This window comes from Lathyrus oleraceus, chromosome 5 (assembly GCF_024323335.1).
Source record: "Lathyrus oleraceus cultivar Zhongwan6 chromosome 5, CAAS_Psat_ZW6_1.0, whole genome shotgun sequence".
Lineage (NCBI taxonomy): Eukaryota > Viridiplantae > Streptophyta > Magnoliopsida > Fabales > Fabaceae > Lathyrus > Lathyrus oleraceus.
Genome location: NC_066583.1, coordinates 123,090,198 through 123,162,286, shown reverse-complemented (window position 1 = coordinate 123,162,286; position 72,089 = coordinate 123,090,198). Strand labels below are relative to the sequence as shown.

Below are 72,089 nucleotides of genomic sequence, written 5' to 3'. Positions count from 1 at the left end.
ATCAGATACAGCCTAACGTACGGTTCATTCTGCAACTCCAATACTGTCTAACGTACGACCCATTTGGATCTTCCACTCAAATACGATCTAACGTACGATCCATTCTGACCTTCAACAACGCCAATACGGTCTAGCGTACGACCCATTTGGATCTTCAAATCCTCAGATGCTGCCTAGCGTACGGTACATTCAGGGGTGTAGTCTAGCGTACGGCTACTTTCTTCTTCAGATGCAGCCTAACGGACAGCTCATTCTGCTGCTCAGATGCTACCTAGCGTGCGGTACATTCTGAAGTGTAGTCGGGCGTACGACTACCCCTTTCATCATCAGATTCAGCCTAACGGACGGCTCATTCTGCTATTCGGATACGGGCTAGCATATGATCCATTCTGGTCCTTTATCCCCAGCAGTGTATGACACTCTGACTCCCCAGCGAAGGCGACAGCCTAATGGATGACTCACTATACGGTCTAGCATACGACCCGGTGTGACACCCATGTCTTCAAATTGGTCCAACGTACGACGCAATCTGAAGCTTTCAAACCTCCTGGATGGCATCTTTAAGGCCATCTCCATCAAGACTAATTGACAAATGCAAATTTTTGGGCATTCTAGTGTTCAATAATCTTCCACCTCCAGACCACGGATGGCATACATGCCATCCTAACTCTCTCGGTTCAAGAGTATTGAACAGGGGCAGCTGTCATACCCCAAAATTTGCCCGTTAATCTTTCGGAACATTCTTCTAAGGCACTCCAACTTATTCTGCAAGTCACTGACCTTAAAGGAACAAAAGCCCAGCTCATAACAGGCCCAATTCAGAAAAGGCCCAAACTAGCTTGCTCGCTAGGCGAGCAACCCCTTCGCCTAGCGAAGCTTGCGAATACCAAAATGGTTGGGCTTCATTCTGAGCCCATTAGGTCACAAATTGCCTGCTCGCTAGGCGAGCCAATCCTTCGCCTAGCGAACCTTCGCTACCACGCTCGCCTAGCGAAGCTTGCGAATATCATAATTTTTGGGCCTCATTCTGAGCCCATTAGGTCACCACGATCACTATAAATACTGGCACTTCAGCCACGAAAAGGGACAGACCAAGACGGACGGAGGAAGACAGACGGAAACCCTGGCATAGAAACCCTGGAGACTAACTCAGAGAATTCGGAGTAAGGAAACCCTGAGGGCCGCTCATCCGCATCAAAGCTACCGCCGCCCAACTCAATCCGATACCTAGAGTGATCAATCCCGTTCAATATAGCAATTGCAAACAGGTTTGCGTATTATCACTGTTATATGCTTCCAATTGATAATCGTTACATACATAATGCATCATGATTAAAATTTTGGATATGTAATTTGATTTCACATGCAAATTTAAGTATGCCTGAACATCCTGAATGCTATCCATGCTATGCCTGTAATTCAATGTCATAAAATTCAAGGTTCCGGAGATGGTGCGGTTGTCAAATTCAAAATCCGTAGCCACTCGCTAGCACATCGCTAAGCGAGCCTGTAGCGAGTACTCGCTAAGCCTTCGCTAGGCGAGGCAGGGGCGAACGTACCAGTAGCTGTTTTTATGTTTCGTTTTATGTTTGTCTTATTATAATCATGCATTATTTGGCCTTATGACTGTTGTGTTAATTCTGTAGTGCAATTTTCAATTGCACTTTATCTTGGTATTCTCACCCGTGTGTTTAAATTGTGTTAAAGCTTGCATATTCCCGAAGAAACGGCCGGCTAGGTATTCCACTTTACTTGTGGGATACCCTTATGGAGATGGATTCTGAATTACATGATTACTTTTAATGTTGCCTAATGAGGAGATTCATCCTAATTGCCTAATCAATTTTAATGTGGATATGCATCCTAATTATTTAAATGACTATAAGATGGAAACCCATCTTAAATACTTAATTAATTGTAAAATATGGCCTTTGAATATGTGATCTTGGACCTCTCTTTATTGCCTTACGATATTACGGTATTACGGTCGTGTCCCGCGAATGTGGGGATACCTTAGCCAAGACCCTTCGATTAAATCATCATGTCCCTCTAAAACAAATCATAGTCCCTCGGAGGTTGCTTTCGAATATATGATTTTGTCCCTCGATGACCCTTCGATGTAGCCTACGGTTAAATGATGATAGTCCCTTCGAATGCTAAGGTATCCTTACAACCGTTGCTTTCAATGACCAATCGATGACCCTACGATGACCCTCTTACATCCAAAGGATAAAACTACTTACTTCTCAATAGTAAGGACAGTTTTACCCTCATAAGGATAGGAAATACTTATAAAGACCTCGGATAGGTATAACTCTTAATTGCTTATTCACGACTTAAAAATACTGTTCGCACCTCACAAGACCTCTTTTAGAAAATCACCACTTGGTATACATTCATACGAGAATCATTACCGAGTTATATTTTTCTAAACAACCTTCAAAACCAAACGAGATAACCACTTTGTATACATTCATACGAGAATCATTACAAAGTTAAATTCTTTTTTTTTCAAAATAATTTCAAAACAATTCACAAACACTTTTTCAGACAAACGTAAGTGATCAAGCAATTAAGAGCCCATGGATAACCATGGATACGAAGGGTGCTAACACCTTCCCTTCGTATAATGTACCTCCCGAACCCAAAATCTATTGAGGTCTTTCCTGTTCTTTTCCACCTTTCCTTATTGGATAAAAGAAAAGTCGGTGGCGACTCTTGCTAACCGCGACATTGCGATAAAAAGCAAAACACAAAAAGTCAGTTCCCCGTATGACAAACTGGTTTTTTCTTCGAAACTCATTAATCTTTGATCCATTTGCCTGGCTATTGTGTTGTCTGAAGTCCTCTCACTAGAGGCATTTGAATTGTGCTTTTAATTTTGCAAAATCATCAAGTTCAGTTTGAACTCCATTATTTTCCTCTTCTGATTTCTCTTCCCATGGAGATCTAGAAGGAAAACCAATGGTATAGGGGTGATGTACATCACCCCAGCTTTCCAATGATATGGGGATCGCTTCATTTGGTTAAGTTTTTATTGCCTGCAACTTTGGCCGGAATCTTCATGCTCACCGGAGAAGACGGTGGCTCTGGCCACCGTCCCTTTGCCAGATGGATTGTGGATCGTGTGATGGCATCTCCAGATCTAATCTCCACGCTTGGATCTTATGACTTTTTTAAATACCACGTGTTTCTCATTGACTCAAGCCTACCGTGAGCGCGCGCATGTGGAGCGTTTGATCAGCCACGCCAATTAATGAGGCTTGATCAAACGCTCCTGGTTTTTTCTCCTTTTCTAATTTCTGATTTTATTTCTTTTATTTCCTTTATTTTCAAAAATTCATAACTTCTTCATTTTAATTCCAAAAAATATGGAACCAATTGCATTCTTCTCCATTTAAATTCTAGTTTCTAAATATGATTTTTAATATTTTTTATTTTGTCATTTGATATTTTTTGTGAATTTTCTCTTTTCTGGTTATTTTTAATTTATTTTAAATAGTTTTTGATATTCAAAAAATACAAAAATATTTTCCTAACCTATTTGAATGATGATGGATCTATGAAAAATATTCTTATCAATTTATTAATTGATTTGAGATTTATTTGAGATTTTAGTTCAATTAGGTTATTTTTATTCATTTTTAATTGATTAAAAATAGTTTCTGACTTTTTAAAATGCTGAAATTTTTTGTCAAACTTTGTTTGACCTTGTTGAACTTAGGATAAATCACTTGGACTTTTCAAAGTTGATTGGAAGTGATTTTGAAGTTTGACCCTTTCTTTATTATTTTAATTCAAGTTTATTTTAAATATTAAAAATGTCAAAAATATTTTGTTCATTTCTTGACCTCCAATCTTCATCTCACTTCTGTTTTGGATTGTTTGACCAAGATCTTCAATATCATTGGTCAACATTTGTTGATTGGTACATTCTATTTCATTTAATGCACTTTATTCTTTCCTTTTCCATTTTCCATTATTCATCTTCTTCTTCTTTCTTCTTTTTGATCAATGAGTTGAAGGTTGATAAGTTAGCATTGATTAGGGAGGTTTAATCTTCCTTTATTCAAATCTAATTTATCTTGATCAAATGATCAAGTGAATGGCTTTCCATTAAGGATAGGTTGTTTCCTAAATCATGCAAAGGACTTAAACCAATACAAGATCAATTCTCTTTTTTTCTTTTGGCATGGCAAGTTGTTGGAACTTGGTTCACTAATCAAGAATTCTAACTTGTGTTGTTGCCTACATTATTATTGACCGGCCTCAGATAGTTGTGACTTCTACATAAGTTCAATTACGATTGCTTAACATAGCGCTAAATTTGCCTTATGGCACCCTAACTACTAACACTAACCATTAACAATTAACCTTTACTTTTTGCTCTTTACGTTTATGCAATTTACTATTCTTGTACATATTATTCATTTTCTTTTTCCTTTGCTCACTTGAGCACATGTTTATGTTATGGCAATTTGCCTTTTGCTCACTTGAGCACATAATTGTGTATATACTTTTGTGCTTGTGTTTTGTTTGATTGTTGTTGACCACAATGCAAAGAATTGGACAAAATGGACTTAGACTTTAGGACCTTACCCAAGCTAATGGAGTTTGAAGAGAAACTAGGCCTCATGCCTTTAGAATGCTTAAAATGTCAAAGAGCAACTAGGCCTCATGCCTTTAGAATGCTTGATATTGAAGATGACTTTGAAAGGACCAACTTCTAAACTCCTCTTGTCTATTCCTCATTTGTTTTTGCTAGAATCTTTTGATGTGTGTGTTTTTGTGCTAGGGATTCCACCTTGATCCAAATTGAGGAACCATTGCCATGAGCTTCCAAGAGAGAGAGATCCAAGATACATTGAGGAGCTTTCCAAGAGTTCAGTTGATTGTTGATTGCTTGAGTTTATGCTTATGTGATTGCTTATTCCAAAGGATGGGAGCTACTTGGATCATAAATATGATCTCAAGAGAGGAACTCCATGTGTGGTCTTATTCTTTATTCCTTACCTCTTGTATGTTATGACTTTAGCCATTCTTCTTCTTCTCTCCACTCTAACCCAAGCCAAAACATTTGTGCAAATATTTAACACTTGTTTTCAACATTATAAACCTAAGCCTTATGTTTTTGATTTTCCAACTTTCTTTTCTTAATACTTATTTTGAATTGAACTTCTAAGTCAAATTTGACCATTTTTGTACATACTTTTCATTGGTAAATACAACCCATTCAAATATCTTTTTGTGGTTTCAATGGCCACCTTCTTAAATCAAATTTTCATAACCTTTAGCTATTAGGTTTGAGTTATCCTTGAGGTAGATGTAATCCTCACCTTTATCCTTAGTGATGGACAATAAGTCTTCCATGCTTATTATAGGGTTAACCCCTCACTAGCATGTTAAAGCTATCCTCACATGGTGGATTTGTGGTTTTAGGTTTAGTTTTCTCCTTTGGATAATAAAAGACCTTAAGGCTTTTGGACCAATCAATTCACCAACTCATTTTGAGATTTTTACCCCGAACTACGAGGTTTTGATCCTAATCTTTTAAGATGGTACGTAGGCAATGGGTTCATCCATCCAAACACAAAATGTAAATAAACTTGTATATTCTCTTCTCATCTCTTCAATCATGTTTGCACAAATAAACTTTCACAAAATATCAACCTTACAACAAATATAAAAAGGGCTCCCTAGGAGTACCTAGGATGTTTTGGGTGCCTAACACCTTCCCATTACATAACCAACCCCCTTATCCAGATCTCTGACATTTTTACTAGTTTTTGATTTGATAAAACTTTTAGGTTTTTGTTCGCTTTCTAACCATTCCTTTGGATAAATAGAAGTGTGGTGGCGACTAGACTTGTATGATTTACCTTAGATTTAGTCAATATCTCTAATGGTAACGAATACCCCGCTACAGAAAAGTGGCGACTCTGCTGGGGACTGTCTTCCTAGTGGGTTTTGCCTACTTTTCATCTTTGTTGTATTGTATTGTATATTTGTTTTGTGACATATTTTTGTGCAATTTGGGATTACTGTATTGTATGTAATGATTGATTTGCTTGAATATTAATTCCTTGTATGCTTGGTGATCTTTGTGAGATGAGTTCTATACCCGAACTCGAGTGCACTTAGGATAGGAGAATGGCATAGTCTTGTTGACTTGTGTGGAGTTATCCCTTAGCAAGTTGACTTGCAAGTCCATCCACTTGGTGGAGGTCATGTTGGGATCAATAATGCCACACAAGTAGTTGTGGTTAGACATTAATCTTTCCAATATAGACCTTAGAAGCCAAGGACCTTAGTTTACCAAGCCCATCTTGGCCTATTCTTAGGATGTAGTGCGAAAGTCGTTCAAGTGTAAGATTTGATACGATTGTTACGCGATACTACACTCATAAGAGTCTCTCTTGAGAATATTTTTGGAATACGAGTAGTCGTTTCTCCGATAATATCCGAAAGATGGGATGATGACTATGGGAACCTCTTGTAGAACATGTTTGGCAGGTTAAACCCTAGTACACTCCCTTTGGGGTGGTTCTTAACCAAGACTCCATGCTCGTGACTTGCAACAAACCCTTGATTCATGGTTGATCCGTTCATGTATCCTTAATATCAATGGAACTTGGGTGTTGATAAGGTGTAAACCATAATCCACCAAAATGGATGATTGATATTAAGGATAGTATGATCCATCCCACGACCTTTGTTTGGTGTGCTTTGCTTGATCCTTGAGTGTGATTGTTGCATCCATGCATTCATACACCCATTTGCATCCATATCATCAAAATAAAAAGAAAATTTTCAAGGAACTTAAGAGGTCTATTTGCCAATTTTCAGACATGGAAAGACAAAGAAGGAATACAAAGAAGTACAGCTTCAGACAACCAGATTTGAAAGAGCTAAGGAATTTAACATCCTATGTATTAGATCCCTTGGGTTTCAAGGCTCGTTTTGGGAAGCTTCTTCCTCTTTTGACTACTCAGGTGGATGAAGGATTGATGAGTGTGTTGGTACAGTTTTATGATCCTTTGCACCGTTGCTTCACATTTCTGGATTTTCAGCTTTTGCCTACGCTTGAGGAGTATGCCTATCTTATGGGCCTACCTATTCTAGACCAGTTGCCGTTCAGTGGCTTGGAGAGTATTCCTACTTCTCAAGAGATAGCTGATATGTTGCATATAGATGAGTCTCTGGTTAGTGCTCATATGACTACCAAAGGTTGAATTCAAGGTCTCCCTTCTTAGTTTTGCATTGCTCAGGCTACCGTGTATGGGAATGCCATGAGTGAGGATGCCTTTGAAGCCATATTTGTACTTCTCATCTATGGGCTAGTGTTGTTCCCCAACATCGATAAGTTTGTGGATGTGAACGCTATTAGGGTTTTCTCTACTCTTAATCCCGTTCCGACTCTGTTGGGTGACACTTATTTTTCTTTGCATATGAGGAATGCAAAGGGTGGTGGTGCCATTGTGTGATATTTGCCTCTGTTGTATAAGTGGTTTATTTCTCACTTACCGCAGACGGTCGCCTTCAAGGAAAACAAGGGATGTCTACGGTGGTCCACAAGACTTATGTCTCTCACTAATGATGATATCTCTTGGTACAACCGTGTGTATGATGGTGTGCAGATTATTGACTCTTGTGGTGAATTCTCCAATGTACCTCTTCTTGGTACATGGGGTGGGATTAACTACAATCCTATTTTGGCACATCGTCAGCTTGGGTTCCCCCTAAAGGATAAACCCAATAACATTCTGTTAGAGGGTGTGTTCTTTCAGGAGGGTAAAGATCCCCAAGGCTTGAAGGGCAGGATGGTCCGCGCTTGGCGCAAGATTCATAGGAAAGGAAGGAAAGAGTTAGGTCCTAAGAACTGTGTCGCTTTGGAGCCTTACACTGCTTGGGTTAGGAAGAGAGCTTCTGAGTACCTCATGCCTTACGAGTATCCAAGACCTACACCTTTGGTTATGGCTGGGCCTTCAACCCTCCCCAACCAAGGAGTAGAGGAGTTGAGAGACGAAGACCGTTCACGTGCTTGGATCCGTGAACGAGAAGAGTTGTTTCAGCAGATTAAGGAGAAGGATGCTTTGATTGAGTTTCTCGAGCATCAGGTCATTGATGATCCTGATGATGCATGGACTTCTCTACTTCCTCAGTCTTCCAAGTTTTGGAAGAGGAAGTATGATCGACTCGCCAAGGATAAGGCAAATATGGAGGCAGCCTATGAGGAGGAGGTGAAGAGGCTTCGTGCATCTTATCTTCCTGTGTCCCGAGCACTAGATGATTGTTTCTAGGGATCCATAGGACGATCATTTTCCTTTTCTCTTGTATTTTGGTTACCAATGCTGTACTTCTTTGGTGTAAAAACTATTTTCCAGATATTATTGATGAAATATTTCCATATGTGATAAAAATGTAATATTTCCCAAAATTTGCGAATAGAACTCTAAAGTTCCTCTGATATAAAAAACAAATCATATGCACAAGCATTGCATGTATCATGTGCATAAGCAGGTTTTGCTCCAGGCTTCTTGTCCTATGGTCTAACTCTGTGTTCTTCATTTATTTCAAAGACAAGCTGACTCACCGGTACTACACCATAGCCAATTCTTCGAGACTGATGGATCATTTGGAACAAGAGAACCGCGAGCTGAAGGAAGAGGTAGCCAGATTGACTGCCCTGATGGAGTCATTCTTGGCCGCTCAGAGCCAGTCTTCTCCAACACCCTCAACTCCTCCCAGAGGACGGTCATTTCTGAGGTCGTAACATCTACTGTGCCTGCTGCAACAGCTCATCTTGCGCCATCTATGCCAGCCGGGTTCCCTTGGGGAATGCCTGCCAACTTTATGCCATAGGGTTTTGCTCTAACTCTTGCTTCTTTGCCGTCATCTAGCCCGGTCATGTCCGTGCCACCTCCCGTCGTGCACACTTTACCAAGGGTTGAAGATACCATATATCATTCTGAGCCATCCGAAGGCCCAGACGTTTATGAGAAGATGGACGACATGAAAGACCAATTCCTTGAGCTTCGCAAGGAACTGAAGACCTTGAGGGGAAAGGATCTCTTCGGTAAGAGTGCTGCTGAGTTGTGCCTTGTGCCCAACGTGAAGATCCCTATTAAATTCAAAGTGCCTGACTTTGAGAAATATAAGGGAAACACATGCCCTCTCAGCCATCTTGTGATGTATGCTCGCAAGATGTCGACACAAACTTATAATGATCAACTGCTCATACATTATTTCCAGGACAGTCTATCCGGTGCCGCTCTCCGATGGTACATGGGTTTGGAGAGTTCGAACATCCAATCTTTCAATGATCTGGACGAGGCCTTCGTCAAGCAATACAAATACAATGTGGATATGGCTCCTCATAGGGACCAGTTGAGGACGATGTCCCAGAAAGAGAAAGAGACCTTAAAAGAATACGCCCAGAGGTGGTGCGAATTGGCAGCTCAGATAGTGCCTCCCCTTGAGGAGAAAGAAATGACCAAGATCTTCTTAAAAACCTTGAGCTCGTTTTACTATGAGAGGATGATAGCCAGTGCTCCGTCAGATTTCACTGAGATGGTGAATATGGGAATGAGACTGGAAGAGGGGGTCCGTGAAGGACGTTTAACTCGAGATGAAGGCTCTTCAGCAAAGAGATATGGAAGCTTTGCAAAGAAGAAGGAGGGAGAGACACATGCTGTAACTTCCCATGTCAAGAGAAGACCCTCTGTGAAGAGGAAGATTGCTCGCCCAGTCAACAGTCAGCATCAGGTGGCTCATATAGCACCTGTTTTCAGGGAAGCTCAACATTATCAACAACCACAAACTCAGCAATATCAGCAACAACAACAACGTCCACAACAGCAGGCCTACCAGCCTCAAAATAACAACAACAATGCCAGCACCATCTATGAGAGGAAGAGGGTCACCTTTGATCAAATTCTGATGACTTATGCCGAACTCTATCCATCTCTGATCGATAGAAAGTTGATCACTCCGTGAGATCCTCCCGCTGTACCTGCTAACCCCCATTGGTGGTACAAGCCTGAGCTTCATTGTGTGTATCATTTCGGTGCTCCCGGACACGATGTGGAAAATTGTTATCCCTTGAAGACCAAGGTGCAAGACCTTGTGAGAAGTGGGATTTTGTTTTTCGAGGACGTGGGTCTGAATGTGAAGAAGAATCCATTGCCCGAGCATGGGAAGTCTGTTAATATGGTCCAGGGCTGTCCTGGCAAGTACAAAGTTAAATATGTCAGCCATATCCGACAATCGCTGGTTGAGTTGCATCGCTTGCTGTGTGATTATAGCCATTATGAGCATGACCATGATAGATACAGAGCATGTTCTGTGAATCAGAGAGGGTGTCGCCAGGTGCGCAGAGATGTTCAAGAGATGTTGGATGAAGGAGTCATTGAGATCCTTCAGAATAGAAATGTTGACAAAGATGAGCTCGAAGTCAATGTAATTTCTCCGGTATTCCGGATACCCGAGCCCGTTATCATCAAGTATGATGGTAGCAAGCAGAAGGTTTCTCCTACTCTTATTATCAAGCCAGCCGGACCTATGCCGTACTCCTCCGAGAAAGCGGTTCCCTATCGCTACAATGCTGTAGCAGTGGAAAATGGGAAAGAGGTGTCCTTGCCATCTTCATCTGTTGTTAACATTGCCGATGTCAGTGGTTTGACCCGTAGCGGTCGTGTATTTTCAGCTCTGTCGAAACCTCAAGATAATACTCGAGGAAGTGTTGACGCTGATTTTATCGAACGCCCGATTGGGAATGCTGTGAGCACTCCGAATCCGGAACTTGTTGCTAAGCCCTCCTTTACGTTGAGAACCCCTGCTTCTGTTGGCCCGAGTGGCAATACGAGAGAAGATTGTGATGAGATGCTGAGACTCATCAAAAGGAGCGAGTACAACATTGTAGACCAGCTTCTACAAACGGCATCCAAAATATCTGTGTTATCACTACTATTGAATTCAGAACCACACCGGGAAGCTCTGCAGAAGGTGTTGGATATGGCGTACGTAGATCACGATGTCACACTAGAACAGTTCGACAGCATTGTTGCAAATATCACCGCTTGTAACAATTTGAGTTTTTGTGACTCTGATCTCCCCGAGGAGGGAAGAGACCACAACTTGGCATTACATATATCTATGAGCTGCAAAGACGACGCCATGTCCAATGTGTTGGTGGAAACTGGGTCATCATTGAATGTATTGCCAAAGACCACTCTCGCGAAGTTGTCATATCAAGGGCCTCCCATGAGGCAGAGTGGAGTAGTTGTGAAGGCTTTCGATGGGTCTCGCAAAACTGTGATTGGTGAGGTTGATCTCCCAGTCAAAATTGGACCAAGTGATTTCCAGATTACCTTCCAGGTTATGGATATTCACCCATCATATAGCTGTCTCTTAGGCAGACCATGGATTCACGAGGCAGACGCCGTGACATCCACCCTACACCAGAAACTGAAATTTGTTAAGAACAAGAAGCTGGTGGTGGTAGGGGGAGAAAAGGCTCTCTTGGTTAGCCATTTGTCTTATTTCTCATACATAGATGCTGAGGATGAAGTTGGAACTCCTTTCCAAGCTTTATCCATTGTTGAACCTGTTAAGAAGAAAACTCCCTCATTTATTTCCTATAAAGATGCAAAGTTGGCCATTGAGCATGGTGCAACTGCTGGATTGGGGCAAATGATTGAGTTAGAAGACAACAAGTCCCGGGCTGGCATAGGCTATTCTTCTGGGGTCTTCAACAAGCAAGGTTTGTTCAAGAGTGGAGGTTTCATCCACAACAGTCGAGATGAAGAGGCTGATGCCATTTTGGAAGAGGACGAAGAGGATTCTGGCAATTTCATCATCCCTGGAGGGATCTGCAATAATTGGGTCGCTGTGGATATTTCAACAGTTATCCATAAGTCAAAGTAATGTTCATTGTGTTTGAAAACCCTTCTCCCATGCCAAAAGGAGGAGTGATGACATTGTTGGCGCATAAATTCAATGATATTTTCATTCAATAAATTCATGTTAAATGTTTGTTTTTCCAATTATTTTCCCTTTTCGCTTTTTTGCATGAAATTGGTGATCACAAAAAACCCTAAAAAAAATAATAAGAATAAAATCAATCTTTTCATCGGCATAATGATTTGCCTTGTTTGAGTTCTAAATTTCTTTTATATCCAAAATCATTATGCAGGTTAGTCAAACCCATTGAACATAATGATCCAACATCATCTCCCAACTTTGAATTCCCTGTATTTGAGGCGGAAGAAGATGATGTTGAAGAGATTCCTAACGAGATTACCCGTCTACTTGAGCATGGAGAGAAGATCATTCAGCCGCATCTTGAGAATCTGGAAACAGTCAACTTGGGGTCTGAGGATTGTGTGCGAGAAGTGAAGATTGGGGCACTCCTGGAAGAGTCTGTTAAGAAAGGGTTGATTGAGTTGCTACGAGAATATGTTGACGTCTTCGCTTGGTCATATGAAGACATGCTTGGTCTAGATACTGATATCGTGCAACATTTCCTACCTTTGAAGCCTGAATGTGTGCCTGTAAAGCAAGCGCTCAGAAGAACTCATCCTGATATGGCAGTAAAGATCAAAGAAGAAGTTCAGAAGCAAATTGATACGGGGTTTCTGGTGACTTCTACATATCCTCAATGGGTGGCCAATATTGTGCCCGTGCCTAAGAAAGATGGAAAAGTACGGATGTGTGTGGACTATAGAGACTTGAATAAAGCTAGTCCGAAAGATGATTTTCCACTACCACATATTGATATGTTGGTAGATAATACAACTAAATTCAAAGTCTTCTCATTTATGGACGGATTTTTCGGATATAATCAGATTAAAATGGCACCCGAGGATATGGAGAAGACAACATTCATCAAACCTTGGGGAACATTCTATTATCGAGTGATGCCCTTCGGTTTGAAGAACGCTGGAGCCACGTATCAACGAGCTATGACTACCTTGTTTCATGATATGATGCATAAGGAGATCGAGGTATATGTTGATGATATGATTGCTAAGTCAAGAACAGAAGTTGAACATGTAGAACACCTGTTGAAGCTTATTCAGCGTTTGAGGAAGTACAAGCTTTGTCTGATTCCCAACAAGTGTACATTCGGAGTCTCTTCCGGCAAGCTATTGGGCTTTGTCGTTAGTGAAAGAGGTATCGAGGTTGATCCTGCAAAGGTCAAAGCAATATAAGAGATGCCTGCGCCCAAAACTGAGAAGCAAGTCCGAGGTTTTCTTGGCCGCTTGAATTACATTTCCAGATTCATATCCCACATGACTGCCACATGTGCGCCGATATTCAAGCTCCTCCGGAAAGATCAGTCCCATGATTGGACCAACGATTTCCAGAAAGCTTTTGATAGTATTAAAGAGTATTTGACTGAGCCTCCGATTCTGTCTCCGCCTGTGGAAGGGAGACCATTGATTATGTATCTGACTGTTCTTGAAGACTCAATGGGCTGTGTCCTTGGTCAGCAGGACGAATCAGGAAATAAAGAGCATGTCATCTACTACTTGAGTAAGAAGTTTACCAATTGTGAGTCTCGATACTCAATGCTTGAGAAAACATGATGTGCTTTGGCTTGGGCTGCTAAGCGCTTACGCTAGTATATGTTGAATCATACGACTTGGTTGATATCCAAAATGGATCCAATCAAGTATATCTTCGAGAAGCCTGCTTTAACTGGAAGGATTGCCCGTTGGCAAATGTTGTTATCTGAGTATGATATTGAGTATCGAGCTCAGAAGGCTATTAAAGGTAGTATCTTGGCTGACCATTTAGCACATCAGCCGATTGAGGATTATCAGTCTGTTTAGTATGACTTCCCAGACGAGGAGATTCTGTATTTGAAATGAAAGATTGTGATGAGCCTACGCTCGATGAAGGGCCAGAGCCTGGTTCTAGATGGAGTATGGTATTTGATGGCGCTGTAAATCAATATGGAAATGGTATTGGGGCAGTGATTATTACTCCTCAGGGCACACATTTTCCTTTTACAGCAAGGCTAACTTTCAAATGCACGAATAATATGGCTGAGTATGAAGTTTGTGTTATGGGATTGGAAGAGTGCATTGATCTTAGGATCAAGCATCTCGATGTTTATGGTGATTCGGCCCTTGTTGTTAATCAGATTAAGGGTGAATGGGAAACGAATCAGCCTGGCCTCATTCCATATAGAGATTATGCGAGGAGGATTTCAACATTCTTTACTAAGGTTGACTTCCATCATATTCCTCGAGATGAGAATCGGATGGCAGATGCCCTTGCTACACTTGCTTCGATGATTGTGGTAAGACTTTGGAATGAAGTTCCCAATATCACTGTGATGCGCTTGGACAGACCAGCTCATGTATTTGCAGTAGAAGAGGTGAAAGATGATAAGCCATGGTATTATGATATCAAGTGTTTCCTTCAGAGCCAGATTTACCCACCTGGTGCATATGTGAAAGATAGGAAGACTTTGAGGAGATTGTCAGGCAGTTTCTACCTCAATGGTGAGGTACTTTACAAGAGAAATTTTGACATGGTGCTGCTCAGATGCGTGGATAGACACAAAGCAGACCTGTTGATGACTGAGGTCCATGAGGGTTCATTTGGTACTCATTCCAATGGACATGCCATGGCTAGAAAGATGTTGAGAGCAGGCTACTATTGGCTGACAATGGAGTTTGACTGCTGCAAATATGTGAAGAAATGCCACAAGTGTCAGATTTACGCGGATAAGATTCATATTCCTCCGACACTTCTGAATGTGATCTCATCACCATGGCCCTTCTCCATGCGGGGGATCGACATGATTGACATGATAGAACCGAAAGCATCTAACGGTCACAGATTTATTCTCGTAGCAATTGATTACTTCACTAAGTAGGTTGAAGCGGCATCATACACAAATGTGACCAGGCAGGTGGTTGTGAAGTTTATCAAGAATTAACTCATATGCCGATATGGTGTGCCAGATAAGATCATTACTGATAATGGATCTAACTTGAACAACAAGATGATGAAGGAGCTATGTAGCAAGTTCAAGATAGCACATCATAATTCTTCTCCTTACAGACCGAAGATGAATGGGGCTGTTGAAGCTGCTAATAAGAATATCAAGAAAATTATCCAGAAGATGGTTGTCACGTATAAAGATTGGCATGAGATGCTGCCATTTGCTTTACATGGATATCGTACATCTGTCCGCACTTCAACAGGGGCAACCCCTTTCTCGCTCGTTTATGGCATGGAGGTTTTACTCCCGGTAGAGGTGGAGATCCCCTCAATGAGAGTCTTGATGGAAGCCAAGCTGACTGATGCTGAATGGGTTCAGAGTCGTTATGATCAGTTGAATTTGATAGAAGAGAAGAGATTGACTGCCATGTGCCATGGTCAGTTATATCAGCATAGAATGAAGAAAGCTTTTTATAAGAAGGTCAAGCCTCGTGTATTTCGAGAAGGTGACCTTGTGCTCAAGAAAGTCTTGTCTTTCGCGCCCGATTCCAGGGGCAAGTGGACTCCAAACTATGAAGGTCCATACGTTGTCAAGAGAGCCTTTTCAGGCGGTGCATTGATACTTACAACTATGGATGGGGAGGATTTCACTCGTCCTGTGAATTCAGATGCAGTCAAGAAATACTCCGCCTAAATAAATAAAAACAGAATAGCTCGCTAAGTTGAAAACCCAAAAGGGCGGCTTAGGCAAAAATGAGCGTCTCGGTGGATTGAAAACCCGAAAGGGCGATCCAGGCAAAAATTAGAGACATAAAAAAAAAGAATATATATCCCGCTAGATTGAGTATCTCACCCTGGGGAAATCTAGGCAAAAAAATATGGATTTGGCAAGTAACTGCATCCTGACAAGACTTTGTTCTACAACTGTCATCCGTCAGAGATTCTCGCTCAGTCATCATCAACTGAAACTGCAAATACATCGGATTCAGAATTGGTGGAGAAATGGTCATTATGTTCAATGTAGCCTTTTTCCAATATATATCACCAATTTCAAATTTGAAAAGATCTATGGAGTCTTGCCATTTGCAGGCTACCATCCTATCAAAAAAATTTGAGCCTTTATCCAATTTTTTTTGCACTCTTATTTGTTTCTATTCAACAAATGTTTTGCATGTTTTAATTAAAAAATATCATTGTTTTATTCAAATCTTTTATAATTTGTTTTTAAACAAAGTGAACATTCACAATGATGAAAGGGATACTGGGGATGTCTTCAGTGCTCTCCCAAAGATGGTAAGATTCTTGACAGGGTAAGACATTTGTTCCTATTCCTGGCTTGTTGGTGTCCTCTTCCTCCTGAAGCCTTTTGTGGTTTCTTCCCCCTAGCGGAGTGTGGGGAAGATTTATTCATCCCTCTTTCCTACAACAGAATAGTGATTCTTCCTCCTCAGCAGACTTCTGGTTGGTGGTTGTTCCCCACAGAGTTCCATGATCTCCTCTGATATTTTCCCCAGTAGAGTGCTTCCTTGGCGGATTTTGATGATCTTTGCCCCAAATGGAATGTTTTGCTCATTCCCCTACGGAGATCTTTGTGGTCCTGGTTTTCTCTCTTGAGGTGTAGTACCAGATGTTTGTGTACTTATTCGTTGGACCTGTTTGTGTTAGAAATGTCTGTTTGTCAGCATTCATCATACATAAACCATACATATGTGCATATTGATGATATTCATGATGCATTATTTTCCATATATCTTTGTTTGATTATTTGTTGTTTGGGGGTATTCATGTTTCCCCAAGCAGATGTTGGTGGTTGATCTCTCCATATACGGTCAACCCATAAGTAGAAAGTGTTCATCTTTCCTTCCATATTCCCCACTGAGTTATACCCTCGTGGATGATGGTTGCTTCTCTTTCCTCCCAACACCTATATTGGGATGGTGTTCCTCATTGAGTTATATCCTCATAGGGACAAGTTTTGTTTCAGCATTGGCCTCTTTTGGCCGCTTCTTGCACTCCCCTGTGGTGTAAATGAATGATTGCTCAGTAACCAGTAATTATTCATCTTATCCCCGGCGGAGTCTGTGGCCTTCTACCCTAATACCGATGGTTATAAGTCCTATTTTTGTGATTCTCTACCTTCATACCGGTAGTTGTAAACCCTATTTTCATCCCCTTGCAGAGTTAACCTTTTTGCTCATCCTAACCGATGACGGTTACTTCTCCGTGGTTTTCTACCCAGTATCCGGTAGATGTAATCCCCTCCTTGACGGTTACCATTATCCAATATTCGGTGTTGATATTCCCTCATCTTTTGGATAATTGCTCAGATCAAGCAATTTATCCCCAGCGAGTCATCTCTCATCTACCCTTTGTTGTTGGTGACGATTGCTTCTCCCCCCAGATTGGTCATCATTATATACCCAGTATTCGGTATCCCGATGCCTTTCTTTGTCGGTTGATTTATCCTTTATTAACCCAGTAATCGGTTGTGGATAATCTTCCATGTGAGTATGTTATCTACGTTCTGACGGTAATAGATAATATATCTCATGCACTCTTTGGTCGAAACCTTTTGTTCTTCCCTAGTCGAGTAAGATTCGTATCCTTTTTGGAATAGAATGTCCATCCTATATCGAGTTTGCTTTTAGCCCTCATTTGGATGATGAGTGTCTTGGGAATATTCCCCAATTCACGCTTTGGTTGGTCACCTATTATATGCCCAGTAACTGGTATCCTTGGTGTTCCTTCCTCCCTGCTCCCTATTATGACTTTTGTCCCTTTGCGGAGCCATATTTTTCTGAGCTGAAGTATACCTTTTCAGGTCTTCCTCAGATGATTTCGGATGTTTGATATCTCTCACCTTTATACCGATCTTAGATATTCATTCTTCCCGAGCATGTTGTTCTCTCACCCTTATACCGATGTTCAGATCTTATGTCTCTTTGAGCTTATTACCCAGTAACCGGTAATACCTCATCCTGTTGCTTCCTCAGAGGAGTTATTGTTCGGGTTTTCCCCAGCGAGGTCCCTTAGTGGATTCTCTCAGCCTGAGTCTGGATTTTTATCCGAAGTATCTGTTATGGATAATATCTGTTGTATTGGCATATTCCCCAATACACGCGCCTTTGAGTCAGCTCGGGTCTTTCCATTGACTTACCCCTTTTGGAATTCTGCTCCCCAAGCTTTGAGTCGTGCCATGCTCACGCCATTTACCCCTTCCTTATCCCCATGAGAGTCCCAGAGTCTCTATCCCATGGAGTAAATTACTCATATGGATTATCAGTTTCTCCTGTTTTCTTTCCTTTCTTAGTGGACACATATCTCCATAGAGTATTACCTTTTGCATACATACATTCGCATCATGCGGTCTCTTAGGGACCAAAATTCGTCTCTTTGTTATTATTTAAGCCCATTCTACCTCGTCGAGACGAAGATTTTAACCTTCACTTCTCCGGCTAGAATGACCTTAAATAGGGGCATCTGTAAGACCCTAATTTTGTCCCTAAGATCCCTCATGGCATCATAACATTGCATTTGCAAAGCCTCAAGGATCATGAGCATCTTGGTTCCCCTTGCCTTTGGGTGGGACCTCTTGTGAGTGGTTTGAGATCACCAAGAATGCTTGAATTGTATATCATTGCTTTTCTCATTTTTTATTTACTAACCAAAAGCACAAAAATATGTCACTAACATCTTTTGTTTGTAGCTTGAGCAATCACAAGGTCAAGAGCTTCAACGAAATCATTGGTACAAAGATATGGCCAAGAGAAGATGAAAGCAAGCATGGAAATGGTTCCCAAAGCTCTCATCCATCAAATATGCCTCCCTAGAATCTCAATTCGTCATTTTGATCAAAGCAAGTCAAAGGGCTTGAGGTTTGTTCCCAAGGAAACCTTAATTCATCTGTTCATCCAACTGTGCCTTGCTCATGAAGCAACCTCATCCCATGGTCAAATACAATCAAGGTAAGTTATTTAATTCATCATTTCAGGCATATTTGAACTTATTTGAGTATCCTCAATCATCAATTCATCAAGATGTGAGTTGTGGACTTGAGAAGTTGATCAGTCAATTCATCTGACTATTTTGAAATGCACTGAGATCTAACTTCTTATGTGTTAGTCAAATGGAGATGATCCCAAAATAAAATATGTTCTTAAGGACAATATGAACAACTTTCATGTTCATCAAAAATTGATTTGAAGCTTGGAAGGTCATCCCCTATTCCAAGACATTATAGGTCATTTTGACTGAAACCCTAATTTTGGGTCAACTCCCCAAGAACATAACTCATTAATTTTTTATTATTTTGAGGTGGGATCAAATTCATTGGAAATATTAAGATGTCTACTTAAAATGTTATGTTGAACTAAATTTCAAAATGTCAAAGGAAATACATGTGATAATGCAAAACATTATAGGTCACTTTGGACCAAATGCATTGAAAGGCAAAAAAGTCCAACTTCAAGTGCCCATAACTCCTTCATCAAAACTGCAAATGATGAAAAATTTAAGTCCATTTTTATTGTCTTGAAAATACCTACAACCTTTATGTTGGAAGATTTTCCATTTGGGGCTTGCATCATCAAAACATAGGGGCTTGAAGTTGGTCCAATTTGACAAAATTCTCAAAGGCATGTTTTGCACTATGAACTTCATGGTCTGTTTTCATAAATTTCCACATTCCAAATGAGTTTTTTCTCAACATAACATTTGTTCCTTATGTCAAGACCTTTCCAACCATTACCCATATGCTTATGTTTGGATTTTCTAATTGGCATTTTCGAAGAGGTGAAGTTTTAAGCTCAATTATGCATAACATGTTGAAACTCACTGCACAAGCTTATGCATTGCCAACTACACGTCCAAATCCATTTGATTGATCATCATCATGCAAATGCAATTGAGTTTGGGCCTTCTACATGATCATGCAAGCCCATGCTAGGAAAATCCTCTTGCCATGCACACGAGGAAACTCACTCATTCAGCCAATTCCAGCTATAAATAGAGGTGCATACCTCCATCAAATCTCAACCTAAAGGCGCCTGATATGCTGCACAACTGAATCCATAGCCATTACCAAAGGAACTAGTTCACATTTCATAAAAATTTCAGATCTGAAATTCAACTGAATTTGGTTGAATCTTTAGATCTAGAGTTCCTAGACCTTCATCATCCAGTCCATAGAAGTTCTGTTTGGCTAAAGGAAGCAAGGAAGGTAGCTCAAATCTTCACAATTCAAAGGTGATCATCAACTGGTTTTTTCTTCGAAACTCATTAATCTTTGATCCATTTGCCTGGCTATTGTGTTGTCTGAAGTCCTCTCACTAGAGGCATTTGAATTGTGCTTTTAATTTTGCAAAATCATCAAGTTCAGTTTGAACTCCATTATTTTCCTCTTCTGATTTCTCTTCCCATGGAGATCTAGAAGGAAAACCAATGGTATAGGGGTGATGTACATCACCCCAGCTTTCCAATGATATGGGGATCGCTTCATTTGGTTAAGTTTTTATTGCCTGCAACTTTGGCTGGAATCTTCATGCTCACCGGAGAAGACGGTGGCTCTGGCCACCGTCCCTTTGCCAGATGGATTGTGGATCGTGTGATGGCATCTCCAGATCTAATCTCCACGCTTGGATCTTATGACTTTTTTAAATACCACGTGTTTCTCATTGACTCAAGCCTACCATGAGTGCGCGCATGTGGAGCGTTTGATCAGCCACGCCAATTAATGATGCTTGATCAGACGCTCCTGGTTTTTTCTCCTTTTCTAATTTCTGATTTTATTTCTTTTATTTCCTTTATTTTCAAAAATTCATAACTTCTTCATTTTAATTCCAAAAAATATGGAACCAATTGCATTCTTCTCCATTTAAATTCTAGTTTCTAAATATGATTTTTAATATTTTTTATTTTGTCATTTGATATTTTTTGTGAATTTTCTCTTTTCTGGTTATTTTTAATTTATTTTAAATAGTTTTTGATATTCAAAAAATACAAAAATATTTTCCTAACCTATTTGAATGATGATGGATCTATGAAAAATATTCTCATCAATTTATTAATTGATTTGAGATTTATTTGAGATTTTAGTTCAATTAGGTTATTTTTATTCATTTTTAATTGATTAAAAATAGTTTCTGACTTTTAAAAATGCTGAAATTTTTTGTCAAACTTTGTTTGACCTTGTTGAACTTAGGATAAATCACTTGGACTTTTCAAAGTTGATTGGAAGTGATTTTGAAGTTTGACCCTTTCTTTATTATTTTAATTCAAGTTTATTTTAAATATTAAAAATGCCAAAAATATTTTGTTCATTTCTTGACCTCCAATCTTCATCTCACTTCTGTTTTGGATTGTTTGACCAAGATCTTCAATATCATTGGTCAACATTTGTTGATTGGTACATTCTATTTCATTTAATGCACTTTATTCTTTCCTTTTCCATTTTCCATTATTCATCTTCTTCTTCTTCTTTCTTCTTTTTGATCAATGAGTTGAAGGTTGATAAGTTAGCATTGATTAGGGAGGTTTAATCTTCCTTGATTCAAATCTAATTCATCTTGATCAAATGATCAAGTGAATGGCTTTGCATTAAGGATATGTTGTTTCCTAAATCATGCAAAGGACTTAAACCAATACAAGATCAATTCTCTTTTTTTCTTTTGGCATGGCAAGTTGTTGGAACTTGGTTCACTAATCAAGAATTCTAACTTGTGTTGTTGCCTACATTATTATTGACCGGCCTCAGATAGTTGTGACTTCTACATAAGTTCAATTACGATTGCTTAACATAGCGCTAAATTTGCCTTATGGCACCCTAACTACTAACACTAACCATTAACAATTAACCTTTACTTTTTGCTCTTTACGTTTATGCAATTTACTATTCTTGTACATATTATTCATTTTCTTTTTCCTTTGCTCACTTGAGCACATGTTTATGTTATGGCAATTTGCCTTTTGCTCACTTGAGCACATAATTGTGTATATACTTTTGTGCTTGTGTTTTGTTTGATTGTTGTTGACCACAATGCAAAGAATTGGACAAAATGGACTTAGACTTTAGGACCTTACCCAAGCTAATGGAGTTTGAAGAGTAATTAGGTCTCATGCCTTTAGAATGCTTAAAATGTCAAAGAGCAACTAGGCCTCATGCCTTTAGAATGCTTGATATTGAAGATGACTTTGAAAGGACCAACTTCTAAACTCCTCTTGTCTATTCCTCATTTGTTTTTGCTAGAATCTTTTGATGTGTGTGTTTTTGTGCTAGGGATTCCACCTTGATCCAAATTGAGGAACCATTGCCATGAGCTTCCAAGAGAGAGAGATCCAAGATACATTGAGGAGCTTTCCAAGAGTTCAGTTGATTGTTGATTGCTTGAGTTTATGCTTATGTGATTGCTTATTCCAAAGGATGGGAGCTACTTGGATCATCAATATGATCTCAAGAGAGGAACTCCATGTGTGGTCTTATTCTTTATTCCTTACCTCTTGTATGTTAGGACTTTAGCCATTCTTCTTCTTCTCTCCACTCTAACCCAAGCCAAAACCTTTGTGCAAACATTTAACACTTGTTTTCAACATTAGAAACCTAAGCCTTATGCTTTTGATTTTCCAACTTTCTTTTCTTAATACTTATTTTGAATTGAACTTCTAAGTCAACTTTGACCATTTTTGTACATACTTTTCATTGGTAAATACAACCCATTCAAATATCTTTTTGTGGTTTCAATGGCCACCTTCTTAAATCAAATTTTCATAACCTTTAGCTATTAGGTTTGAGTTATCCTTGAGGTAGATGTAATCCTCACCTTTATCCTTAGTGATGGACAATAAGTCTTCCATGCTTATTATAGGGTTAACCCCTCACTAACATGTTGAAGCTATCCTCACATGGTGGATTTGTGGTTTTAGGTTGAGTTTTCTCCTTTGGATAACAAAAGACCTTAAGGCTTTTGGACCAATCAATTCACCAACTCATTTTGAGATTTTTACCTCGAACTACGAGGTTTTGATCCTAATCTTTTAAGATGGTACGTAGGCAATGGGTTCATCCATCCAAACACAAAATGTAAATAAACTTGTATATTCTCTTCTCATCTCTTCAATCATGTTTGCACAAATAAACTTTCACAAAATACCAACCTTACAACAAATATGAAAAGGGCTCCCTAGGAGTACCTAGGATGTTTTGGGTGCCTAACACCTTCCCATTACATAACCAACCCCCTTACCCAGATCTCTGACATTTTTACTAGTTTTTGATTTGATAAAACTTTTAGGTTTTTATTCACTTTCTAACCATTCCTTTGGATAAATAGAAGTGCGGTGGCGACTCGACTTGTATGATTTACCTTAGATTTAGTCAATATCTCTAATGGTAACGAATACCCTGCTACACCTGGCACAGTCCTTTCCATTCTGATTCTGTGCTCATAACATAGATTCTTGAACTTGGTGTCTATATATTCAGCACCATTGTCAGTTCAGAGCTTTTTGTTCTTCAATCCGGTCTCGTTTACTACCATCGCTTTCCACACCATGAAAGCCTCAAATACGTCAGACTTATATTTCAGAAAGTATATCCATACCTTTCTGGAATGGTCATCAATAACAGTCACGAAGTATTTCTTCCCGCCAATAGATGAGACGGTAGTTGGACCCCAAACATCAGAGTGAATAAGCTCAAGCCTTTCCTTCTTTGGGGTTCTCCCATTTGTCTGAAAGCTGACTCGCTTTTGTTTTCCAAGTATAGAGTCTTCACACATGTCAATTTCTATTGACCTAAGACCTTGTAGTTTTCCGTTTGAGTGCATGATCTTCATCCCTTTCTCACTCATATGGCCTAATCTTTGGTGCCATAGATTGGGACTTTCATTTTTCGCAACGGCAATCAAGTGACAAGTTCCCGCTGTCTTGTAAAGAGTACCACTCTTTTTACCACGAGCAACTGTCATTGCACCCTTTGAAATCTTCCATTGATCACCATGAAAGACTGTTGTGTAGCCTTCACTAGCCAACTGACCTACTGAGATTAAGTTCTTTGTCAGGTCGGGAATATGTCTTACATTTTTCAATTCCCATTCAGACCCACCTAACTTAATCTTCATACACCTTTACCTGCAATCTCACATGATTGCTCATTACCGAGGTAAACTTTACCGAGGTTTCCAGAGACATAATTATTAAAGAATTCTTTCAGGGAAGTGGCATGGAAGGATGCTCCAGAGTCTAACACCCAAGACTCTTCCTTATTCTCCAAAGACCATATCAACGCGTCTTCTCCTCTTGAAGTGGAAGCAACATTTGCTTCATCCTTTACCTCTTGATTCTTTGGTGGGAGTCTACAATGATTTTTGTAATGCCCTTTCTTTCCATAATTCCAACATTCGATAGTCTTCGAATTATTGAAACTACGATGATTTCTGGATTTGGATCGTCGGTCCTTTGATTTATCACGTCCATATCCCCTGGTTGAATTTCTTCCTCTTTCCTCTGTATGTAATACTGAAGAGGATGATGATCCACCCAACTCTCTTCGCCTGATCTCTTCACTGAGAACCAGATCACGAACATCATCAAATTTCATCTTTGTACTTCTTGACGATCTACTCATTGTCGTGACAGTAGCACTCCAACTATCTGGTAAGGAAGACAAAAGTATCAATGCTCGTACTTCATCGTCAAACTCAATTCCATCTGAACTCAATTGGGTTGTTACAATATTGAGTTCATTGATATGTTGTGCAATTGATGTGTCTTCTGTCATCCGAAGTGTAAATAACTGTCTCATCAAATGAACTTTATTTGATGCGGAGGGTTTTTCATACATGCTTGAAAGAGCCTTCAAAAGACTAGCGGTTGTCTTCTCCTTCGCAATGTTAAAAGCAACATTTCGAGATAACGACAATCGGATAATGCCAAGTGCTTGCCTATCGAGAAGGTTCCACTCATCTTCCTTCATCGAATCTGGCTTCGTTTCCATGAGAGGTTGATGTAGCTTTTTCTGATATAGATAATCTTCAATCTGCATCTTCCAAAAGCTAAAGTCCACACCATCGAACTTTTCAATTTTCATTTTTCCTTCGTCTGCAGCCATCACTCCCACTTAAATCTGATTTTCTCAGGATCGTCTCTAAAAATTTATTTACTAGAAAAAATTAGAAAAATCAACCAACTTGTTCTGATACCAGTTGTTAGGAAACTACGCAAAATTTCCCCATATTATCAGATTTGTGGAAGAACAAATTAACGCGGAAGCACACAAACTTAATGAAAATAAAATATATATAAATTCATTAACCTCTCCTCACATGAAAATTTCACAACTCAATTACACTAAAAGAATTTATTGAAATTATGTAATGATGATTACAAATGAAAGATACAAGGCTTTTATAGCCAATAAAACAAGAAAGATGAATGGTTATTATTTAACATCTCCTCAAAGTTCTCATAGCCATTATTGTTTCTTTTTACTATTATTTTTCTTATTTCTCCTTCATACTCTCTTTATCTCTCTTTTATTTTGACCAAGAGAGATAGAGAGAAAGTCATGGTGAATTTCCTCTCTAAAGTCACCCTAACCCAACCTAGTTGTCATGATACCTTCCTATATAAACCTAGTTGTTGTAAGTCTTGAGGGATGCATAGGTTATCCTAATGGTTAGGAAAAGTTACACTTTGACCTAGGTAGTCAAGTAGTGAGATGCTTGGTGGTTCTAGCTAAGGAATCCATTGAGGTTAATAGCCCATTGAAACTGTTTGAATTATATTTTCTATTGTACTCAACGCATAGAAAATTATATCATGTTTCAGTAAGACTTATTGAATAACAAAAGAAGGAATTTAAGAACTTATGTTGTTATTTTATTTTGTTTTATTTCACACTTAATAATAATATATTTAATATCAGATGTTAACATTGTAAAATTATTATTTTAAACATATAATTATGGCGTTACATATTAATATTAATAATTTTATTATAATACACTTAAAATAATTTATTTTAGATGTACAAAATATTGTATTGTGAGTTTTTTTCCTCATGTAATTCTTTTATCATTTTCTTTTAGTTTTTATTATCTTTTATATTTTGTTTATTATTCTTTTTCTTTTAATTGTGAATACAATGACAAGTATTAAACTGGTTTACAACTCCAATTGACATTTACTGTTCAATGGAGTCATGTACAAAATGTGATAAGTAACATGAATAAAATGTCTCTAATAATATGGGGATGAGTAAGTTAAGCTAAGGATAAGAAAGAGTAAATATATTAAAACTTCTAACGCTTAAAAAAACAATAATATTATAAAACATTTATTTCTGAATCATACAATTTTTATGATGACAAAGTTCAAATTGGCATCAATGTAAAATTTATTGGATTAACTGAGATATATATTTTATTTTGGACCACTCGCAAGATCCATAAAAGGCACAATAACGAGTGACGAAGAAGAAGACGCATATAACAAGTGGACCCTCACCCATACTGAGGATACACGATCACACCCTCCTTCACGTCTCTCACGATTGAATCTAATTGAATGATAACTCGTACAAAGCGTTGGATCATACTCTAATGATTTTAACAATCTATACTATATAAAGACCAGACCACACCATTTCATGTATTTAATCTATTCACACTCTAAAAGTACTTCTCGCGTATTTACTGACTTTGGTGTTGAAATGCTAACTTTGCATATCCTTCCCCTCTCCACCGCACCAGAAGACTAATACGTCGTATCTAAACTTTATTCCACCACTCCATCACCCATATCTAGATCTTTCGCTCAATATCGCGCCGCTACAACAGTCGTTGCGGCTAACAAGGCTACACCTCCTTCTCCAATAGAGGATGATCCAACTCTGGTGACCTCTTCATATATTCTTGCGCTACAAGATCTCGTTCCTCCAAAAGTTGACAGGGGAATGTTTCAAGCCTTTTAGTTTTCCAACCTCTGCAACAACTCTACCAAGGCCAACCTTCGTAGCAACCTCTTTCACAACCATTAATTACTGAATGAAAGATGCTCATGTATATTCAAAAACTGCAAGCCAACTTTGGCCTGCAAGGAGCTGCCAACCTACTGAACAATGCCTATAACTTGGTACAACAACAAAACTCTCAAGCCTTGAAAGATAGGAAACTTAGAATTAAAGAGAATCTATAATGCGCTCCTATGAGAACAAGTACCATGTACGAGGCAGCTTCACGCAACAAATAACGAGTCATACCATAGTCTGCTTCAATATACACATCCTCATTGCAGAGAGAAATTTTAAGATCACTAAGTCATAACCGAAACTCAGGACATCATACTCATCCATTGACTCCGGAGGGAGAATTGGAAGTCATACTCCACCAGAGGTTCACCGTCTTTGTAGCTCGCTAAAACACCATCCTCATAGAAGAAAAAGGCCCTAACCTCTGAGAGAAAGAGGAATCCACTCTCTATACACATTCTTGATAAAATTATCCCGAGATCCGTTACGAAGCCTCTAAAGTTGAAAAGTTACAACTGTAATGGGGATCCAGACGAACACGTCGAACACGTGGACAAATTTTTTGACTATTAACATGCCTAATGGGTTGTGAAATGAAAATTATTTGCATAAACCCTTAAGGGATATTATATGAATTTGGTTAAAACCCTCATAGAAGGGAACATAGATTAATGAAAGGAACTATTAGACTCATTCATCGCTCAATTTACTGCTCAAAAGAGACAAACTACTATTATGATTGTACTCAATGGATCATGCAAAATAAGAAAGAGATCCTGCGGGAGTACATCGATCGATTTACCGAGGTGGAAGTGGAAGTAAGAGGTACAAATGATGAATTAAAATGATGGATATTCAAAACGGGGCTAAGTTCAAATTGCATGTTTCGAGAAAAACTAGGGTTGGGAGGAGCTTGTAGCTTATGTGACCTATTGATTAGGGTTTGGAATTCTATTAGATGAATGACAAAATGTTAAACACAACGTTGAAATAATGTGTATGATAACAAGATTGCGTAATAGGAATAATAAATGCATAAACTAAATAACCCAAGAATTGTTAACCTAGTTCATTGCAAAGTCACCTACGTTTATGAGGCATTAACCTAATGAAAGGAAATTCACTCTTAATAATCAAAAGTACAAATTGGTCTTATTTGAACTTTCTCGATTCAATTCATTTTTTTCTAATACTACCTATGAATTTCGATCCAGGCTCCCCCTAAATATGATACCCCTATCACCTTCACTCAAATATCCTCCCAAGTGTTTATGTAATTACAAAAGTATGTGAAAGATGAATCACTAATACAACTCAAATACTCTATTATTCTAATTTATATATATGACGCAAGAATAGAGTATTACAAAACAAAAACTCAATAATAATTAAACATGCCAAGCTTAATAATGCAAGGTCTTAGCCTTCATAAAAGAGAATATCTCCTTAAATAGAAACAATAGTCCAACTTAAAAGGACCAATAGGGTTTTGGCGTGAAAGCGGTCAGAATCCAAGGATTGCATAAAATATCAATCTCCATAATATTGATTATGAATCTTGGCTGATATTGATTGAAACAAATCTTGATTAGATATGAAATTGATAGAAATAAAAATTCAATTTTTTAAAAAAAGAATTCAAAGTAAATATTTCCAAATGAGTACATAATTTCAAATCAAATCCTTAATTGAATATAAAAGGAAATAGAACTCAAAAGTGTGAGATATATACTTCATTCAAACTTGAGCTCCAAGCAAACAACTCGAGATATGATGTCTAATAGAATGACCAAAAAAATTTCTTAACATTTTGCTTTCCACTAATGCGCCATGAATCACTTCGAGGCATGATGTCTCACAACTTGATAGAACATCTTGTTTCATATGTTGCATAAAAAATATTTCCAATCACGTGTAATAATAGGGCCCAATTATATATCAACTAGAAAGAAGAACTATTAGATGAAGAGAAGGCCCAGGGAACAAGTAACCCTAATACGACCGAGCGATGGAATAAGATAGTAATCATTATAAAGATGATGGAGAGAAAGGACCCCATGCCAAATTTTCTGCATACACTTATTTAAACACATGAATGGAAAAAATATAACAAGAATGCAAAAACACATAGTTCAAAGAAGTCGGGATCAAGAACCTCTATCTAGTTAAAGAGTCGTCTAGGACATATAAGTTGAAATACCGTTGTTTCTACAAAAGTCACATCCACAAAACTAATGAATGCATCCACCTAAAGAATGAAATTGAATCACTAGTAAAAAAGGGACAAATCACTGAGTATGCCCAAGATGGAGGCCAAAGAGACAAACATGATAGAAGAAAGACCACAGAGGACAAAATGAGTCACGAAAGAAGAAACAAACATCTCACCTAGATAAGACGTCCCTAAGAAAACTATTGAGGTTGTAAGTAGAGCCAAGTGAATAAATATAGTAGGAGAGAGAAAAAGGAAGATCTAAAAGGGAAACAACTATATATCGCTTTAATTATTGAGGGCCTTCATAGAGAGAGAGAAAAAACCTCCAAGGGGACTATGAATTGGGGGATTGTCGAGTTAATGAAAATCAACAATGAGGAAGGAAGAGATCCTGACGGGAAGGTGTAAAGGTCTATCCTTAGATTTAGGGATAGTGAAAAGGTAGGTGGAATCCCAAATGAGATTTGTCATTGGTGATAACGACAACCATGACCAAGTTTGATGTATCCAATATCTTCATTGATGGAGGGAATTCTTGCGACATCATGTACACGAAGCTTTTTGAAAAGCTAGGGCTGAGAAGAGAGAAGTTATGGCCATACAAGGGATCTGACCTACAAACCTTTAACGGTACAATAACTCGCCTCGAGGATATATTGAGCTAATGGTTACCCTAGGAGAAGGGAGAGACTCGAGGATGGTCGACTTATAATTCCTAGTAATTCCATGCAGAAGTGTCTACAATTGTATCTTGGGCACACCCTCTAGTTCACCTCAAATTAAAGTATCAGAATGTTCACTTTAATCCTTATCTCTCTCAATAAACCAACTGTCCTAGTGAGATCCTCCAAACACTGATCCCGATTGATAGTAAGAGAATTGATGGGTTCCTGAAGCACTTCTTTTTTTTTCTTATAGAGACGGCCAAGCAAGAAAACATCTCCCTTTCTAGTGGCACAAAAGGACAAAACAGACGATGTCTAGAGAGCTTGATACGCTAGTTCACTCAACTCCTCTTAACGAATGGTCTAAACTTTGCTCAAAAAATATGTGTAATCCTCCTCAAAAAAATAAGACCAAAACTCCCTAGCAATTTGTAGACCATTACGAGTCAAAAGTAAATGTGGTAATGTAGATATGGTCGACATTAATCATACACCAGGGTCAGATATACCAAAGTTTTGATGAGGCGTCTGAAGTAATCTAATGAACAACCCATCACAATAGAGGGCTTCAACAACAGGCCTGGTTATAGGAATCCGTTATATTACGAGTGGCGACAAGCGTAAAGCATCTTCTGCCACGTCTTGGTCCGGAGAGTCCTGGACTTCCACTTCGAGAAGGACATGAAGGTTAATTGCGTCCAGACTGAGAAGGGACCCTATGCATGTGATTTCTTTAATAGTCTGCTCGACATCAATGACTGTAGTCAAGGGGCATCCTCTTCATCTAAAGCATTATGTTGTAACCTTTCATCTTCTTTGCAAACTAGGGATTGGCCAAGACAGAGAAATAATAATCATCTATGCAGCGCCAAAGAAAAAAGGAAGTCTCCTGCGTGAAGGAGCAACATTGTCAATAAATCCCAGATTTTCAAAGAAAGCTACCAGTTTCCTCTTCATAAAAGTTTCTTCATGGGACAAGTAATCTAATTTATAGACATCGGATTTGGAATAAAAAAAGAAATGACTTTGGTTCTAAAATTTGGTGAATATGTATGAACATTTGTAAGGAGACTCAAAATATATGCCACATATGCTGACACTTGTCACATTGGTAAGGGGACTAACTTGGTAGTATTGTTCCTTGAAGTTCTTCACACTCTTTGAATAAACCTCCATCATCTTAGTACTCTGCCTAAGAGAGACCGAACTTGGATCTGGGGATGAATTAGTATAACTTTGTTAGACTTTAAAGAGGTGGAATAAGAGTGTCAGAGACATAAAACCTTTATTTTTGTATTCATACAAGTACTAGAAGACTTTGATATAAACCCAACTCACCGGGTGCAATTATGAAGGTACAATTACTATATCGTTTAAAATTCCCACCTTAAAGTTGTTAGGGGGAACTTATAAAAGAAAACAAACATTTATGGAGAGGGATGACACACCCATTGTACTTGCTGCATATCCTATTATTCCTTTTGGGGAAAGTACTCCCCAGTTTAAAGATGGACCTACCCCAATGAATGCGTAGTCTAGACCACCCCCACTGAAGAAGGAAAATGAGATATTCAACATTTCTCAATCCATCCAAACGATAATGTTATCCCTTGTTGCCTTTATGACTTTGAATTTAGAATTTCCCATGCCAAAAGAGGCTTCCAACACATAAAATAAATGTTCATAAGTAGAAGCACATAGTCGATAAAAAGACAAACTTTGCGCCTCAGTCGAAGTTCATATATAGCAAGAGAATTCATCAAAGCAAGAAACATGACTAAAAACACATAACTCTCCTCTCTAGAAACCCTAATAAAGCAAGCAAGTATGGAAAGAAAAGAATTTTTCATTTTCAGGCGTTACCCTAAAAAAGGCGAACTTAGAGACCCACATGTTTTATGCTCTGCTAGAAGAGGTGGCATAAGTACGTCTGAATTAATGCATGAAGGAATGAGATATGTGAAGACAAATAAGGTTGTAGACGCGAGAAAATAACTCTTAAAGATTCACAAATGGAAAAAAGAGGAGCACAATAACCTCAAAACTCCTTATATATCCCCCAAGGAAGACGTACTGTGCGTCCAACAACGACCGAGATCTCATCACACACTGTTCAAGAACACTCAAGTGCCTAGTACTATGGGGAATCATTAGCCTCAAACCCAGTGACACACTTTGAGATATGCTTGTGAAACATTGTTAATCATGAGGGGACATTTAATGCACCTCTTCTCAATGATACAAACGTCCCATCAAGGCTATTGTATTTTCCTCCACCAGAGGCCAGATCAAAGACCAACCCAACAAAGCCCTCGTTCTACGATGTAGGAACAAGAGCTTAGGGGAAACTATTTTGGGTCGTCCACAAGGTCCATGAAGAAAACCCAATAATGAGCGGCGATGAAGAAGACACACAAAACAGGTGGACCTTCATCCTTGCCGAGGATACACACCCTCCTTCACGTCTCTCACCGTTGAATCTAATCGAATGATTACCTGTATAAAGCGTCGAGTCGGACGCAGACGATTTTAACCGCTCATTAGATATAAAGACCATATCATGTCATTTTAAGTATTCAATCTATTTCCACTCTAAAATTACTTTTGACCCATTTACTAACTTAGACATTAGAATGTTAATTTTACAAGTCCAACCCTCTCCACTATACATAAAGTTCGACTCACCACACTAGAAAATTGATCCTCCATATCTGAATTTTATTCCATGACTCCATTATCTATCTTTAGTCCCTCAATCGGAGATAATATTTATTGTAACTTTCCATTTACCGAAAATATTATCAATCATATATTTTAGTAAAACTATTATGTCAATTAATTATTCTTTTTAAAAAACACTTGAACGAGTATTAGTTTGGAATGTTCATTGTATGTTTGAATTTTTGTGTTTTGGTACAACGTATATTTGTAATTTATTGACGTGTTTGTTGAACTGCATCCATACATTCCATGCAAACAAAACTTTTTCCTCCATTTACATAAAGTCCGACTCACCACACTAGAAAATCGATCCTCCATATTTGAATTTTATTCCATGACTCCATTATCTATCTTTAGTCCCTCAATCGGAGACAAATTTTATTGTAACTTTCCATTTACCGAAAATATTATCAATCATATATTTTAGTAAAACTATTATGTCAATTAATTATTCTTTTTAAAAAACACTTGAACGAGTATTAGTTTGGAACGTTCATTGTATGTTTGAATTTTTGTGTTTTGGTACAACGTATATTTGTAATTTATTGACATGTTTGTTGAACTGCATCCATACATTCCATGCAAACAAAACTTTTTCCTTCATTTACATAAAGTCTGACTCACCACACTAGAAAACTGATCCTCCATATCTTAATTTTATTCCATGACTCCATTATCTATCTTTAGTCCCTCAATCGGAGATAAATTTTATAGTAACTTTCCATTTACCAAAAATATTATCAATCATATATTTTAGTAAAACTATTATGTCAATTAATTATTATTTTTAAAAAACACTTGAACGAGTATTAGTTTGGAACGTTCATCGTATGTTTGAATTTTTGTGTTTTGGTATAACCAGTATTTTAAGAACCGAACTGAACCGGCCGGTTCAACCGTTTGAACCGGGAACCGGAGCTGAAACTTCGGTTAGGCTTAAAAACCCGTTGATGGGCTAAAAATGCTAAAAACCCAGAGAAATCGGGAAAACCCGCTAGGAACCGCTCAAACTGCCGAACCGGGCCCAGTTTTATGAAACCGAATGGTCAACGCAAATGGCCCATTTTTTATTAATAAAAACATAAATTAGAAATTACGAAACCCCAAACCCTATTTTATAAGTCTTTCTTTATTCATTCTGACTGTAGCCGCTCGCTTGATGTCATTTCGTTGCCGCTGTAGCACCAAAGGTTTACAATAACCACATAGGGCTGGACAACGGGCCGGGTTGGCCGGGTTGGAGCCCAAAACCACCACCCAACCCAAACCGCGGGTAGCTTTTAAAGACCCATTTTCGCCCAAATTTAAATACGGTTTTAACGGGTTCGGTTTAGACGGGTTTCAGGTTAATACATACGGGTATTTCGGGTTAATAGACTAATCTAATATTTAATCCCAAAAATATTTTTAAATTATTTCTTAAAAAATTCTTTAAATTTTATTTTTACCAATGGATATAAGCTAATCTAAAAATTCAATAATTGTTCACATGACCAATGGATATAAACTATCAATGTCTAGTTTAGATGATTAAATATAATATAAATCCAAATTAATACAACATTGAAATATTTTTGTTATGAGTAAATGTTATCAAATACATAAGTTGGTATTGTCATATGTAAATGCTAATTTTTGACAGGGTGTTTGACAAACATTATCATTTCCAAGAACCTTCACACAAGCTGTTGCCAAATCCTGTCAAAATTAAACTACATTTTAGTCACACTAAAAGAAATCACATAACCACATAAACAGAAACATGAAATGGACCACAAAATCTGAACCTGTTAAACCACATAACCACATAAGAGAAATTGAAATGGACCACAAAATCTGAACCTGTTAAACAAAAATCAAATAAGTATATTAGGACCACTATTAAACAAACATGAAACAAAACAGGGACCACTATTAAATTATAAAGTTTAAATAACTTACTTAAATAGAACCAAGAATCACAGCTATATGATAAACACTTATGCTATAAGCTGCAGATTATGTTGCTTATTCAAACAAGGCCATATTCCAAAACTCAGACTTACTCTAACTACTGGAATTGTTGCTTATCCAACTATTGGAACCCAGATTATGTTACTTAAATATTACCACGCTCTCTCTTCAGTAAATATATACAGCTGCAAATTACCAATCCAAAATGATGGTTACAGTAACTTTACACTTCCCTTTCATTTTGCTGTCAACAACTTACTCTAACTACCGTGTATTTTGGGCACACATCAAAATATCTTATCATCAATTGAAAGTACCATTAACTAAAGTTTTGAAAGTAACATAAGTTGCAGATTATGTTGCTTATCCAAACAGGGCCATATCCAAGGATGAGTTCCAGAGCCTCACTTTTTTATGCAAATCTGAAATTGAATCCATGGGCCGTATAACAGTTGGAATTCTGCGATTGCTTAAGCTAGAATGTTCTGTTGGCCAGTCTGTAATGGATCAGCTAGGCAATCTAGGTATGACATAAGTTTTTAATGTATGCAATACTTCATATTGACCTATTAAAATGATAACTACAGTAAGCCTAAAAACAAGAATGTTAAATCATAACCCTTACCTTACCTTGCATTTGCTGCAGCCTAAGCTGTTCCTGCACGGCCTCTATTGCTGCTCATTTACCAAGTTGATCCTAGCTATATGGCGTATGTTGCTGCTCATTTACCAAGATGTTGCAAAAATGTATCAATTGATCCTGTCTATATAGCGTATCGTCACAGTTTTACCAAGTTGTTCCTGCACGGCCTCAAAATGTTCTATTGACACAATTAGCAATACTTCATCTAACTAATGGACAACCGACCATGACATTACCAACTTCAGTTCATAATTAATTAGTAGTAAATCCAACTAAAAAACCACTAATGATAATTAATACAATAATATATTGTTTGATGCATACCAAAATTTGGCTAGCTTGAATATCTTCAAAATCCACAGGACAAAATATATATTGTTTGGCCATTGAGTAGTCACAAAATATAAGTCACATATGACTTCAAAAAACATAGTTGAACTGAAAAATTAAACAAGAAAAATATTAAGCTTTAAAAAGGAATAAAGTAATAAATAAATCAAATTAATAAAGTAAATATACCTCCATATTTTTCAAGCACAACCAGAAGGTTGTGGCTGAGACGGTAAAGATCCTCTTCTTGCTGTAGAAGAAATTTCTTCAAATTCTAAAATTCTGAAATAAACATTTTTTTAGAAAGATATAACAATTATGAAATAAAGATATAACATTTTTAAAAATAATTTTACCTGCTATAATATCTTCAGAAAGCTTAAAATCTTCCATGAGGTTCAAGTCTTTGAAATAGGTAAAAGACGACTTTAACCAATTCTGGGTGCAAATTAATGCCTCTGCCATTTCAGGTTTTAGGGAGCTCCTATAAGTTTCTAAGACTCTCCGTCCCGTACTGAAGGCACTTTCTGATGCAACCGTAGACACTGGTGTGGCAAAAATATCTTTAGCTATTGTAGATAAAATAGGATATTATGTTGAATTGTGTTTCCACCACACAAGAAGGTCAAATTTAGGATCCCTTTTGACACACTTACTAGAGTAAAAACCCTCAAGCTCATTTTGTTGATCAATCGAGTCTTGTTCCTCTAAATGTTGCTCAAAAGTGTAACACCCTTCTAAAATACCCCAAATATTTAATTAAAACAACAAAAATATATCAGAGTAGATATGCAATTAAGGGTGTCACACAATCACTTCACACCATTCACCGAAATAACCTGTCATGCTCATTTATTTAATCAAAATAAAACATTGCATAATTCGCAGCGGATAGAAATCTGACAACATGCAAAACATGTAACACATTACATGTAAGATCATTCAACAACCAACAATGAAAATAAGGTAAAAACATCCCGTCCCGATGTTACATCTACCAGAGCATGACCCACTAAGGAACTACACTAGACTCCAAGGACTAGCTTCTACTCAATCACTGCTCGTTACCTGAAAAATAGTTGTAAGGGTGAGTTCCTCAATCGATATAATAAGCATTATAAAACATCATGTAATGCTAAGTAATTTAACACATATCATCACCCTAATCGGATCACACCTTCAGCAAACGGCAACATCCACTCATAATTAAAATAATACTCAACACCAACACAAAACAACACGTATAATATTGGAATACATCCATTCATATTATACGCCATACATACATACATTATGCAATGAGACTCCATGCATGCGGTACCGACTATTTGTGAACATATAGTTCAACCTCACCGATCAAATCCAGATACGGCTACCAAGCTCACTAGTCCCATTCATTTGAGACCTAGTGACTCACTCACTAATTCCTCACCATGGGAATTAGCTACCACCCCCAAAGGGCCATGATATGCACGCTAATCACCTAGCATGCAAACATCAACAACAATCCACAACAACTCACTAATTCCTCACCATGGGAATTAGCTACCACCATAAAGGCCATAATATACATGCTAAATCACCTAGCATGCAAACATCAACAACAATTCAAAATAGACATATGCTCACACTCTAAGCCATAAACAGTCCATTCCACAATTGCATACATAATACATACATTCACAGCATTGTGCATACCATCACACATCATCAGCATATTATCACAAAATCATATCATGTCAATAATATAATCACAGTATTAGCACACTCTACTAATACCTACACTGCTCACAACAATGGGAAATGATCCTTACTATACCATACATCAGCTGAAACGACCAAAACTGCACAACAACAGCTCAGGAAAACCAAAATTCTGCCCATACGCGTATGCCCCATGTCCATACGCGTATGGCCCATTTCCTGGCCAAGCCCATACGCGTATTGCCTACTTCATACGCGTATGCTACGCGTACCACTTCCTCATACGCGTACCAACAGAGACAAAATTACATTAAAAACGTCATCTTCTTCATCCATACGCGTATTGCCTAGTGCCATACGCGTACCAGACCATCTCATACGCGTATCGCCTAGTGCCATACGCGTATGACCAGAAACCCAATTTTTCCAGATCTGCCATGGTTTCTCTGCTACGAAATTCCTCAGATCCAACCTTCCGCAGTCCAATTTTTACACATAATTCATTCCTATCATCTAACACGAATCATATCCTATTCAATTTCACAAAGTCTAACATTATCACATCTAATTCCTACGAATTTCTTCAATTATAACTCAAATCACGTTCATCCATAGGTTCATACATTTCAGCATTCATCACTCTAATCAGGGACAATTCAATGGCTTACCACTACCCATTACATGTTAACCCATAATACCCATTAAACGACGATAAACCCCCCTTACCTGAGTTAATCCGGCAATCCGTTAGCTTCAAGCTTTTTCCCTTCTTCAACCTTCTTTCTCTTGCTCTGCCTTTTTGCCCTTTCTGTCTCTTTTTCCTTTTCACGTGAAAATAACCCTTTTTACCAAATGGGACTTTTTCTAATTCCAACTTTTATCCCAATAATAATAATAATAATCCAATAATAATAATCCCAATAATATTCCAATAATAATCCAATTATTTAATTAAATTAATAAATATACTATTAACTTAATTTAAATAATTATCTTATGTTTATCGGGGTGTTACAACTCTCCCCCACTAAAAGAGTTTTCGTCCTCGAAAACATACCTCAAGCAAATAACTCTGGATAAGACTCTTTCATCTGACTCTCAAGTTCCCAAGTCACATTGCCACCTGCTGGTCCTCCCCAAGCTACCTTTACCAAAGCAATCTCTTTACCCCGCAACTGCTTCAACTCTCGATCCTCGATCCTCATAGGTGATGTTTCAACAGTCAGGTTATCTCTCACCTGTACATCATCTACTTGGACCACATGCGACGGATCAGGAATGTACCTCCTCAACTGAGACACATGAAAAACCTCATGCAAATTCGCAAGTGACGGCGGTAAAGCGATACGATAGGCTACCTCCCCTATCCTCTCCAAAATCTGATAAGGACCAATAAATCGAGGTGTCAACTTCTTCGACTTCAAAGCTCGACCAACCCCAGTTATCGGAGTAACACGAAGAAACACATGATCTCCCTCTTGAAACTCAAGTGACTTCCTCCTCTTATCATGATAACTCTTCTGACGACTTTGAGCAATCCTCATCTTCTCCTGAATCATCTTAATCTTTTCTGTAGTTTGTTGAACAATCTCCGGTCCAACCACAACACTCTCACCGGACTCATACCAACATAAAGGCGTCCGACATCTCCTACCATACAAAGCTTCAAACGGTGCCATACCAATGCTCGAATGAAAACTATTGTTGTAGGTAAACTCAATCAAAGGTAAATAACAATCCCAAGCACCTCCCTTTTCCAAAACACAAGCTCTCAAAAGGTCCTCTAGTGACTGAATCGTCCTCTCAGTCTGACCATCAGTCTGCGGATGATATGCAGAACTCAATCTCAGCTTAGTTCCCAAAGCCCTCTGCAAACCTTCCCAGAACTTCGATGTAAATCTAGGATCTCTGTCCGAAACAATACTCGACGGAATCCCATGCAAACTTACAATTTTCTCAATATACAACTCAGTTAATCTCTCTAACGGATAGTCCATTCTGATCGGAATGAAATGAGCCGATTTTGTCAATCTGTCAACAATCACCCAAATAGCTTCAAAATTCTTAATTGTCCTCGGTAAACCCGAAACAAAATCCATACTGATACTATCCCACTTCCACTCTGGAATAACCAACGGTTGCATTAGCCCAGACGGCTTCTGATGCTCAATCTTTGACTTCTGACAAGTCAAACAAGAATAAACAAAACTCGCAATTTCTCTTTTCATTCCCGACCACCAAAATAACTTTTTCAAATCATGATACATCTTCGTAGCCCCAGGATGAATACTCAGGCCACTACGATGTCCTTCCTCAAGAATACTCTTCTTAAGTTCGGTAACATCCGGAATACACACCCGATTGCCAAATTTCAAAATACCATTCTCATCAACTCTGAATTCACCACCTTGACCTTGATTCACTAGAGTCAACTTATCAACCAAAAGCACATCGGATTTCTGACCCTCTCTAATCTCATCCAGAATACCACTCGTTAACTTCAACATTCCCAATTTAACACCATTGTGAGTACTCTCACACACCAAACTCAAGTCTCTAAACTGCTCAATTAAATCCAATTCCTTAACCATTAGCATAGACATATGCAATGATTTCCGACTCAGTGCATCAGCCACTACGTTTGCTTTACCCGGATGGTAATTCAAACCAAAGTCATAATCCTTCAGAAACTCTAACCATCTCCTCTGTCTCATATTCAGCTCTTTCTGATCAAACAAATACTTTAAACTTTTATGGTCACTGAAAACCTCAAACCTTGACCCGTACAAGTAATGCCTCCATAACTTCAGAACAAATACCACAGCTGCCAACTCTAAATCGTGTGTCGGATAGTTCCTCTCATGAACCCGCAGTTGTCTCGAAGCATAAGCTATAACCTGCTTATTCTGCATCAACACACCACCCAAACCCAACAATGAAGCATCACAGAAAACCTCAAATGGTTCCAACGAACTTGGTAATATCAGAATAGGAGCAGTAGTCAACCTTCTCTTTAACTCTTGGAAACCTTCTTCGCATTTTGAGTCCCAAACAAACGCTTGCCCCTTTCTAGTCAACATCGTCAACGGTAACGCCAACTTAGAAAATCCCTCAATAAACTTCCTATAATAACCTGCAAGTCCAAGAAAACTCCTTATCTCAGAAACTGACTTCGGAGCTTCCCACTTAGATACCGCTTCTATCTTAGAAGGATCAACAGCAACACCACCTCTTGAAATCACATGACCAAGGAAACTAACCTCTTCTAACCAAAATTCACACTTTGACAGTTTAGCAAATAACTTGTTTTCTCGCAGAACTCCTAGAACCACTCTCAAATGTTCAGCATGCTCTTCTTCAGATTTTGAATACACCAAAATATCGTCAATAAACACCACAACAAACTTGTCTAGGTACGGATGGAAAATTCTATTCATATACTCCATAAATACTCCAGGCGCATTAGTCACACCAAAAGGCATCACAGAATACTCATAATGTCCATACCTCGTTCTGAAGGCAGTCTTCTGAATATCCTCAGTTTTCACACGTATCTGATGATATCCCGATCTCAAATCTATCTTACTGAACACGCTTGCACCAACCAACTGATCCATTAAATCATCAATCCTCGGCAAAGGATACCGATTCTTGATCGTCACTTTATTCAGTTGCCTGTAGTCCACACACAACCTCATAGTACCTTCTTTCTTCTTAACCAATAACACTGGTGCACCCCACGGTGACACACTCGGACGAATAAATTTCTTATCCAACAGATCTTCCAGCTGACTCTTCAATTCAGTTAACTCAACAGCAGACATACGGTACGGAGCCATCGATATCGGCCTAGTACCAAGTACCAAATCAATCGAGAACTCAACTTCACGCTCTGGCGGTAATTCATTCACTTCTTCAGGAAACACATCAGGAAAATCACACACCACGGCTAGATCGCAAATCACCAATTTATCTTTCGCCTCCAAAGTCGCTAACAACATAAACAACTCTGCCCCATCTGTTAGTGCCTCATTCACCTGCCTTGCTGATAGAAACAAACTCTTTCCTTCCTCAATCTCAGGAAAGATCACAGTCTTATCAAAATAGTTGATATAAACTCGGTTAGACACCAACCAGTTCATACCTAGGATAACATCAATCTGCACTAGTGGAAGACACACTAGGTCCATCCCAAAGTCTCTACCAAAAATACTCAAAGGACAATTTAAACAAACTGAAGTAGTAGTCACTGAACCCTTCGCAGGAGTATCAATCACCATACTACCATGCATCTCAGATATCTCTAAATTAAGTTTCACAGCACAATCCAAAGATATAAAAGAATGAGTCGCACCTGTGTCAATAATAGCTACAAGAGGAAAGCCATTAATATAACACGTACCTCGGATCAAACGATCATCTGCAAAAGTCTCAGAACCCGATAAAGCAAAAACCTTGCCTCCCGACTGGTTCTCTTTCTTCGGCTTAGGACACTGTGGACTGATATGACCCACTTCTCCACAGTTGAAACAAGTCACAGCCTTCACCCGGCACTCTGCAGCCAAGTGACCACCTTTTCCACACTTGAAACACTTCTTCTCATTACTGGTACTCATGGATACGATGTCCAGCCTGACCACATCTGAAACACTTAGCAGGGGCACTGGAGTCTCCCCCACTAGGCCTCTTCATCCCACTCTGTCTCTGGAAACCTTTGCCAGCTGCATACGGTTTCCCACGATCATTCTGATTCTTGCCTTTTCTATCAACCCTTTGCTGATAGCTCTCCGCTCTGGCCTTGGTATCCTGTTCAAAAATCCTGCAACAGTCGACCAAGTCAGAAAACACTCTAATCCGCTGATATCCAATAGCCTGCTTGATCTCAGGACGCAACCCGTTCTCAAACTTCACACATTTCGAAAATTCCCCAGTAGCCTCATTATAGGGAGTGTAATACTTCGACAGCTCTGTGAACTTAGCAGCATACTCAGTAACAGACCGGTTACCCTGCTTCAATTCTAAGAACTCTATCTCTTTCTTTCCTCTGACATCCTCTGGAAAGTACTTCCTCAGGAATCTCTCTCTGAACACCGCCCAAGTGATCTCAGCATTCCCAGCAGCTTCCAACTCAGTGCGGGTAGCAACCCACCAATCATCTGCTTCCTCTGACAGCATATGCGTACCGAACCTGACCTTCTGGTTATCGGCACACTCAGTCACTCGGAAGATCCTCTCGATCTCCTTCAACCACTTCTGAGCACCATCTGGATCGTATGCTCCCTTGAACATTGGAGGATTGTTCCTCTGGAACTCACTCAGTTGACGAGCAGCTCCCAAGCCCACAACATTCGGATTCCCTCCAAGTACTCCAGCTAGCATACCCAGAGCCTCAGCAATCGCAGCATCGTCTCTACCTCTTCCAGCCATCTCTATTCTGAAAGTCCAACAAGCTAAAACAATAAGTACTGATAGGGTTACACAACACCTATCCCGTACAGGGGAACGGAATAATTACGACTCGACTCGACTGACTATGCTCTGATACCACTAATGTAACACCCTTCTAAAATACCCCAAATATTTAATTAAAACAACAAAAATATATCAGAGTAGATATGCAATTAAGGGTGTCACACAATCACTTCACACCATTCACCGAAATAACCTGTCATGCTCATTTATTTAATCAAAATAAAACTTTGGATAATTCGCAGCGGATAGAAATCTGACAACATGCAAAACATGTAACACATTACATGTAAGATCATTCAACAACCAACAATGAAAATAAGGTAAAAACATCCCGTCCCGATGTTACATCTACCAGAGCATGACCCACTAAGGAACTACACTAGACTCCAAGGACTAGCTTCTACTCAATCACTGCTCGTTACCTGAAAAATAGTTGTAAGGGTGAGTTCCTCAATCGATATAATAAGCATTATAAAACATCATGTAATGCTAAGTAATTTAACACATATCATCACCCTAATCAGATCACACCTTCAGCAAACGGCAACATCAACTCATAATTATAATAATACTCAACACCAACACAAAACAACACGTATAATATTGGAATACATCCATTCATATTATACGCCATACATACATACATTATGCAATGAGACTCCATGCATGCGGTACCGACTATTTGTGAACATATAGTTCAACCTCACCGATCAAATCTAGATACGGCTACCAAGCTCACTAGTCCCATTCATTTGAGACCTAGTGACTCACTCACTAATTCCTCACCATGGGAATTAGCTACCACCCCCAAAGGGCCATGATATGCACGCTAATCACCTAGCATGCAAACATCAACAACAATCCACAACAACTCACTAATTCCTCACCATGGGAATTAGCTACCACCATAAAGGCCATAATATACATGCTAAATCACCTAGCATGCAAACATCAACAACAATTCAAAATAGACATATGCTCACACTCTAAGCCATAAACAGTCCATTCCACAATTGCATACATAATACATACATTCACAGCATTGTGCATACCATCACACATCATCAGCATATTATCACAAAATCATATCATGTCAATAATATAATCACAGTATTAGCACACTCTACTAATACCTACACTGCTCACAACAATGGGAAATGATCCTTACTATACCATACATCAGCTAAATTACATTACTCAGCTGAAACGACCAAAACTGCACAACAACAGCTCAGGAAAACCAAAATTCTGCCCATACGCGTATGCCCCATGTCCATACGCGTATGGCCCATTTCCTGGCCAAGCCCATACGCGTATTGCCTACTTCATACGCGTATGCTACGCGTACCACTTCCTCATACGCGTACCAACAGAGACAAAATTACATTAAAAACGTCATCTTCTTCATCCATACGCGTATTGCCTAGTGCCATACGCGTACCAGACCATCTCATACGCGTATCGCCTAGTGCCATACGCGTATGACCAGAAACCCAATTTTTCCAGATCTGCCATGGTTTCTCTGCTACGAAATTCCTCAGATCCAACCTTCCGCAGTTCAATTTTTACACATAATTCATTCCTATCATCTAACACGAATCATATCCTATTCAATTTCACAAAGTCTAACATTATCACATCTAATTCCTACGAATTTCTTCAATTATAACTCAAATCACGTTCATCCATAGGTTCATACATTTCAGCATTCATCACTCTAATCAGGGACAATTCAGTGGCTTACCACTACCCATTACATGTTAACCCATAATACCCATTAAACGACGATAAACCCCCCTTACCTGAGTTAATCCGGCAATCCGTTAGCTTCAAGCTTTTTCCCTTCTTCAACCTTCTTTCTCTTGCTCTGCCTTTTTGCCCTTTCTGTCTCTTTTTCCTTTTCACGTGAAAATAACCCTTTTTACCAAATGGGACTTTTTCTAATTCCAACTTTTATTCCAATAATAATAATAATAATAATCCAATAATAATAATCCCAATAATATTCCAATAACAATCCAATTATTTAATTAAATTAATAAATATACTATTAACTTAATTTAAATAATTATCTTATGTTTATCGGGGTGTTACAAAAAGCATCGGCTCTAGCCATTAGTGAAGGACGGCCAACTGTTGTTTCATCATTGGAAATATTGTTTTCACCACTACCAAGAGGCTGTCTATTATGATTTTGGTCATAAGCTCGCTTATACCAATCATACAATTTTTATAAGCTCTCTTTTATAGATTTGATCAACCCGATAGCAAACACAGATCCAACTCCATACATATCCTTAAAAGTCCACTCAATATAACTCAACTTGTATCTTGGATCCAAAATAATTCAAAAATAAATCAACTTGTTCATCTTAGTAGCACACCCCCAATATCTATTATACTTTTCCATCATGTCCCCACCCACACTTGCAAAAACACCATTCAAGTTCATAGTAGCTTGCTTCAGCTCACAATAGATCGCAGACACTTGGTGAAAAGCACTATGCAAACTCCCACTTTGAGAGGTGGAAAAAACATTAGTTGCTTCATAGAATAACTTTAAAAAAGAGATAAAAGCTCTAACAATGTCCCAATCATCACTACTAGGAGGACTACCTTTTCCAAAGAACTCCCTATAGCTCGACTCTTCATACTCAAGCTTATCAAAAGCAGCTTGAAACTTCTCTGCAGCCTCAAGCATCAAATATGTCGCGTTCCAACGAGTTGAAACATCGAGGCGTACTAGTTTTTTACAAGTTATTCCAGCAAATTCAATGCATTCTTTAAACTTGACTGCCCTATAAGGTGAGAACTTGACAAATCTAACAGCATCCCTAACACTAGTAATAGACAAATGCTTATCTTTCAAACCCTCATTTACCACCAAGTTCAATATGTGAGCAGCGCACCTCATATGAAAACATTTTCCATCCCTCATCATCCCATTCATAGTTGATATTTTTCTATGCAAATATGTTATAGCTACATCATTTGAAGTTGCATTATCAACAGTTATGGTAGGCACATTCCTAATTCCCCAATCCCTTAACACCTCTTCAATCTTCCTACCTACCGTATCACCCTTGTGGTTTGGAATAACTGTGAAGCTTATAATTCTCTTTTGATAGTTTCATTCGTTATCCACAAAGTGTGTCGTAAGGGTTAAGTAGTTTTGATTTTGGATAGAAGTCCAACAATCAGTAGTAAGTGCTACTCTATTGCAGTCAGACTTAAAGAAGGCTTTTAGTTTTTGTTTCTCATCCAAGTGTAGCTGAAAACAGTCTCTAGCTACTGTACTCCTAGATGGGAGAGTAAATTGGGGCTGCATTACTTTAGAATAGTACTTAAAACCTTCCCCCTCAACTGCACTAAATGGTTGTTCATCTAGAACCACAAAAATTGACAAAGCTTTTCTACAAGCTTGCTTGTCAAATTTGGAGCTAACATGACCCAAACTAGATCCTTCTACAGAGGGGTATGTAAGAATAGTTTGGGTGGGATCAGTGGTTCTAGGCTTCTTTGCACATTTTAGAATGTGATGGTTCATGTTGGTGGTGCCATGAGTCCTAGGGTCACATAGGTATTTTTTTGTGGCAGTGTTTACAAGCTGCAGTTGGTGTATCAACTAAGTCATCTAGTAATCTAATAAAGTGCTCCCAACAAGCAGATGATTGCCTAGAACCACTTGCACTAGCTTTCCTCTTCTTTGTAGGTTGGGTATTAACTAATTTGTTAGACGGTGTGGCTAGTGATCGAGAGGGGGGGTGAATAGATCACCTCTTTTAAATTTAACGGATTTAAAGTTTTATCAGAGTTTTCAAAGTTGGCGGAAAAATCAGTCCCGAATCGACTTCCGTCTATTCTGAACCGCTACTAGAAAACTGGACACACAAGTTTAATGCTGGATTTTAATGAGAATGACAGAGACAATCCACACCAGAATTTTAACTAATTGGATGCACTTATCATTAAAGTCTATTTCCAATGAATAAAATCTAGCTAACCGTTTTGTCAAACAGTTGGTGTGTGTGTGATCAATGATAGACAGCAATGAAGTTTGCTTAAAAGTTTTCTTGCCACTGCTGTCTTGCAAAAGGAATAATCACAACACACTAACTGGAATTGCTAAAACAGTTTTAAAACGTAAAGAGGAATAAGGTAAGAATACGATACGCAGAGATTTGGTAAGGAAGTTCCCCACGTCGTCCTCGCGTGTGGGTACGTCTCCCTCTCAATTTCAAATGAAATTGAGAACTTTGATTATCAATTATTGCCGAATCCGTTGATACAAGGTTATGATACAAAGACAGAATTCTAAACTCTAAGAACCTCTTCTTGTATGAACCTTCACTTGATCTGAGCACGATCAAGATTTTCCTGCACGAAATTGCAAACAATTCACCGGTTCCACGACCTGCTTGCGAAATCCCCCGATCTCCAAACGCAACGCTGCGGCTGAATATGTTCTGCAAACGTGACTCCCAAACCCTCAAGAACACTCCAGTTCTTGAAGGACAAACCAGTAGGTTTTTCCTAGAAACCCCCTTCAATCTTCAACTCAGCTAGATCCTTGATCGTTCCACTGAAAACCACAGCTAGATCCTTGATCGTACCACTGAACGTTATCTCGATGCTTCTTTTTATCCAAAGAACAAGAATGGTTATGTGTAAATGTTCTTGAAGAAAAGTGATTGAGAAGATGAAGAAGATGAAGTCTCTTTCAGGTTTCTATGTGCTCTCAAACAATTGCTCCAACACTGCTTTTTGATCTTGTGTTCAATTGTTTTTCCTCAATGAATTCGTTTTCCACTGCTGTCATAACATGTCTTATATATGCAGCAACAACAGAAACTGTTAGAGAGCAAAACAGCTTTATGCATTGATACATGAGAGTATGCATCGATGCATACTGTAAGATAAGTGAATTTTTGGTGAAATGGATTAATCATGTATCGATGCATAATTCGTATGTATTGATGCATGTGATTTTTCCACTAGCATGTATCGATGCCTAATGCGTATGCATTGATACACAGGCTGTTTCAATTGGTCATGTATCGATGCAGGGATCGTATGGATCGATCCATAGAGCCTTTTGCCTTTCATGTGTTGATGCATGACTCGTATGCATCGATGCACAGGCTTATGTGTTGATGCATACTGACACAAAATGTATTTTATGTGTTATTTTAAGAGATGTGTCAATGTAGGCCTTTATGTACAGTTATGCAATAATAGGATGGGATAAGAACACAATAAAAACACAAATGTATCATGTAATGTAATGCACAGCCAACATTTGGATGATGATCACACAATTTGCTATCATTCAAAATTTATTCAAAGTAAAGAATTTTCTCACAAACTCCCCCTTTTTGATGATGGCAAATTTTTGGCAGGATGTGTGATACTCCCCCTGAGTTTGTGCATGTTTGTCAACATCTGCATTTCTCCCCCTTTGTCAACATCAAAAAGAAGAAAAAAAACAGGTTTATCAAGGCAACATGTAGCAGAACACAACAAAATTGATAGATAAGCTAACAATCACACAGAATGAAGCTTACAAAGTAAAAAATCACTCACAAAGAATGACAAATAAGGGCAATAACATCAGAAGTAAACAGAAGGTTATAAGCATTTAAGTAGTATGAACGAGTTTAAGAATTACATAAGCTAAACCATATATTGTGCAACAATTAAAAAAAACTTAAGCAACATGAAAAAAATGCATTTAATCCAAATAGCAGTCAGTATGTGTCGATGCATATGGCCATGAATCGATCCATACCATGCAATTTTGTTTTTAAAGGGTCTATGTATCGATACAAACGACGGATGGATCGATACATCCTGAACCAGTTTTGAGAAATTTGAAATGCATAAGATATGAATCGATGCATACATGTTTGGATCGATACATACTGATGCCAAACCAGATTTTAATGAATTTTTGTGCAGTATGGATTTGCATTATGCCCAGAAGTATGTCATGATAATTATGCCCAAGTATGATTCACAAATCAGAATTTTTAATGTTCAAACAAAAAAAACTTTTGTTCTAACATACACAATCATATAATTCTAAATGAGATATAGATAGGAGTGATATTACCTCTGTTGGTGTAACCTTGTGAGGAATAAGTGTAATCTAAAACAAATCTCATCAACCAAGGTGAGGCATAATAAAAATAAGAAGAAACATGCTTATCCTTATCCAGATTTCAGTTGGTAGGCATAGGGGTGTCAATTGATTTTGAGTCATTCATTCCAAAGCGCTTGAGTAGTTCTCTGCAGTATTTTGTTTGACATACTGTTGCACCCTCATCAAGTTGCTTTATCTGCATTCCTAGGAAGTAATTCAGCTCCCCCATGAGACTCATCTCAAATTCACCCTGCATAACCCTTAGAACGAGTCATTACTCCCTTTGAAATATCTCCCAAGATGTTGTCGATAGGATGGTCTTTTGAAGATTTCCAAGCTGGTGGAAGGTCATTCACTTCAGCTGTCCTTTCTTCCTCATCTTCTTCATGACTAGTATCTTCCTCCTTCTCATGGGCAGCTGTTCTGGACTGATCAGTTTCCGAAACAGCTTCCTTGAGTATGTCTTCTGTAGATACACCTGCGTCATCAAAAGAAATACCTTTTCCGACACTTTTCGGATAAGACTCATCAACAGATACATGGACAGATTCTTCAACAGTAAGTAAACGCTTATTATATTATTTACTCTTACTCCCTTAAACACAATGTTCTGTTCAGCATGTTCAATTATGCAGCAAGTTTTTGTGAAAGAAACTTTATAACCCTTGTCACACAATTGACTTATGCTTAACAAGTTGTGTTTAAGCCCCTCTACTAAATGGTCATCAGAAATAGTAGTGGTAGAGGGATTACATACACTACCTTTACCGAGTATAGCTCCTTTGTTATTGTCTCCATAAGTAACATATCCCTTCTTCTTTGCTTTGAAGTCTATGAAAAGCGATATGTCACCGGTCATGTGCCTTGAGCAGCCGCTGTCAAGAAACCATCTTCTATCTACGGAAGCAAGGCACTCATCCTACAATATCAAAAGAGAGAAGTTGGTACCCAATTTTCATTGGGTCCGAGTGGGTAAGTGCTAACATGGTTGCCTTTTGGCTTCCATTGATAAATACCTTTAGGAACAAGAAATCTCCTAAACTTGCATTTCTCAATGGTATGGCCAGCACGACAACAATAATGACATAAACCATGATGATGCGTTTGTTTATTCTTGTTCATTAAATCCTTTGGAATAAAAGAGTATTTTGCATATGGAGGATTTAATGACTTCTTAAACAACCTAGAGTCAACGGCATAAGTAACCTTAGGTTGTAAAGCTTTTTCTAATTTGACCTTGAGAGTGTTTACCTCTTTTTGCCAAATATGACAAGCGTCACAATACCTAACTTTACTACATCCATCAATGTCAATATATTTTGAATTTTCTGCAATACTAGCTTTTAATGATTCTAAAGCATTTTCAGCTTTGTATACTTTACCTTCCAGAAATGAAAAAATTTGTTTATCGGAGGATAATCTTTTAAAAGCATCTACAGCTTCGTTATGCAGTTTTTCAAAAGCTATTTTCAGTTCAGCAAAAGTCATAGAAGAGAAATTATTATAATAGGCTTGTTTTACCTTTTTATCATTGATTTTATTCTTGTGGTAGGACAGATTTTTGGTGTGAGCCGTAAGGCACAGATTTGCGGTTTCATCACTATCACTTGAACTTTGTGTGCTTGATGAATCACTATCACTTTCCCATGCAATGTAAGCTCTTCTTTGTTTGTTGTACCCTTTTGGTGGAGCTTTTCCTTGATCCTTATACTTCATAGGACAATCTGTTTTATAATGTCCAGATTTACCACAATTAAAACAAGATCCTCTTCCTCTACTCTTCTTATTCTCTTCCAGTTTTGAATCTGTAGATTGTCTTCGAAACTTCATGAGATTTTTGTCGGAATGCTTGACTCCGTTCTTTCGAATGAATCTATTATATCTCCTTACAAAATGTCTCATTTCCTCATCATCCGAATCTTTGTCACTACTAGAATCATTGTCACTTTGCTCTTTTCGTGAGGACTTAGAGCTAGAGGCCACAAGAGCTATTGGCTTCTTCTCTCCCTCTTTGTCTCTTTTCTTCTCCTTTTCCTTCTTACTTTTGTTCTCATATTTTTCAAGACTTTCCAATGCTTGCTGATGTTCTTCCAGCTTTCCAAACAGAGTTGTAATCGTAAGTGTCGTTAGATCGTTGGCTTCCTTAATAGCTGTTACTTTAGGTAGCCATTCCCTGCTAAGACACCTCAGAATTTTATTAGTAGCAATTTCATTGGAAACAGGTTTTCCAAGTGCATTCAACCTATTAGTGAGATGAGTGAATCTCTTTTGCATGTCGGAGATAGATTCTCCTTGTTTCATGCGAAAGAGCTCAAACTCTTGATTAAGTGTGTTAATGTGGGACTGTTTTACTTCAGTCGTACCCTCATGGGCAACTTCTAAAGCATCCCACATTTCTTTAGCTGTCGTGCAATGGGATACTCGATAATACTCATCAACACCAAGTGCTGAAATTAGTATATTTCGAGCTTTCCAATCACACGACCACTTTTTCTCATCTTTCTCATTCCAATCAGCTTCTGGTTTAGGAACTATGGCGCCAGCCGCATTTGTCATAGTGATTTGAAAAGGACCATTTTCAATGGCAGCCCATACTAGCCTATTCACAGAATTTATATGAACTCGCATGCAGTCTTTCCAGTAGCCGTAATTTTCACCGTTGAAAATAGGCGCTCTATTATACGCCCCTTTTGGTTCAGAATCCATACTGTTACAGGCAGCCACAGAGCACCAGCGAACCGGCGCTCTGATACCACTTGTTAGACGGTGTGGCTAGTGATCGAGAGGGGGGGGTGAATAGATCACCTCTTTTAAATTTAACGGATTTAAAGTTTTATCAGAGTTTTCAAAGTTGGCGGAAAAATCAGTCCCGAATCGACTTCTGTCTATTCTGAACCGCTACTAGAAAACCGGACACACAAGTTTAATGCTGGATTTTAATGAGAATGACAGAGACAATCCACACCAGAATTTTAACTAATTGGATGCACTTATCATTAAAGTCTATTTCCAATGAATAAAATCTAGCTAACCGTTTTGTCAAACAGTTGGTGTGTGTGTGATCAATGATAGACAGCAATGAAGTTTGCTTAAAAGTTTTCTTGCCACTGCTGTCTTGCAAAAGGAACAATCACAACACACTAACTGGAATTGCTAAAACAGTTTTAAAACGTAAAGAGGAATAAGGTAAGAATATGATACGCAGAGATTTGGTAAGGAAGTTCCCCACGTCGTCCTCGCGTGTGGGTACGTCTCCCTCTCAATTTCAAATGAAATTGAGAACTTTGATTATCAATTATTGCCGAATCCGTTGATACAAGGTTATGATACAAAGACAGAATTCTAAACTCTAAGAACCTCTTCTTGTATGAACCTTCACTTGATCTGAGCACGATCAAGATTTTCCTGCACGAAATTGCAAACAATTCACCGGTTCCACGACCTGCTTGCGAAATCCCCCGATCTCCAAACGCAACGCTGCGGCTGAATATGTTCTGCAAACGTGACTCCCAAACCCTCAAGAACACTCCAGTTCTTGAAGGACAAACCAGTAGGTTTTTCCTAGAAACCCCCTTCAATCTTCAACTCAGCTAGATCCTTGATCGTTCCACTGAAAACCACAGCTAGATCCTTGATCGTACCACTGAACGTTATCTCGATGCTTCTTTTTATCCAAAGAACAAGAATGGTTATGTGTAAATGTTCTTGAAGAAAAGTGATTGAGAAGATGAAGAAGATGAAGTCTCTTTCAGGTTTCTATGTGCTCTCAAACAATTGCTCCAACACTGCTTTTTGATCTTGTGTTCAATTGTTTTTCCTCAATGAATTCGTTTTCCACTGCTGTCATAACATGTCTTATATATGCAGCAACAACAGAAACTGTTAGAGAGCAAAACAGCTTTATGCATTGATACATGAGAGTATGCATCGATGCATACTGTAAGATAAGTGAATTTTTGGTGAAATGGATTAATCATGTATCGATGCATAATTCGTATGTATTGATGCATGTGATTTTTCCACTAGCATGTATCGATGCCTAATGCGTATGCATTGATACACAGGTTGTTTCAATTGGTCATGTATCGATGCAGGGATCGTATGGATCGATCCATAGAGCCTTTTGCCTTTCATGTGTTGATGCATGACTCGTATGCATCGATGCACAGGCTTATGTGTTGATGCATACTGACACAAAATGTATTTTATGTGTTATTTTAAGAGATGTGTCAATGTAGGCCTTTATGTACAGTTATGCAATAATAGGATGGGATAAGAACACAATAAAAACACAAATGTATCATGTAATATAATGCACAGCCAACATTTGGATGATGATCACACAATTTGCTATCATTCAAAATTTATTCAAAGTAAAGAATTTTCTCATATAATTATGCTCCAACAACTTCAGTTGTTGCTGTTGAACCAACTTCATTCATGACACATTGAGTAGGTATAGTTTGATTAGGCTGACCCATCACTGAAAAATGAAGGAACCATATTCAACAAACCATCATAGAAAGATAATTAAATAGCCATACAATATACATCCAGAGTTTCAGAATCACAAATTTCAGTGGTACATTTCTCCTTTCAACATACACTCTCTTGTTAGACGCTTGCAAATTTCACGAGTTATAAGAAAAGTTCTTGTAACAATACAATATACATCTCACAAGTCATAACCATAAAGCTAAACTATAACATTACAATACAATAAGGACATGTCATTTTGAAACTGAGAAGAGTAAACAAAATATACTTTATAGAACAAAATTTAGGGACTTATACATGAATTATAGGAAAAGCAGGTTGCAAAATTTAAAATAGAAATCAAGTAAAAATTGGCTATTTGAAAAAAGTCATTAACAGATAAAATAACATGAAAATAGTTGATAGCTATTTGAGTTGAAAATGAAATGTACTGAATTTCTACAATGACTTAAGAATGTTTGGATTAACTTACTTCAGCTTATTAACCAGCATAATTTACTTTTAATTATAAGTTCAACAAGATAATTTATAAAAACAATTTGAAAGGTCCTAAGAAAAGCACTTAAAGTATGAAGAAAAGCAATAAATGGTGCAAACTGTTACTTGTTTTCTGGTTTAGACTTTTCACTTTCTTCCCATGCTTTGACTAGTGACATCCTCTTTTCTGTTGCAACTCTTTCAAGCACCGCATCTGAACAAGAATGAAATGTCATAACTTGTAATGTTAACATATGAAGCACATATAAAAGGAAGAATCTAAATCATATATATCATCAATGTAAAAACGTTCGATATTAATCATAACAACTATAAAAGTGACACATATAACTGAATCCTGACAGTGAAAAACTATTTACACCAATATCATATATAAAACTAAACTCTAGAAGAAAAGCATTGCCACAAATAATAAAGGTAGCAAATTCATTCCCGAGAAGGGGCATACCTCTGTTGATAGAGTCATAGAGCCCACTTGTGGTTTCTCTTCAGCAGCTTCTTCAGTCTCTGCCGGTGGTGCGGTTGTCGTGAATGATGGCGGTGGACTAATGATGGGTGGTGATCGTTAGATCTAGGATTTCATGGTGGTGAGAATTGAAGGTGGTGGGTGGTGAATGATGGTGGTGGAACGATGTTGAGAATTGAAGCTAGAAGATTTTCATGGAGGTGCGGCTGTGAGTGAGAGAACAGGAACAAAAAAATGCTTACTGGTATTGGGTGTGAGTGAGAGAACAGGAAAAAAAAGAATGAACTTTGGCTGGAAAGAATTACTAACCCTAGGAGGGTATCTCAATTGGGCGGGTTAGGGTATCCGCGGTTCAGAATTTTGAACCCGACCCGCCCATATAAACCCAATTGAAACTGTTAAATTTAATCACTGGCCCGATAGACCGTTCGAACCCGCCCATTTCGGTTTTCTTTTTCGGTTACCCGTGGATTTGGCCGGGTGAACGGTTCCTGTCCACCCCTATAACCACATTTCTTCTACGGTACTCTAAACTAAAGTAAGTTATTTATGTCTCTTTCAATTAGCCTAGCCTATTCATATATATGACTACAGTATGTAAGTAGTAACATGTTTTATATACTATTTTCATATAGCTTTTGTGTGATTCAATACTATTTTATATTCATATAACTTTCTATCATAGTTTTTGTAGTTTTTATATTTATATAATTTTCTACTGTATAATACTATTTCATATATATATAAGTTTCTAACATAAGGTTTTCCGTCATATTAAATTATGAATTTACATTCATATAACTTTTTATTGTTGTATGAAGTAGCGCATGAAGTATATAGATTTTCACTTTGTAATACTAATAGTGTTATTTTTTTATTTTAGAAATCATGTCAACATCAGCATCAGGGTCTGTTGGCCAATCATTGACAACTCAATCTTCACAATCATGTAATCAACCTCAAAATGTCAAATTCTTATCAGCGGATGATTGATGCAATTGCATATTTTGGACCTGGTTATAAAGGGCCGAACTATCATGCTATGAGAACTAATCTATTGTCGGATATGAAAAAGAATGTTCAATTGTTGGTATGTCGTAGTCTTTGGGCAGAAACAGGATGTACTATCAAGGCTGATGGATGGCAAGATCAAAAAAATAGACAGTTGATTAATTTTCTAGTATATTGCCCCAAAGGAATAAGTTTTATTAGATCAGTATATGCTTCTAATGTTGTTAAGGATGCAACCACTCTTTGTAACCTGTTTGTTTAGTTGGTTGAATATGTTGGGCCAAAGAATGTTGTGCATCTTATCACAGATAATGCAGCTAACTATAAATCAGCTGGACAAAAGCTACATGATAAGTTTGGGTTAGACAAAGATGAAGGTGAGATAATAAACTTGTATTTATTGTTTGTTATCATATGTTAGATGATGAATATGATAAAACTATTTACTAATTATTAATTATTTGTTTATGTAGAGGCACCTGATAATGGATTTGAGGATGAAAAATTTGATTTAAATTCATTTCCACAGGAGGATCTTGGTAGTTGTAGTGATGTTATTGACCCAATTAATCCACGTGGTCCTTAAAATTTTATTGTTTTGAAATTTAATTTTATAATTACAGAGACTTATCTTGTTATAGATTTAAAACATGATCATGAATTTTTTTTTGTTATAATTGTTATGGATTTTAATAGTTTTGATTTATTAAGTAGTAATCTGTAAGCCTGGATTTTAACAGTTTTGATTTATTAAGCAGTAAACTTATCATTCTATAAGACTAAATTCCATTTGACTCATTTATGAAGTTTAATTCTATATTATTTTTATTTTTATTTATTTATATATTTAGTAAACGGTTCAACCGTAGGTTGAACCGGTTCGACCAATTGAACCATGAACCAGAAGCCTCGCCGGTTTGAACTCCGGGTCGATTCTTAAAACATTGGGTACAACGTACATTTATAATTTATTGACGTATTTATTGAACTACATCCATACATTCCATGCAAACAAAACTTTTTCCTCCATTTACATAAAATCCGACTCACCACACTAGAAAATCGATCCTCCATATCTGAATTTTATTCCATGACTCCATTATCTATCTTTAGTCCCTCAACCGGAGATATACTTTATTGTAACTTTCCATGTACCGAAAATATTATCAATCATATATTTTAGTAAAACTATTATGTCAATTAATTATTCTTTTTAAAAAACACTTGAACGAGTATTAGTTTGGAACGTTCGTTGTAGGTTTGAATTTTTGTATTTTGGTACAACGTATATTTGTAATTTATTGACGTGTTTATTGAACTGCATCCATACATTTCATGCAAACAAAACTTTTTCCTCCATTTACATAAAGCCCGACTCACCATACTAGAAAACCGATCTTCCATATCTGAATTTTATTCCATGACTCCATTATCTATCTTTTGTCCCTCAATCAGAGATAAATTTTATTGTAACTTTCCATTTACCGAAAATATTATCAATCATATATTTTAGTAAAACTATTATGTCAATTAATTATTCTTTTTAAAAAACACTTGAACGCGTATTAGTTTAGAATGTCCATTGTATGTTTGAATTTTTGTGTTTTGGTACAATATATATTTGTAATTTATTGACGTGTTTGTTGAAATGCATCTATACATTCCATGCAAACAAAACTGTTTCTTCTTCTTTTCAAGATTACAATAAGACATTTTAATCTTGCTTGATATGATTGTCAAATTTATATCTCTTTAACCAACACTAAATTACTAGTAAGTGACCAAAATAATTTCTGAAACTTGACACTTGTGTAAAATTCAGTTATACATAGAAAAACAAGCAACCACTAGAGAGAAAATAGTAAAATAGAAGTGTTTGTTGAAACACTTCCAAATTTAGAAAATCAAAACTATATGCAAATAATCATAGGTTTATTTTCCGCTTAGATATTAACCTCTAATATGAATTAACCATTGTTACATGAATCGCAAATTTAGGTAATGAAAACTTTTAGTTTCCAAATTAAGCCTAACAAAACCATGGTTGAAACCACCCTCTAAAATTAGACACACGATAATGCTGGGTTGAGAATATGAGACAAAGAACAAACCTTCTAATTTTATGTCACCAACATTTTGTATAAAGCTTGTTCTCATTGTGGATCCAGAAATATTTGCATAGCCTCTCGTAAATGGCTTAAAACACAAGTTTTCTTTCTTTCTCTCAAGATAATTATAACCCTTTCTAATTTACTTACCTCTTTATAAGCAACCTTGGAGGTATACTGGTGGCATTGTCACAAAATGCAAGCCTCCGGCTGCTTTCTCTTGCTCTTGTTCCTTCTCTTTTCTTCGACATCTTTTCTCTCGCACGCAATCTCCAATGAAGAAGCAGCTAATATCGCTCGTCGTCAATTGTTACACCTAGAAGAAAACGACGACTTACCTGAAAATTACGCGGAAACTGTTAAAACAGAATTCACGTTTCCTAATCCCAATCTTAAACGCGCTTATGTAGGGCTTCAAGCATGGAAAAAAGCTATGTATTCTGATCCAACAGGCGTTACCAAGAATTGGGTAGGGCCAGATGTTTGTTCTTACGAGGGAGTTTTCTGTGCACCTTCTCTTAATGATCCGAAAATTGAAGTTGTAGCTGGGATTGATCTTAATCATGCAGACATTGCAGGTTACATTCCTCCTGAGATTGGGTTGTTAACAGATCTTGCTCTCTTTCACATTAACACAAACAGGTTCTGTGGGATTATTCCGAAAAGTTTTTGCAAGTTAACACTTTTGCATGAGGCGGATATTAGTAACAACCGTTTTGTTGGAGAATTTCCTGAACCTCTTATTTGCATTCCGGATATCAAATTTATGGATATTCGGTTCAATAATTTCGAAGGAGAACTTCCGGCAGAGCTTTTTAATAAAAAGCTCGACGCGATATTCTTAAACGACAATAGATTTACACATACGATTCCAGAGAATCTGGGAAATAGTCCGGCATCTGTTATTGTTTTTGCCAATAACAATATCACCGGTTGTATTCCTTCCAGCATCGGTGAGATGAAAACTACTTTGGATGAGTTTGTTGGAACCAATAACAATTTAACTGGATGTATACCTTCTGAAGTTGGAAAGCTTGAAACAGCAACCATTTTTGACGTGTGTGAAAATATGTTGGTTGGTGTGTTGCCGAGGACATTGAAGGGGATGGTGAAAGTGGAAATGTTGGCGATCGCGGATAATAAACTAACAGGTTTTGTTCCGAAAAGCGTGTGTAGTTTGCCTAATTTGGTAAACTTTACATTCTCTTATAATTATTTTAATGGTGAAGAAGAAGGTTGTGTGCCTCCAAGAAATGAAGTTGTGTTGGAGGATAAGGATAATTGTATGCCGGATAGACCTAAACAGAAGGCAGCAAATGATTGTAATGTGGTTATAAGTAAGCCTGTTGATTGTAGCAAGGCACAATGTGGTCATGGTCATGGTAGTGGTCATGGTAATGGTCAGGGTAATGGTCATGGTAATGGTCATGGTAATGGAAATGATCAAAAACAAACACCAAGTGAGAACCCATCACCTTCCGTGCCAAAGCCAGAGCCACAACCTACACCATCTCCTACAAAGCCACAACCTACACCTTCACCTTCTACACCTTCACACTCACCTTCTACACCTTCACATTCACCTTCTACATCAACAGAGACTCCAACACCAATTCCACAACCCAAACAAACTCCTTCACCCAGTCCACCATCGCCTGACAAGCCCGAACCTAAACCAACCCCGACTCCGTCAAGTGATAAGCCAGATCCCAAACCAACCCCGACTCCATCAAGTGATAAGCCTGATAAGCCAGATCCCAAACCAACCCCGACTCCGTCAAGTGATAAGCCGTCAAGTGATAAGCCAGATAAGTCAGATCCCAAACCAACCCCGACTCCGTCAAGTGATAAGCCAGATCCCAAACCAACCCCTACCCCATCTAAAGACAAGCCGGAACCAGAACCCAAACCAGAACCCACACCAACCCCTTCTACACCCAAGCCAGACCCAGATGAAGACGATCCTCACAATGAAGCACCTAAAACAAGAGGAAGATCTCCACCACCGGTTCAATCTCCACCACCTCCCATTCATTCACCTCCTCCACCGGTTCATTCACCACCACCTCCCGTCCATTCACCTCCTCCACCAGTTCACTCTCCACCACCTCCAGTTCATTCACCACCACCTCCCGTCAATTCACCTCCTCCACCAGTACATTCTCCTCCTCCACCAGTTCACTCTCCACCTCCACCAGTACATTCTCCTCCTCCGCCAGTTCACTCTCCACCTCCACCAGTACATTCTCCTCCACCTCCCGTTCACTCTCCACCACCGCCAGTCCACTCCCCACCTCCACCAGTACATTCTCCTCCACCTCCCGTTCACTCTCCACCACCGCCAGTCCACTCCCCACCTCCACCAGTACATTCTCCTCCTCCTCCGGTTCACTCTCCACCACCGCCAGTCCACTCCCCACCTCCACCAGTACATTCTCCTCCTCCTCCGGTTCACTCTCCACCACCGCCAGTCCACTCCCCACCTCCACCAGTACATTCTCCTCCTCCTCCAGTTCACTCTCCACCACCTCCAGTCCACTCCCCACCTCCACCAGTAAATTCACCACCACCTCCTGTCCACTCTCCACCACCACCTGTCCACTCTCCACCACCACCAGTTCGCTCTCCTCCACCACCTGTCCACTCCCCACCCCCACCAGTTTTCTCACCTCCACCACCTGTCCACTCTCCACCTCCACCAACTCAGTCACCTCCTCCCCCAGTTCAATCACCACCTCCAGAATATGAGGAAGTCATTCTTCCCCCTGACTTTGGTTCTTCCTATGCATCACCACCTCCACCAATCATTGCTGGATACTAAATCTAAATATGATCCGTTACTTTATTAGATATCATAGTCTCAAAGCTGATGCATCACAGTGCAACAAGAATCTTCTTTTTGTCTTGTGAAATGTAAACTGTTGTACATTCGCTTTCATTACAAAAGCAAAACCAAGATTTTAAGCAGATAAATGTTTTTAAATTGTAATTTACCATATCTTTTTGTGTTGTTTTATCATATACATAGTGAAACAATTTATAATATTTATAATATTAACCATATATAATCTATGGTAGAGATACAAGTTTGAAGAATGAATATTTATCCTACAAATGAAACCATTCTTACTTATTTATGTATATTCATAATTACTTGTTTGAACTACATGGTTTAAATTTAATCATTGTCGAAATTATTTTATTTTTATTTTAATGTAAATATGTCTGAAATTTATTATAGTTGAACCAAACTTTATTTTTTAAATAATTATGGTAAATAAAAAAAATCGTCATTAAGTGGCTAATCCATGATTCTAACTTAAATCCATGATCCTAACTTAAGAGGTGCACGTTTCTTAAAATTAAAATATTTATAATTATTATTATATATGTGTGAAGATAAAAATATAATTTTTAACCGTCCTACCTAGTTATGAATGTTGATAGTTATTGTATTTATGTTTATGATTGTTTTTCAATTTGCTCTATAAACTACTAAGGGTTATGATATATTTTAACATATTTTAACCAATTCTGCAAGTGGATAATGTGATTAATTTGATGAATTTAATTGAATTGATATATATATATATATATATATATATATATATATATATATATATATATATATATATATATATATATATATATATATATATATATATATATATATATATATATATAGTGTAGAATTGAAGAGACTATCGTCGGCAAATTGAATATGAGGGGATTACTATCCTCATTGTTGTATAGGGTTTCCAAGTATTTTAATTATATAATGGAATAACGCGCTTAATTAATTAAACGGCGGAAGACAGATCTCTCATTGGACTTAATTGAACGATTCAACCCATCACAACCCGTTCAGAAACAAAACTCAATCAAATAATTATATCGCGCTCATCTTCACAAAATGGTCCATCGTATCATTCCGCAACCAGGAAAAGAAAAACTTGCCTCTATGATGTTGATTTTGAAATGTGGACAACCCTTGATTCCACAATGTTCCAATGGATTTATTCCACCATCTCTCTTGATCTCCTTACCACTATTTTGGAAAATGGATCCACGGTCATGGATGCATGGCAACGTTTATCTGATATTTTTTAGGACAATCAAAACCAATGTGTCGTTGCTCTTAAGCAAGACTTCTCATCCACCTGCATGAAAGATTTTCCTAATGTATTTACCTATTGCCAACGTCTCAAGCGGCTTTCTGACCAGTTGAAGATTGTTTGAGTACTTGTTAGCAATCACTGTATAATCCTTCAACTGGTGTCTAGTCTTTCTGAGCCGTATTATGGGATTGCTACCCTAATCTGCCAAAGCAATCCATTGCCATCATTCTTTCAGGCTCGCTCCATGCTCACCTTGGAGGAATCTAGTATGGAAAAAATGCACAACACTAGTTCTCACAATGCATTGCATACTACTGCTCAACGCAACTTTGATGACTAATTTCAACAGAACTCCAATCGTCGTCAGAAAGACCGATATAGATCTGACCGCAACTGCAACAATCAAAATTGCAATGGATGGCATGGACAACGTGGTGGTTCACGCTCGGATGGCCCCCCGACAACAGCTCCCTACTCAGCTATGGCAGTAGTATCCACCATAGTCTCCTTTGGAATGGAACACATCTTCTTGGGGTGTACCTCCTTGACCTTACCATACATCTCAGTGGAATCTCCTCACCGGACCTTCGAAGCAACCAAGCATCTTGGGTCAGCGCCCTCAGGCTCACATTGCCAAAGTTTCCCCAGCTCCCGTTGACATTGTTGCTGCTATGTACACCATGTCCCTCAATCCTTCAAACAACACGTGGTGCATGGACACCCGAGCTTCGTCCCATACAACAAGATCACAAGGTAATCTCTCGTCTCATTCTAATTTTAGTAATTTAAATCAGAAATTGATTGTTGGAACTGGACAAGGTATTTCAATTCAAGGGTATAGTCACATAACTTTACCTACATCTCACAAACACAAACCCTGGAATCTTAACCATGTTTTACACACACCATAAATTATTAAAGTTTTATTTATGTGTGATAACTCACTACTAACAATAATGTTTATGTTTCCTTTGATCCGTTTGGTTTCTCTATATTTGAATCTCATATGAGGATTTGTCTCATGAGATGTAATAGCATTTGAGATCTCTATCTGGTTGCCTTTCTCTCTCACTTTGCTGGTATCACTTCTAGTCTCTGGCACAGTTGTCTCGGTCATCCCAATCCTTTTATTTTGCAGTCTCTTCATAAAAATGAGTTCATCAATAGTGAACATTTGACTACTAAAACAATTTGTAATTCTTGTGTGTTTGGCAAACATGTTAAGTTGTCTTTTAATTCATAAAAAATGTTACTTTAATGCCTTTTCATATTTTACACAGTGATTCATGGACATCATCAATTTTAAGTTGCTTTGGTCATCGATTTTATGTTTTATTCTTGGATGACTATTCTTATTTTTGTGGACATTTCCTCTAAGCAACAAGTCTCAAGTTTTTGAAAAATTCACTTCACTTTCTAGTCAAATTTGCACACAATTTATTCAAACTGTTAAATTTTTTCAATGTGATAATGGAAATGAATATAATAATTCACTATTTCATAAATATTATGTTAACATTGGTATTATTTTTTCGTTTCTCTTGCCCTTACACTTCATCACAAAATGGCAGAGCATAATGTAATATACGCACTATTAACAACATGATTCACACTTTTCTTCTTCATTCATGTGTCCCTTCCTAGTTTTCACATCACACACTTCAAATAGACACCTATATCCTTCCCCAAAAGAATTTTTCCAATTACTCTCCTATCCAACGAACAACGACCAAGGAGAGAATCCCATACGAAGATGGAAAATGTGAATGCGCCAGATAATAAAAACTCTCAAAACCCATCAACCAGTGACATAACGCCCCCTTCTTCTTTGATGGGGGCAAACACAGCCACAGTGCATGTGTCCGAAGTAGTTCCATCTATGGCTAAAGAACAAATTCCTCTAGATAAAAGTAACAAGCCTAAAGTGGTTCATCAATATAATAATAGGAAAAGGAACAAATCTTATTATAAAAAGAAATCTTATCCTCCTAGATATAAAAGCAACTTTGAGCCTACATGTTTCTATTGTGGTATTAAAGGTCATACTCCTAATGCATGTTATGTTAGAAACTTTAGTGTTGCTCAAGGCCATTATGTATGGGTTAAGAAAGGAACCAACTATCATGGACCCAAAGCACATTGGGTACCAAATAAAACTTAATTGTTTTGTAGGTTTACTTGGAGACCACTTCAAAATCTATGCTTTATTGATAAAGTGGTTGTTCTAAGTTTTTGATGGGAGGCATAAACTGACTTTCAAATCTAGTTCCAAAGTCCAAGGGTTATTTCACATATGGGGAATACCTTAAAGGAAGAATTCTTGGCATTGGCAAAGTTGAAGCACTAACTTTCACATCCAATTGAAGATATACTTTAACTTGACAAACTAAAGCATAATCTTCCAAGTATAAATCAACTTTGTAACAAAGACTTCAAAATCATGTTTCGGCAAGAATAATTATTTGATGAAGTCTCTCATGAGGTAAAACTCATAGGTAAACATTATTATTTTGTTTTATTCTTAATTTTTAATGATTTCTTTACATATTTCAAGTCTTTTCCCATCCTTTTTGCTAATGACAAAGGGGGAGAAGAAATATGTGTTTGTGTTTGTTTTTTTCTCTAACAAAGTGCAGCCAGAAAAGACTCTCTAAAAATCATGAATTTAGGGGGAACATTGATCAAGGGGGAGCCTTTTGTGTTAGAGAAACAAAAATAGAGCAAACTTTCAAAATTGGGTTGTCATCATCAAAAAGGGGGAGAATCTGAAGGCAAGCCTCTAAATGGTTTTGATGAAGACAACATTATTCATTCAAGATGTTATGCATGCTCAAAAAGGAAATGGATCAAGACATCGAAGCGAGAACAAGATTTCATATTATTTAAAGTCTTGAAGATTTATCTTGGATTGATCAAAAGGTATAACATTCATCTCTTGATAATGTTTATGCAAGTGTTCAAAAGTGTCTCATGCATGCTATATAAGTTTAAGGGTGTTAGAAAATATATGCCATGAGTTTCATGCTTTTAAAGAATTGTTTTTAAATCTTTTTTAACAGTGTTAATCGGTTAACACTTTGGTTAATCGATTAACCAGTTGGAATTTGAATATTTTTTCAATTTCTTTAAACATGCAGTTGTTGGTAAATTATGGCGTTTTGAACCGCCGTAATTTGCATCGTTTTGAAGCAGTATTTTACTTTTGAATATTTTCTGCACATTGGTAAATTATGGGGTTTTGAACTGCCGTAATTTTCATCGTTTTGAAGCAGTATTTTACTTTTGAATATTTTCTGCACGTGGAGGTGTGTTAACCGATTAACACATATGTTAACCGATTAACACTGATGCAGTGGCTAAAAATAGGCAACTTTTCATGTCTTTGTGTCTAAAACTTTTTTCAAATGAATCATGGCATCCCCTAATCATTGATACCTATTTGTAGAGATGTTTTAGCAATATATAAACATCATAATGTCCGAATTTCAAACATACCTCTTTTACATAAAACTTCAAAAACAATCATTTACATAAAATATTCATTTTCACAAAGTGTTCATAAAACTTTCAAAAGTGTGAAACTTGTGCATCAAACTTTCATATATTATTCATCTAAGTTTCATCATACACTTGAACACTTGCTTGTACATTATTAAAGTGATTGTTACATAAGGAGAATATAAATCAAGAGAAGATTGATAGTGCTACACTTTATTCAAATCATCAAAAAGATTTATTTCTGTTTGACTTGTGATCCAGGATTGTTGGACACAAGGGTTGGTGTTGCAAGAGAATTGTTCTTGCACACTTGATTACCTATAGGTTAGATAGTAAGCATCACCATTGGTGTGAGTAGGCTGTACAATAACTCTAACTATAGTGAAATCTCTTTCGAGTCGAAAGGGGAGTGGATGTACCTTCGGATTGTGAAGGGAACCACTATAATTTCCGGTGTCTTTTTACTTTCTGCAATTTATTTTTCCGCACTTAAACGAAAAATAACCAAAAACCGGAAAGAAGATCGAAGAATTTTTAACCACCTAATTCACTCCCCCTCTTAGGCGCATTTACAACTTACAATTGGCATCAGAGCAAGTTATAGATAACTTGTTCCTAGAGATCCAGCATGGCTTCCGCAAGCATAAACCCGGCTTTCAAAGATGGTGGAAGTAGCAACAAGCCCTCACTCTTCTCCGGAGAATATTTCGATTTCTGGAAAATTAGAATGAAGGCACATCTTGAGGCCCAAGGAGAAGGTATATGGGAAGCAGTTGAAGAAGGTCCACACAAACCGGTAAATGTGGTGAATGGAGTTGGTACCGCAAAGTTGAAAAACACCTATGACGAAGATGATAGGAAAAAGATTCTGAATGAGAAGAAGCCAATCAACATACTCCAAAGCGGTCTTAGTATGGACGAGTTCTTCCGTATATCTCAATGTAATTCGGAAAAGGAGATTTGGGACACCTTGGTTGAAACACATGAAGGAACCGCCGAAGTGAAGAGATCGAGGCTAAACACCCTAAGTCAAGAATATGAGATGTTCCGCATGCAGCCCGGTGAATCTATAATTGCCTTACAAAAGAGATTTGTCCATCTAACAAATCACTTGATTGCTCTCGGTAAAACCTTCACAAATGATGATCTCAACCTGAAAGTCCTAAGATCTTTGACAAGAGAATGACAACCGAAGGTGACCGCTATTTCGGAAAAGAAGAGTCTCATAACAATGACATCCGCGTCTCTATTTGGAAAACTTCAAGAACACGAATTGGAACTTGGAAGGCTCGAGAAGCACGAAAGTCAAGAAAAGAAATCCAAGAGCATTGCCTTAAAAGTTGATTCCAAAGTTGTGAAGAAAGAAGATAATCCCGAAGAGGACGAAAACTTTATGCGTCTTGTAAAAAGACTAGAAAAATATTTTGGTGCAGAAAATAATATTCGAAACTCTAGTTACACAAGAAGAAAGAAGTTCTCAAAGAACAAAGAAAGAGAAGCATCAACATCCAATGAAGAGATTACATGCTATGAATGTGGAAAACAAGGCCACATCAAACCGGAATGTCCCAAACTCGCAAAGAATCGTGACAACAAAGGAAAGAAGGATTACAATAGGAAGGCCTACATTGCTTGGGATGACAATGAAATAAGTTCTTCATCGGATTCCGATAGTGATCAAAGCGCAAATCTAGCATTGATGGCATCACATCATTCTGACGATGAATACGATGAGGTTAGTAGTAACTTTTCAATTTTTGATAATGATGCTCAAGGAGCAATTGATGAACTTTTAAGTGAATGCAAAATTCTATACAAAACCATTTCATCTCAAAAGAATCAAATATCAACTTTGGAAGAAAATATTGAGAAAATGAAAAATAATCTCAAAGATGAAAAGGAAGAATTAATCAAGAATTTTGCATGCACTAAATGTGAGTCACTTGCTTTTCAAATAGTTCAATTGAAGAGAGTTATTGAAAGATATGAAAAAGGTCAAATCGGATTGGAACATGTTCTTAGTAGTCAAAGATACTCAAATGATAAAAGTGGTTTAGGTTATTCAAATTTTGCTAAACATACTTCTAACAAGACCATTTTTGTAAAAGCTAAAGAACAAATTCCTCTAGATAAAAGTAACAAGCCTAAAGTGGTTCATCCATATAATAATAGGAAAAGGAACAAATCTTATTATAAAAAGAAATCTTATCCTCCTAGATATAAAAGCAACTTTGAGCCTACATGTTTCTATTGTGGTATTAAAGGTCATACTCCTAATGTATGTTATGTTAGAAACTTTAGTGTTGCTCAAGGCCATTATGTATGGGTTAAGAAAGGAACCAACTATCATGGACCCAAAGCACATTGGGTACCAAATAAAACTTAATTCTTTTGTAGGTTTACTTGGAGACCACTTCAAAATCTATGCTTTATTGATAAAGTGGTTGTTCTAAGTTTTTGATGGGAGGCATAAACTGACTTTCAAATCTAGTTCCAAAGTCCAAGGGTTATTTCACATATGGGGAATACCTTAAAGGAAGAATTCTTGGCATTGGCAAAGTTGAAGCACTAACTTTCACATCCAATTGAAGATATACTTTAACTTGACAAACTAAAGCATAATCTTCCAAGTATAAATCAACTTTGTAACAAAGACTTCAAAATCATGTTTCGGCAAGAATAATTATTTGATGAAGTCTCTCATGAGGTAAAACTCATAGGTAAACATTATTATTTTGTTTTATTCTTAATTTTTCATGATTTCTTTACATATTTCAAGTCTTTTCCCATCCTTTTTGCTAATGACAAAGGGGGAGAAGAAATATGTGTTTGTGTTTGTTTTTTTCTCTAACAAAGTGCAGCTAGAAAAGACTCTCTAAAAATCATGAATTTAGGGGGAGCATTGATCAAGGGGGAGCCTTTTGTGTTAGAGAAACAAAAATAGAGCAAACTTTCAAAATTGGGTTGTCATCATCAAAAGGGGGAGAATGTGAAGGCAAGCCTCTAAATGGTTTTGATGAAGACAACATTATTCATTCAAGATGTTATGCATGCTCAAAAAGGAAATGGATCAAGACATCGAAGCGAGAACAAGATTTCATATTATTTAAAGTCTTGAAGATTTATCTTGGATTGATCAAAGGTATAACATTCATCTCTTGATAATGTTTATGCAAGTGTTCAAAAGTGTCTCATGCATGCTATATAAGTTTAAGGGTGTTAGAAAATATATGCCATGAGTTTCATGCTTTTAAAGAATTGTTTTTAAATCTTTTTTAACAGTGTTAATCGGTTAACACTTTGGTTAATCGATTAACCAGTTGGAATTTGAATATTTTTTCAATTTCTTTAAACATGCAGTTGTTGGTAAATTATGGCGTTTTGAACCGCCGTAATTTGCATCGTTTTGAAGCAGAATTTTACTTTTGAATATTTTCTGCACGTTGGTAAATTATGGGGTTTTGAACCGCCGTAATTTTCATCGTTTTGAAGCAGTATTTTACTTTTGAATATTTTCTGCACGTGGAGGTGTGTTAACCGATTAACACATATGTTAATCGATTAACACTGATGCAGTGGCTAAAAATAGGCAACTTTTCATGTCTTTGTGTCTAAAACTTTTTTCAAATGAATCATGGCATCCCCTAATCATTGATACCTATTTGTAGAGATGTTTTAGCAATATATAAACATCATAATGTCAGAATTTCAAACATACCTCTTTTACATAAAACTTCAAAAACAATCATTTACATAAAATATTCATTTTCACAAAGTGTTCATAAAACTTTCAAAAGTGTGAAACTTTTGCATCAAACTTTCATATATTATTCATCTAAGTTTCATCATACACTTGAACACTTGCTTGTACATTATTAAAGTGATTGTTACATAAGGAGAAGATAAATCAAGAGAAGATTGATAGTGCTACACTTTATTCAAATCATCAAAAAGATTTATTTCTGTTTGACTTGTGATCCAGGATTGTTGGACACAAGGGTTGGTGTTGCAAGAGGATTGTTCTTGCACACTTGATTACCTATAGGTTAGATAGTAAGCATCACCATTGGTGTGAGTAGGCTGTACAATAACTCTAACTATAGTGAAATCTCTTTCGAGTCGAAAGGGGAGTGGATGTACCTTCGGATTGTGAAGGGAACCACTATAATTTCTGGTGTCTTTTTACTTTCTGCAATTTATTTTTCCGCACTTAAACGAAAAATAACCAAAAACCGGAAAGAAGATCGAAGAATTTTTAACCACCTAATTCACCCCCCCCCCCTCTTAGGCGCATTTACAACTTACAATTGGCATAGAGCAAGTTATAGATAACTTGTTCCTAGAGATCCAGCATGGCTTCCGCAAGCATTAACCCGGTTTTCAAAGATGGTGGAAGTAGCAACAAGCCCTCACTCTTCTCCGGAGAATATTTCGATTTCTGGAAAATTAGAATGAAGGCACATCTTGAGGCCCAAGGAGAAGGTATATGGGAAGCAGTTGAAGAAGGTCCACACAAACCGGTAAATGTGGTGAATGGAGTTGGTACCGCAAAGTCGAAAAACACCTATGACGAAGATGATAGGAAAAATATTCTGAATGAGAAGAAGGAAATCAACATACTCCAAAGCGCTCTTAGTATGGACGATTTCTTCCGTATATCTCAATGTAAATCGGCAAAGGAGATTTGGGACACCTTGGTTGAAACACATGAAGGAACCACTGTAACACCTCAAAATTTGCCCTCCTCTCTTGGGACTAGCTTAGCATATTGCATTTCATTGTTTAGGACATTAGGCATTACATCTTTGCATATCATATGAAATAAACAAGTCATCTTCCTAGGTCTTTCTCAGAAGATGAAGAGGTTAAGAGATGCAAGCCTAAGGGTCTCATGAATTGATCACTAGCCATCTGAGGGTTTGTGCTTCAATTATGGTTTCTTGGTTTCTCAAGGAGATTGGGTATTATCTTGGTTGAAATGGTACATCATCATCATCATGGTTTATTGTTCCTGATCAGATTCCTTGGGATTAGGGTTTTGACCTCTGGTCAACCCTAATCAGTTGCATTATGCCAGTCATGGTTTTTCAAGGAGATGAGGTCTTTGTTGAGATGGAGATCATCATGTGATTTTAATGGGCTTGTATAAGCTAGGGTTTCATTTTGGAGTTATTGCATCAAGAGGTTGAGGCTCAAAATCATCTGTGCATGGCCAAGTCCTCTGTCAGCCACAAAAGTCAACTGCAAAGTCAACTGTTGGATTGGGAGGTGGGAAGTGATTAGAAATACTTCATTCATGTTCAAACAAGTCTCATTTGACATTTCAAACATCAACATTGAAGAATTTGAGGTCCAGTCAAAACTTTCCAAAAATAGAAAGTGACCTATAATTTGAATTTGCCAAAAATGGAAAGGTTTTCAACTCAAGATTACATCATCAAGAAAGCTTCAAATGAAATTTTGTTGAACATTCAAGTTGTAGATCTTTCTTTCCCATTTCCAAAAAGTCCAATATCATCAATTTCTCATGTGTGGTTAAGGAGATATGATCAAATCTTAACAAGGTGTACTTGAAGATTCAAATGGGCATAACTTCTCAACCAAAACTCCAATTCAAGTGGCTCTTTTTGCATTCTTCTCCTTATGATCTCTAGTTTCCAAATTTTGCATTACATGACATGTATTACATTCACATGAATATTTGGAGAGTTCCTCAGCAGAGTGCCTCGAGCTTCCCAGAAGAGTCTCTTGAGGGGGATACCTTTTATGCATTCATCATTTAGGAGATCATAGCATATTGCATAATAAATCGTGTAGCATTTTCATGATTACGGAGCATTACGCTAAAAAATTATCATGCATCGTCATTGCAAGCATAAGCTAGTCTCAAAGCCGTGGTTACCGTTTGAGACTTGGTTTCACCAGTGGGTGAGGATGCTACTCAAACCGTGGTTACTGTTTGAGAAATGGTTTCGCTAGTTGGAAAATAAGCATCAGCATTGCAAGTATCAGTTACTCGAGCCGTGGTTACCGCTTGGGAGTTGGTTTCGCCGGATGGTGAAGATGTTACTCTGAGGAGTTTAGCATCATGACGTTGGAGTAATAATGTTCCCCAGTAGTGCGATATTGGGGGAAATTTTTCTATCGGGCGGAGATGGAAATAAAATCAAAGAACGTTACGCGATCAGCGCGAAAATACATTTCAATTGGAGAAAGGGAAATGTTGCGGCATTTTCTGGAGAACGGGGTTCAAATGGAGATTGGAGTTGAAGATTATATCCAGGATGAGGTCCTCAGGATTATCTTCTGTTCAAGTGTCACCTTAGACTTTGGCTGAGGCCAACAGAGGTCGTTATGGGTGTCTTCTGAGGAAGAATTGCACATGTTACCTTCCTTTTGTGAAGGTGTACCCTCTGATATGTCGCCATCAGAGTGGTGTTTTGATGTTATTTCCGACGTTTCCAGCGGAATTATCACAAGAAAATGGAGAGCGGGGTTCAAATGGAGAGAAGGAAGTGCTAGGCATTTTCTAGAGAGCGGGGTTCAAATGGAGAAAGGGAAGTGCTAGGCATTTTCTGGAGAACGGGGTCCAAATGGAGAAGGGGAGACACAGGGTGTTTTCTGGAGAGCGGGGTTCACAATGGCGATCGCGAGTTATCGTCACGAGACTGGGGTTCAAATGGAGAATGGGGTTCATTGTTTGGCAAACAAGACTACTATGAAGTTGTCGGGGTTCAACTGCGGTGATCCGGGATCATTCGCGCGAAAGAAAATTTGTTCGGGGTTCAAGAAAAACAAAAAGAGGAAATAATCAGAAAGTTTCGGGGTTCAAGAAAAGCAAAAAAAATAATAATAATCCCCAGCGGATGCGGCGTTCAGGCCATGGTGGTTCCTGTGTTACCATTTATTTTGGTATCCAGGTCAACATTCCATTTCGGTATTCAGGCCGACTTTTTCCGTACCAGACGGATTCTTCTTTCGAGATCGCTTCTTTGCCGATTCTGACAGGCATCGTTAATTATTTCCCATCAGAGTGCAAATTGTTCGTCTGTTCATGGTATTCAATCA

At 37.9% G+C, this 72,089-nt stretch overlaps 2 protein-coding genes and 1 long non-coding RNA gene across 3 annotated transcripts; 1 reads left to right on the top strand and 2 right to left on the bottom strand.

Annotated features, from left to right (window-relative positions):
- Nucleotides 1-35,447: 35,447 nt before the first annotated feature.
- Nucleotides 35,448-36,160, bottom strand: LOC127088012 (uncharacterized). The gene is made up of 3 exons (XR_007790102.1): nucleotides 35,864-36,160; nucleotides 35,697-35,781; nucleotides 35,448-35,615 (listed from the first exon to the last, which is right to left on the bottom strand). It is a non-coding gene; the product is annotated as an uncharacterized LOC127088012 (long non-coding RNA).
- An 8,870-nt stretch (nucleotides 36,161-45,030) lies between these two features.
- Nucleotides 45,031-46,230, bottom strand: LOC127079168 (zinc finger BED domain-containing protein RICESLEEPER 2). The gene is made up of 2 exons (XM_051019590.1): nucleotides 45,879-46,230; nucleotides 45,031-45,782 (listed from the first exon to the last, which is right to left on the bottom strand). The coding sequence occupies exons 1-2, from the start codon at nucleotides 46,228-46,230 to the stop codon at nucleotides 45,031-45,033; spliced, it is 1,104 nt and encodes a 367-aa protein (XP_050875547.1).
- An 11,249-nt stretch (nucleotides 46,231-57,479) lies between these two features.
- LOC127088206 (pollen-specific leucine-rich repeat extensin-like protein 1) lies at nucleotides 57,480-60,227 on the top strand. Its single transcript, XM_051029122.1, has one exon. It carries the CDS (start codon nucleotides 57,602-57,604, stop codon nucleotides 60,224-60,226), a length of 2,625 nt encoding a protein of 874 aa, XP_050885079.1. The 5' UTR covers nucleotides 57,480-57,601; the 3' UTR covers nucleotide 60,227.
- The last annotated feature ends 11,862 nt before the right edge of the window (nucleotides 60,228-72,089 follow it).

Coding starts and splice junctions, on each gene's coding strand:
- LOC127079168 (XM_051019590.1), bottom strand. CDS start 46,230: ATGAACCATCACATTCTAAAATGTGCAAAGAAGCCTAGAACCACTGAT. Junction 45,783..45,878: donor AGTAGCACTTACTACTGATT/GTTGGACTTCTA, acceptor TAAGCTTCACAG/TTATTCCAAACCACAAGGGT.
- LOC127088206 (XM_051029122.1), top strand. CDS start 57,602: ATGCAAGCCTCCGGCTGCTTTCTCTTGCTCTTGTTCCTTCTCTTTTCT.